At 43.2% G+C, this 72,089-nt stretch overlaps 2 protein-coding genes across 3 annotated transcripts; both read right to left on the minus strand.

The window, feature by feature from the left end:
• Positions 1-9,972: 9,972 nt before the first annotated feature.
• On the minus strand, positions 9,973-30,471 carry LOC123164549 (kinesin light chain 3). 2 transcript variants are annotated; one of them, XM_044582069.1, is made up of 18 exons: positions 30,186-30,470; positions 29,799-29,864; positions 29,513-29,703; positions 28,704-28,808; positions 27,653-27,753; positions 27,209-27,287; positions 16,113-16,124; positions 15,347-15,412; positions 14,355-14,423; positions 14,226-14,282; positions 13,228-13,305; positions 12,743-12,840; positions 12,618-12,663; positions 12,104-12,231; positions 11,537-11,636; positions 10,959-11,021; positions 10,458-10,514; positions 9,973-10,330 (listed from the first exon to the last, which is right to left on the minus strand). In XM_044582069.1, exons 1-18 carry the CDS (start codon positions 30,316-30,318, stop codon positions 10,151-10,153), a joined length of 1,629 nt encoding a protein of 542 aa, XP_044438004.1. In that variant the 5' UTR covers positions 30,319-30,470; the 3' UTR covers positions 9,973-10,150. The 2 variants fall into 2 exon arrangements, with proteins under 2 accessions (XP_044438004.1, XP_044438005.1); XM_044582070.1 differs by lacking the exons at positions 9,973-10,330; positions 10,458-10,514; positions 10,959-11,021 and adding an exon at positions 11,947-12,004 and having other exon boundaries at positions 11,599-11,636; positions 30,186-30,471.
• A 2,137-nt stretch (positions 30,472-32,608) lies between these two features.
• On the minus strand, positions 32,609-36,941 carry LOC123165324 (BUD13 homolog). The gene is made up of 8 exons (XM_044582951.1): positions 36,580-36,941; positions 35,553-36,456; positions 35,403-35,467; positions 35,248-35,303; positions 34,343-34,446; positions 34,063-34,135; positions 33,789-33,969; positions 32,609-33,030 (listed from the first exon to the last, which is right to left on the minus strand). The coding sequence occupies exons 1-8, from the start codon at positions 36,803-36,805 to the stop codon at positions 32,945-32,947; spliced, it is 1,695 nt and encodes a 564-aa protein (XP_044438886.1). The 5' UTR covers positions 36,806-36,941; the 3' UTR covers positions 32,609-32,944.
• Positions 36,942-72,089: the final 35,148 nt, after the last annotated feature.

Below are 72,089 nucleotides of genomic sequence, written 5' to 3' on the forward strand. Positions count from 1 at the left end.
AATCTACACATACTCGGGTGGGATTAGGACCTATCATTACCTATTAGAGTGTAGGTTGCATGGACGTAATAAAATTGACAAAGTAGATCAACTGATGAATATATACATGGTGAATTATATATATATATATATTTGTTGTGTGTCCAGTAGCTCTGAAAGTCAAGATGAGTGATCGTGTGTGGATGTATACCGGTCACACTAGTCAGAACAAATGGAGCGCTGAATGGTTCAGAAAAACCAAGGGGTTTGTGCAAGCCGCATTTGCAAATGGCCAGAGGAAAACCTGGTGCCCCTGTTTCCGACGCGGCAATTGGGAAAAGAGGACAGAGGATGAAATGGGCAAACACCTGCAGAAGAGTGGTTTTACGCCCGATTATACGGTGTGGACATATCATGGTGAGTCTGCCCAACGTGACAGAGCTGAGGTGGATCGTCGTCGCACCGACGAGCATGGTACCGGGATGGAAAACATGGTGCAAGACTATGATGATGCTCGGGATTCGGATGAGGATATGGAGGAATCTGCAAAGGCCTTCAATGAAATGTTGGAGTCTTCAAAACGTCCGCTCCATGAGCACACTGAGCTTTGTCAGTTGGATGCCATCTCACAAGTAATGGCTCTGAAGGCTCAGTTCAACTTGGGCAGAGAATGCTACGACGCAATAATGACAGTATTTGGACGCTTTCTACCCAAAGGCCATGTAATGCCTGCAAACCTGTACCAGTCGGACAAAATCCTCCGTGCACTGAAGATGCCCTATGAGAAGATACATTCCTGTGAGAAAGGATGTGCCTTATTTAGGCTTGACTATGCGGACTTGAACTATTGTCCCATTTGCAAGTCTTCCAGGTATGTTGTGGTAGACAACGGTATGGGTGAGAAGACACAGACCAAAATCCCCGTTAGTGTTCTTCGGTATATGCCAATCGTACCAAGACTTCAACGTCTTTTCATGGTCGAAGAGACGGCCAGACAGATGACATGGCACAAAACAGGCAAAAGAACCGAACTAGATGCAGATGGGAATCTGATGATGGTACACACATCAGATGGTGTTGTGTGGAAAAAGTTTGATGAATTACATGCTGACAAAGCGGCAGATCCGAGGCATCCTCGAGTCGGCATCAGCACGGATGGGTTCAGTGTGTTTGGTATGACGGCAGCCCAATACAGTTGTTGGCCCGTATTTGTCTTTCCACTCAATCTCCCCCCCGGACAGATTATGCAAAGAAAGAACATTTTCCTGACGTTGATAATTCCAGGGCCCAACTATCTGGGGAAAATATGAATGTGTACATGCAGCCGCTTAAGGACGAATTGCAAGAAGCCTGGGATAATGGGTTCAAGACATACGACGCCTATAGCAAACGGAACTTCATAATGCGTGTCTGGTACATGTACTCGACGCATGACTTGCCGGCGTATGCGCTATTCGTTGGCTGGTGTGTGCATGGAAGGTTCCCGTGCCCCACATGCAAGGGAGCTCTTGAGTTTCGTTGGCTTCAGGCCGGTCGCAAGTTTTCTTGCTTCGACATGCATAGACAGTTCCTGGATCCTCGCCATAAGTTCAGGAAAGACAAGAAGAACTTCATCAGAGGTAGAGTTGTCAAAAACTCTGCACCACCTGCGTTGACAGGCCAACAGACCCTGGATCAGTTAAACGCTCTCGAGCCAGATCCAGAGCGTCCAGGGTACTTCAAGGGGTATAATTCTAAGCACGCCTGGACTCACAAGACATGCTTATGGGATCTGCCTTACTTCAAAGACCTCCTTTGCCCACACAACATCGACGTGATGCACACTGAGAAGAATATCGCCGAGGCACTTTTTGGTACATTGTTCGGCATAGATGGGAAGTCAAAGGATAATACTAAGGCTAGAGTCGATCTGGAGGCGCTATGTGATAGGCCGTTACAAAACATGAAAGAACCGAAAGGAAAGCAGAACTGGACGAAGCCAAAGGCATGGTTCAATCTTGGAAGGCCAGCTATGAGGGAAATTATCTTGTGGGTGAAAATGCAGTTGATGTTCCCCGATGGGTATGCAGCGAATCTAAAGAGGGGAGCGAGTCTTGATAAATTGAAGATATTTGGTCTCAAGAGTCATGATTGGCACATATGGATTGAGCGGGTAATGCCGGTGATGTTGCGTGGCTTCATCCCTGAGGATGAATGGCTAGTACTGGCAGAACTCAGCTATTTCTTCCGTGTTCTTTGTGCGAAAGAACTATCGCCTGGCGTGCTAGAAGAAATGGAAGAGTTGGCGCCGGAGTTGATCTGCAAGTTAGAGAAGATCTTCCCGGGCTTCTTTAATCCAATGCAGCATTTGATTTTGCATCTCCCGACCGAGGCAAGATTGGGGGGCCCGTGCAAAATCGTTGGTGCTACCCAACTGAGAGGATGCAGAAGACGCTTCGACAAAAATGTAAAAATAAACGTAGAATTGAAGCATCGATGGCTGAGGCATTCATCACTGAGGAGGCGGCAAACTTCGTGACAGCACACTACGAAGCCAAAAATCGTCATTTGCATAATCCGAAGCCTCGGTACAATGCTGACGAACCTCAAAAGGGTGGATCCAACCTCAGCCTACTCAAAGGGAATCTCGCACCAGCCAGTGGTTCGAAACCAGTATCTTTGGATAACGAAGAATGGCGGACCATTACGTTGTATATCTTCAACAACCTGACAGAAGTGCGGCCGTACATCGAGTAAGTTCTCGGTACATTGTTTCGCAACTTCTATTTCCTTTGAACTGCTCTTATTCCTGGATATTTCATACAGTCGATACGTCGCCATATTCTCGTATGGAGCGGTAATCCAAAAGGATTCCGTCGAAGAGTATGAGCTTCTCGCAAAGCAAGGAGGCGGCTATCCCGGTTTCATCTCTTGGTTCAAACAAACGGTAATTTCTATTAGACCATTTCATTACATTCGCTAATTTCTGCCTAATGCAACAATCCTTTCGTATTAAACTTGTAGGCTAATTCAGAGTCTATGGACGCCGAATTGAGACAAGTCGCTAATGGTTTTGACTATAAGGTCCGTTCATTTGACAAATACGACATCAACGGGTATCGCTTTCGTACCTATGGCAAAGAGCTATCTATGGCCGACCGAAAGTCTACAAATTGTTGTGTATCTGCTATCGGCGAAGGAGGTACCGAGTATTATGGGAGAGTTGAAGCAATTTATGAACTTATATTCTATGGTGACAACCCACCGAATGTCGTACTCTTCAAATGTTATTGGTTTCAGCCGAAGGAGACTAGAAGGACTCATGAACATATAGGGCTAGTTGAAATCAAACAAAGCACCCATTTAGATGTTCCTGATGTCTATATTACGGCTCAACAGGCGACCCAAGTATTCTATCTACCGTGGGCCTGCCAAACTAATCCAAATCTGAAAGGTTGGGATGTCGTTTATGAAGTGCCGCCACGTGCTAGACTATCTCCCCCAAAGGAAGAGGATTATGAACCTCACATTAACCCAGACACATATGAAGGAGAATTCTTCCAAGAGACACGTCTTTCCAAAAAGCGTTTCAAGAACCGCTATACTTCACCCCAAAATATTGAAGTAGACAGCGACAGTGAATCCGACATCAACCCAGAGGAGGAACAAGAAGAGCCGGAACAAGAAGAGGTTACTGCTGCGGATGACCTGTCAATGCTTGACCGATTACGTCAAGGTGGCCTTCCACATGTTGATGCCACTGAACCCTATGAGCCCGTCATTGATTATAGTGATGATGATGATTATGCATTTATTGATGATAGTGATCGAGATTATTAGTAGTGTCAGGTATATAATTTTTTTATGTTGTACTTGATGATGATACACTTAAGTGATATACATATTATTATTCATGTCGGTATTTTTTTATGTTGTACTAATTTCGTTTACTCTTTGTCATGGCAGGTGTTGAAAGATGGTGGGCGCTGGTAAGTTTCTTCTAGTGTTTTGCTTAACAAATGCATAAAGACCTAGACTTAGCCTTATTTCCTCCAATATGCTTACCACAATGACCTAGAGTTAGCTTCTTTTCCTCCAAAATGACTTAATAAGCTTACTGACCTCCAAAACTATCCATTTTACCTAAGTTAGCTCTAAAACGATCTATACTTAGCTTTGTTTCCTCCAAAATGACCTAAGTTAGCTCTAGTATGCTTAGTTAACTAGGTTTGCTCAATAATGACATGTACTTAGCTTACTTATGTCAAAATGGCATAATTAGCTTAGTTAGCTCATAAACAATCCATTTTACCTAAGTTAGCTCTAAAATGACCCATTATACCTTAGTTAGCTCATAAATGATCCATTTTACCCAAGTTAGCTCTAAAATGACCCATTTTACCTAGACTAACTCCAAAATGATCCATTTTACCTAGGTTAGCTCCAAAATGACCCATCTTACCTAGGTTAGCTCCAAAATGATGCATTTTACCCAAGTTACCTCTAAAATGACCCATTTTACCTAGATTAGCTCATAAACGATCCATTTCACCTAGGTTAGCTCACAAACGATCCATTTTACCTAGTTTAGCTCCAAAAATGATCCATCACACCTAGGTTAGCTCTAAAATGATGCATTTTACCAAAGTTAGCTCATAAACGATCTATTTTACCTAGGTTAGCTCATAAACGATCCATTTCACCTAACTTAGCTAAAAAATGATCCATTTCACCTAGGTTAGCTCCAAAATGACCCATCTTACCTAGGTTAGCTCTAAAATGATGCATTATACCTAAGTTAGCTCATAAACGATCCATTTCACCTAGGTTAGCTCATAAACGATCCATTTCAACTAAGTTAGCTCATAAATGATCCATTTCACCTAAGTTAGCTCATAAATGGCATATACTTCTTCTTCTAGTCACCTTTTTCTAACTTTCTTATTTGCCTTTTTGCAGATTTCATTCACTTCACGGAAGCTAGCTTGCTATGATGGAGTGCTTGTTTTTTCTTTCATTCTCCTCTAGTATTCTTCTAGCTTGCTATGATGGAACTTGCTATCTTGATGAAACTTTGCATTGTAATATGTATGGATGGAACAATGTGTATGTGCAACTTGCTATGTATGAATGGATGGAACTATATATGTATGCATGATGAAACTTATGTGCTGGATATGTCATATGTTTGCTGTTAAATAGCCCTGTGAAATATATATATGTGTGTGTGTGTGTGTGTGTGTGTGTGTGTCATGTGTGTGTGTGTGTCATATATTTGCTGTGAAAATTGCTGGATTAAAAACAACAGAAAAAAAGAGGCACCTTTGCCGTCAGCCGCTGATGGCAAAGGCGCCTTTGCCGTCCGCCGCGGACGGCAAAGAAGCCACGCGGCGGCCACATGTGCTCCCTGGGAGCTGACCCATTTGGTAAGTTTGCCTACAGCGGCGAACAGCAAAGGCTTTGCCTATAGTAGCACACGGCAAAGACTTGTCCCGCAGTGACGTCCAGATGACGTCATTCGGCGGACGGCAAAGGCCGGATGCTCTTTGCCGTCAGCGGCGGACGGCAAAGGCTGCCGTTAGCCGCCTAATGGACTAACAGCACATTTATTGCCGTCGGCTTTCTTTGTTGTCCGCCGCTGATGGCAAAGGCCCCTTTGCCGTCCGCTTCAGAAAGCAGACGACAAAGAAGCTCTTTGCCGTAGCCTACTTTGCCAGAGCCTTTTGCCGTCCGCCATCCTTGCCTTTGCCGTCTTCCGTGGCAGACGGCAAAGTAGCTGATTCCTGTAGTGTCAGTTTCCTCACAATATGCAGATTGAACTGACGAAATCCTAACTCCTCAGTCTGACCAAATTCGTCAGTGATCAGATGAACTGCGTCGCTATCGCTAGCAAATTCGTCAGCTGTTCGAGGGATTTCCAAAGGCTTCACTCGAAGCGGCTTGTATATGTATAGGTTTGAGCATCACTTTTGGAAATGTGAACTATGATTCAGGTCACCCCCCTTTAACAGTACGTTTTTCCTATCACTCAAAATAAGAAGAGAGAAAATACGAAAACAAAAGTCTTCAAGCTTCAAAGTCTTCACATCAATTTCTTCAGGAGTCGTACCAATTTCATCACCAAATTCTTTACTTGAATAAATATATTTTTAGGGGTCGTCTTCCATGGGTTAAACCAAATCTTCATGGACTGTAACTCCTGTGTACACTCACGACCACATTAGTCCCTCAACCTATTTGTCTTCAATACTCCAAAACCACTAAGGGGCACTTGATGCACTTACATGGCCCATTAAACAATTTTTTCTCTTTTGTGTTAAATAAACTTAAAAAATCACGGGTTGTTTTGACTACCGCATAAATTGTGGATTCCACTACCCAACAGGCAAACAAGAGGAGTGACAGATATTTCAAAAAACTGATCAACATGGGGAGGAATTTTTAGCTGTGATTTCAATTATTTTATTTTATTTCAATCTCTTTAAGTACATAATTATTTTATATCGTCGATGCTCCCCTCATGTCCCGTCTCCTGCCAGTTGCTCCGTGGTGGCGATGAGGCAGGAAAAGGGGGAGGGGGTGGAGGAGGGAATTAAAGCGGCGACGGAGGAGTGTGTCCCCGCTAGCAAGTGGGTCTCCGATCTTGAGTGGGTTCGAGAAGGCCATGGGTTGCCTTTCGTTAGTTAACAGGGTACCAACAAGCTGCTCGGCCCATGCAATCGAAACCCACAACTTGGCCCACGCATGACTGGGCTGGTTCTGGACAAGAGAAAAGTTTTTTCTAGGGACTCCACATTGGGCATTGGAAGCCATTTCCTATAAACGCCATAGGCTAATTCCCCAACCGGCGCACACCCCCTTTCGAGTTGGGTCGGCCCATTTACCTTTTTTTCTCTCTCTTTTGTGTTAAATACAAACTTCAAAAAGAAACACGGGTGCCGTGAGTCGAACTCATGAATTCAGTTAGAATCGGTCCAACCACTGTGACGCTTCAATGGGTCTGCCACTTACCTCTTTATAGCTTTTTATCCTTTCTGGTGTTCGTGGTTCATTTGTTGGTTTTCTGAAAAATTCTTACATGGTTTTTCCTTTTCTTTTTGCTTTTTAAAAATGCGTTATGTTTTTAAATTCAATATATATTTTTCAAAATCAATGAATCCTTTTTCATACCGATGAACTTTTTTCGATTTTGATGACATTTTTTTCAAATTCAATGAACTTTTTCCAAATTTGATGAACTAATTTAAAATTTGTGAGATTATTTAAAATATGATGATCTTTTATTAAAATTTGTGAACTTATTTAAGTTTGTGTAAATTTTTCTGAAACCCATCAACATATATCAAAATTTGATGAACAATTTTCGTAAAATTGAATTTTTCTGAAAACGTGAATAATGTTGGAAATTTGGATAATTTTTTTGAGTAAATGGACAATTTTTCAAGTTTCTGAACTTTTTGCAAAATACGAGCAAATTTTAGAAACACTGACGTTTTTTGAATTTGAGAATAAACTTTGTAAGCACGAACATTTTGTTAACAATTTTTCTAGTACCAAACAAAATTTAAAAAATACTTGGTGGAAAATATGATTTTTAAAAATTATAATTGTTTGAAAAAAACAGAGAGATAGAAAAAAGAAACAGAAAACCAAAAACAGGGAAAAGGAAACCCCTCGAGAAGGTTTTTCATAACCAATAAAACAGGAAACCTGCTTAGCGCTTTAAATGGGCTGGCCCACTCGCTCCTCCTGTGCGAAATGTTGCCAATTGGATGCAATATGTGTCCGATAGGATTATTCCGTTCGAATCCCACGTCTCCTGGGGCCCCCTTATCTCTCGCTTTAAGCGAGACAGGGGCATCCGCTCGCGTCGGGACGAGCCCGCTGGGCCAACATTTGTTTTTTCTGTTTTTTGTTCTCATTTTTGTAATTTTTGTACTTTTCTTTATACTTTTAAATACTCTTAATATATATATTTAAAAATATTGAACAAGAATTTGAAAAGTGTTGAACAAGTATTTAAAAATGTTTTAATAATTATTAAAAATGTTGAACAAGTATTTGAATAATGTTGAATAGGTATAAAAAAATGTTGAGCAAGTATATGAAAAGTGTTGAACAAGAATTTCGAAAATGATGAACATGTATACGAAAATGTTGAATGAGTATTTAAAAATTTTAAACACCTATTTGAAAAATAATATTTATTCAAAAATGTTGAACAAGTATTTAAATAATGTGGAATATTTATTTGAATTTTTTTGAATAAATATTGAATAAGTATTTGAAAAATGTTGAACAAATATGTGAGAAATGTTGAATAAGCGTTCGGGCAATGTTGAACGTGTATACAAAAAATGTTGTTCACTTATTTAAAAAATGTTTTGACATATACAAAAATTTAGAGTAAAAATAAAAACAAAATAAGAAAAACCAAAGAGAAACAAAAAATGGAGAAGAAAAAAGAAAATCAAATAAAAAGGGAGAAGAAAAAAGAAACCAAACAGAATCCGAAGGAAAAACGAAGAGAACTTGTCAAACAAAAAAAAGAAAAAAACCGTGAAAAAAAACAATGAAAAAACCGTCTTCGTTCGCCTCAAGTATATTACACGCCTAGTCGTGACCACGTGCGAGACATGGGCGCAGTTAAAAAATTAAAACAAAATAAACCAAAAAGAGATAAATGAAAAATAAAACCAAAGAAACAAATGTAGAAAGTAGAGAAAAAGAATGAAAGCACAACAAAAAAACGGAGAAGAAAAAAAGTAGAATAAACAAAAGAAAACAAAAAACATTGAAAACCAAAGAAGCAAATGAAAAAAGAAAAAATTAGAGAAGAAACAAGAAAAGAAAAAAGAAAAAAAGGTGAAGAAAACAGAATAAAAAAGAAGAAAATGGAGAAAATAAAATAAAAAATACAAAAAAAACCAGTGAAAAACCAGTTCATTTTCTTCTAATAGGTTGCGCCCAGGCGAAACAACGTGTTTGGATGGTTAAAGGGACAGTGTTATCTCCAGCCCACAAAGTTTCAAATCCTGATGCTCGCATTATTTCTAGATTTATTTCAGGATTTCCGGCGATGCGTTTTCAGTGGGAGGAGACGTTCCCATCGACGACGAGGTGCCTAAAATGACTTTGTAAATCTAAGTTGATATGCCGGCTCAATCTCTCAAAGGTGCTAATAGGGATAGATTGTGCGTGTGTGCGTTCATAGGGATGAGTGTATGCGCGTATGTATTAGCGCTTGCGTCTGTACTGCATTCCAAAAATAAAAAAAGGTTGCGCCCAGATAGTTTTAACACAAACTTGATATTGTCCTAGTGGCTAGTAGGGCAACGACCTGGACGTTCGAGTTTCAAATCCCACGCACTCCTCTTTACTTTTTGAAAACAAAGTCGCTAATGGGCTGGCCCGATCGCAGCGAAGAGCGCTAAGCGGCACAAAAGGCGCAGAATAGGAGCTCCCCATTGCATCCACATGATATGTTTTGCTTTTCTGTCATCATTTGATGCACTCGGCTAAAAAGCATGATGAGCTTCCAAGAAGAATCATCTGGCATGCCATCGGGTACAACACCGCTGCTTGAAGCTCGTTCAAGCATTCAAAATACAAGCAACATTGGCTGATCAGAAGAACCACCAAAAACAATCCAGCAGAAAACGGAAACACGAGAAGAATTGAAATCTTACGGCTCAACACAAGGACAAAGGCAATTTCAAGAATTCTGTCAAGCTTGTGGGCGACGTGGATGTAATAACCATTCTACCAGGAACCATCCTACTCCCAACTTAGCAAGCATCAGACCGGTACCACCTGGATTGTGCTGTCTGTAAATCAAACCCATACCTTATGTTGTGTACAGGATAAAAAAATTCAAAACTTGAGGAACCAAATCATCACCTTAGTCACCGCTAAGGAGACACTTGTATAAAAAATAGATATGGGAAAACAAATTCGTCTAAAAATGATGGGAGGAGAAAAGGCCTTGATTGAAAAATTTATAAACGCCAAGTGGAAACGGGCAAGAGCTACCAACAAAACCAACGAAATCAATAATTTATTTTAACATTCTGCCCACCTGGGCAAAATCTTCACCTTTGGTTTCTCTCATAACCTGTAAATACAAGACTTTGTATGACATGTTTTATTCCTCTGAGTCACCAACTACTTCATATCGCCCATAAAAAACGGACTACTTCGTATTGTTCTCCTCGCCCAATAACTTCACTATTCGCTGTGATTCACCTAGCAGACCCTGCATCTGCGGTGCATCCGAGATGTCTGGATCGTGCTGAACAATAAGCGTGAGGCTGTGCAAGCATTTTAGGTAGTGCTGCCTGAGGGCTTTCGACACCACGTTTCTTGTATGAGGCTGCAACAATTAGATATCGTGTCACAATGGCTGTTTAGTTCTTGTGCACTACAGATCCAACTGAACAGAAAGGCTGATGCTTCGTTGCGTGATTTTTGACAAATGTGGAGAAGGGTCTGACACAAACCTCGTTGTAAAGTGAAATACACCTGCGCAGAGCTTGTTCAACGTGTTGATAATCAAACTGAAATGAAGCAATCCAAGTCAGCAAAAATAGAACTGATAAAATTAAGTGATACTATAGGTAAATTAAGCATGAATTAACACAATGCAGAGGAAAGTTGATCAAGTACAGAAAAAATAAAACTATGTCTCGGTACCATTTCCGTATTGAAAAAAGCATCAGTGTTATATAGGACCTTTTCAAAATTATCTTTAAAATGGATGCACAATTTAGTATATCGAGCATCTATGAGAGGTTTATCTGGCCATATGAATAGCCGACATGTGTCTGATATGCGTACATCATCAATGTAGAAGTATCCATGCATCATATGTTCCAGAGGAAGCCTTATCAAGGAGTACCAACTTCTAGAGCAGGCATTGTTATATTACAGGCAAACAAATAAACAGTACAACATATAATTAGGTCATTGCCATATTAATAAATGAAGTATTGGAAAAATACCGCTGGTGCCTGTATTCTCTTTCTTGCAGCTTCAAGAAGTCCAACAACTTCAAGTGCTTGCAACTATAATAGCAAAGTATCAATAAGAAAACTGGGATTCATGCATCTACCTAGTCAAGAAGATAACAATAATAATAGTGTTAATAAATCAATTTCCAATGTTTCACAATCCTAGGTACAGCACTGCGACATCAGGTTACAACTAAATTCACGTATGGTGGGAGATCATTCTTATGCAGAAATTTTCAGATACGATGCTAGTTATCTCTTCATGGAACATGGGGTTGACATAACATTCTTATCGTACAAAATCCCACAACAAAGGTAAAGGCAACCTGATGTTACATGGGAGCTTTATGATAACTTTGATCAGCTTGAAAATTTAAAGCACCAATGGCTTAAAAATGCAATCCTGAGAGTTACCAACAGAACTAATTCTTAACTGATGGAAAGAAAAATAAATAAACATGAAAGCAGGTGAAAATTGTAAAAATGGCAGTAGAAGGGGTTGAGCATCATGAACAGGGTAGCATATAATAAGATAAATCCCTCAGGGTGAGTAGGAAGTAGAAACATACAAGTACAACTATTGCCCCAATCTTCTCTCTTTCCATGGCAAATGTGCTATTTAATTTTTTCCGATTCTCCCTTGAAGGATTCAATATTCCTTCCGTTATCCTACCATGATGAAATATTGAAGACTTCAGTAACATTAAACAATTCATTGGGCTACTTACCAGTATTCTAGGCAATAAATGTAATAAACATGTACAATGCAACACCATAGAAGGGATAACTCAAGTATAGAATAGCAATGAAAGCAGGCTTCAGTCAAACAGACCTGTGAATTAGATACCACCATTTTTTTATTTGAAATTTTGAGTTGAAATTTCACCAATGAAACGGTTCAGCTAATCTTTATGGGTAACACAAAATATGCCACCAGCAAGTTTAATGGTGAAATCATAGAGGCCAATAAGAAGAATACCTTTCAAAGGGATTAATCCTCAAATTTGAGAAAATCCTCGAGATTTCACTACAGTAATCTATGACATATGAAAACAAAACCACCTTTTGATGTGCTTCATGGGTTTATGGAGATAGAAACTCGGAACACACAAAAAAATGGAGCTAAATGGCAATACCTTATTGAATCATTGACAAGTTGTTTTGCCTTGACAAGGTGAGGCGTAGACAGATCATTGTTTACCTTGATATCACTAGTAATTTTAAGCAAAGTTAGCCTTGCCAAGTGTACCAATATACCTGCTACCTATAACAATGAGACCAGCATACAATAGGTAATCAATCACTGATAGAATGCAATTGTTCAACATAAATATATCTTTAGATTTCAAAAGCCAATTCAGATTGGCCGCAGCTATGTGGTGGCTATCAGGCTCCAGGGTTATAGGCCACGTGAGCCACGCCATCCTAGGCAGGCCATATGGGTCAATCCCATCTACATATATCAGACTTAACAACAAAATCTTAAGATGCATGCAACTTTAAGAGTTTCCGTGTAACAAAGCTTGTGATATATACTACCAAGTGTGACCATTAAGATAAACTGGTCACGATGCTTTCATTTGGTAACACGATGACATTCTGTTATAATCGAGAATCGGCTCAAAAGCCAAATACAAGGAAATGGCAAACCTCAAAATGATCTTCAGAGAGAATTTTCCTTCTGACAGTGAGGCATCTGAATATCATAAACAATTAAACCTGTAAGTAAGAAAACTTTAAAAATAGCCAAGGAGCTTAACGAACAACCTTTTTACCTTTCCAATAGTTCTTCTGATTCCTTCAAATTCCCTATGTTTTGAAGAGTAACACTTAAGGTTTCGGCTGCGGCTGTAGTATCCAATGAATTCCATCCCTACCAAACAGTTCCACAGATATATTTCAGTAGTTTACGTGTCATGGACTGATCACTGATGTCTATGGCAATATGGTTTCATGCTCTACACTGGGCCACTTAATCATTTATACACGCAGATCGTACTGAGTACTGAGGCAGCATTCCACATGACAACTTTGAGATGTTCGGATATAGAAATGAAAGTAAAATAGTGTCCCCTCATTTTCTGGATTCATGTCAACTTCAGTCAGTTTGGTATTTACTAAAACCAAACAGTATTTCGGTTTCATACCGTATTTACCGAACTAAACTAACTGGATGCACAAGCCTATGATTTAAGGCTCATATCAACTTCACATGACAGACCACTGAAGGAAGTATATGTTTAAAGCTATATAAGCATACCTTTGAAAGCTCCAGATTATGTAATATCTTCCTTTGCAAATTTTCAGCTTCAGCCAGTTGCTTTGACTTCACCAACTCCTAAAAAACAGTATATTAAACAAGAGCAAAAAATGCGCTCAAGGATGAAGTAAAATCACAAACAAGAATCACAGAGCAGAACTGGTCAGAGCATGCCATAAGAGAACTTAAGAAGAGTATGTACTCATTGCAGGGAACTTAAGAAGAGTGATCAGCAAACACATTTTTTAAGTTTAGTATGTCAATATCTGCATTTAGATAGAAGAAATGCTTTCAGCAAGGCAGATTTAAATAAGAGAAAGTACATCAGAGGCTGTTGTTTTTTATTGAATACTGCAGAAACTAAGAATTAGGAATCTGAAGAATAATTTAGCATATCAATTGGGGACACTTTAGGTGTCATCTAAAATTTCCACTCTCTGCCCACCTCTAAAATGTTCTTCCAACTGATTGTACATAATCACACTAAATATTTTACTAAAGGATCCTTGAACCTTGAAAGGAAGCCGCGATAAAAGAGACCTCTAAATTGGACGCTAGCCTCATGCTTTGACGTATAAACCCGTCCAAGCTAACCCTCTCCCTCTCTCCCCAGGTGAAGATCAAGGTGTGCCTGAAAGTGTTGTTTTGCTCACCGTCAAATATCAGTGTCGCATTGTATTTATATTTTAAATATGCAACTTCTGGCATTCATGGCATGTGTTTGTTTTGTTTCCAGTTTCCTACCCTGACGATGCTTTTGCCCTTGTTTGTTTTGTATTCAGTTTCAAATCTGTCCACATGGGTGTGTAACTCTGTTCCTGCCTTTTCAATACAACAGAACACAAAGCTTCTGCGTTTTCTCGAGAGAAAAGAAACATCAAAGAGCATGGCTACAGCATTTCTTTTATAAACATCAACATAGTAGAAACCCCTATGCATAAGTTTGGAAAGCATAGTGGTTTATTGAGAGCTATAACATATTTGATAAAGGTGCTTACCAAAGAGAGAAACTTCATTCTTTGTATGCACGCAGGTGATTCGCCAAGTCCAGCTTCCTAATTAGCCCTCGTTAAACCCTTTCATGCACAAAAAAGAGATTAAGATCTACTCCTAAATGATAAACATACCTCAAGTATCCTAATAGACTCTCGAATAAGAGCTTCTGCATCTTTTCCTTTTCCTTGTTGACTTAAAACCTACGAACAGGAAAAGATATGTTTAGCCTTTTTCTGGCACAACACAGTTAGAAAGCTTGAAAATGCATTTCTCTGGTAAATAGTTGCAAATGGTTCCATCTATTTAGGAGACTGTAAAAATTAGGGAAATGCTCAAGAAAACACAGTTTAGAGTGAGCTCAAAAAGGGCATAAGCGCTTCAATAAGGGTGAAAGTGTGAGCCTTGAAGATAGAACATTTAATATTTACTCGATGACATGTGGGGTCATTAGAATAAGGCACCCGCATATCAGTAATATCGTCCAAACCACCCTCATCCATTTATTCACCCATCACTTGTGTCCTCGGTCATGATTAACAAAGCTCGCAAAAAGGAAAATTTTAAAACTACGTGACTCTCTCGCACCAAAACTGTTGGACTCTCGCCTAGCTGCCCCGTTCGTCCGCGAAAAAAAAGAGGTCACATGTTTTATTTCCTGTGAAATTGATGGCAATAGGGTATGGTTCACTGTTCATCTTTTCTCCATTCCAAACAGCAACTTGAAAAGAGTTTTTCCATAGGAATCAGTTCCTTCGGAGTTTTCTTTGAAATTCATTGAAACAAAATGGGGCCTAACTAATATCCATGTAGTTTACATAGTTTCCGCTTCCAAAAAACAGTCACCATGTCAGATATGCTTGGTTATGTTTAGCTAGGTGAGCGTGTCGTATCTGGCTAAGGGGCTAGGAAAGAAAATACATAGTTTCCACCAAACAGTGTCATAGCTTTGGAGTGTGGCCTGTGGGGCTCAGAAGCTAGTTTAGCTTAGGTGTATGCCTGCTGTATCTGGTTTCCGTTAATTAACTCAAATGAAATACAAAGCTCGTGCCCTTCCAGAAAGATGTCTCTGAAAAGAATAAGAGAATATAGAACACTAACTTATACAGTAACAGAGCAGTTGTACCTTGGCAAGAAGGTACATTGTATTTGCATAGTCTGGGTTACCAAGCCCCATAACACGTCCTTCTATCTACAAAAAGTTCAAAATTATGAGCTAGAGCTACAAAACATAAATTACCTTACCGTGAAAAATTTATCCAGATATATTATTTCTGAACAAAGGATAGCACATACAATTTTTACTCATCAGTAACTGGTATGTACCACTAACAAATACTCCCTCCGCCCATAATATAAGATCGTTTTGCAAGCTGTTTTAGCTTGTAAAACGATCTTATATTATGGGACGGAGGGAGTATTTGATTATTCAGAGAAAACAAATAAAGATAAAGTCAGCAGAATACATACTACACAAGAGGGAAAAGGACAGTACAGTAGCTCTTCTTGGATGAAACATTAACACAGTATTCACATGGAAGAATAGCTAAAGTTTGTATTCATACAAAAGACCAACTGATGCTTGGTCATACTGGCCTTCATAGGTAAATTGGAAGAGCTTTTGATGTACATATCATCAATTTACATGCACATATTTTCTAGTGCTTTGCCGAGTGTGCCATGACACAATGTCGGATATATTTCTCTCACAGTTTATCATTTTGTCTGCTTGTGTGCCATGTGTCAAACAATAGACAATATTGAAGTAGTGTACTGCCTTACCCAAATGTTGTACTATTCAATAATCTTACTGGCATAGACACACATGATATTAAAATAACGAATGTGAAACATGCAAAGGAAAGGGAGGGTAGAGAATTAATGTTCAGTACCTTCAAAGCACGCTGCAAAAAGAAACAACAGAAACAGAAAATAATATAAGAAGCAAGTTTAAACTGAAGAAAACATGCATCAAATAATACAAAATGATGCAATAAATATATTGAAAATTAAAATGGCTAAACATGTTTTCCTTTTCAAGATTGTATTGTAATATTGTTCCACAAGCAGTTCCTTAATTTTTTATGTTGCACATGGTTAGAACAAGCACAACTCAAATAAGTAGAGAAGCTTACATTAGTGAACTGTAACAGCAAGACAGAAAATGGGCACCATGTGCAACCGAAAATGAGTATCCAGATGATAACTTTTGCAGTGTTGTGGGTGCTATGTTTTTTTTAAGAAATTCTATGATGTATAAACTGGTATGTTTCTCTGAGAAATCCTTTGATTCCTATCTGTAGACCGAGGAGCGGCGTACCAGCGATGTGTTCCTGTGTTGTGGCGGCGCTCAGAAGCAGACAGCTTCAAGCCTCTCCTCTAGGTCAGCGAGCCACTTGATTGGTACGGGCCTGGGCCACATGGGTCATTAGTGATGGGCCGTACATACAACACTCCCCCTCACGAGTGATAGATATCTATCATTCCCATCTTGTCACACGCTAAGCTGCATTCTCTGGTTCTAAGTCTTTCAGTCAAACAATCTGCAATTTGAACCACATGCTCTATCTTGATAATCCCAAATCCAGCTTTTCTTTGATAAAGAATCTGTCTATCTCCACATGTTTGTTCTATCATGTTGAACTTGTTAAGCTTCATGCACTAGCCAACGCAACCAAAAGTCTGAACTGATGGAAAGGGCTAGGAATCCACATATACACTTCAACACCCCCTCTCAGTGTGATGCGGGAAGTCGACACATGGATAGACTCACGTATGGCTCAAGAGGCCTATACATGGACACAAAGGGGGGAAGAACAATTTTTTGATAAACTACGAAAGCCAGGACTTGAACTTAAGACCTTAGGCTCTGATACCATGTCCAGCTTCATGCACTAGCCAACGCAACCAAAAATCCGAACTGATGGAAAGGGCTAGGCAATCCACATATACACTTCAACAGAACTAGGTTGTTTGCTATATTAATTGCCGACTTGTTGTCACACCATACATTCTAATAGATTCCTTGTCTATAGCAACTCACTCAGTCCCTAAGACATATCTCTGTATTTAGCCTCTGCAGTTGATTTCGAAACAGCGGGTTGTTTCTTGCTTCTCCAAGACACTAGATTTCCTCCTGCGAAACCACAATGGCCTGAAGTTGATCTGTTGTCATCAAGCAGCTAGCCCAATCAACATCATAATAACCATCTACAACAAGGTGTCCATAACTCTTGAACAACAACCCTTCCCCAAGAGTACCTTTCAAGTATCTCGAGATTCTATGTACTGCCACGAGATGTTCACTTCTAGGCTCATGGATGTAACTAGTCACAGCACTTACCGCAAATGCAATGTGTGGTCGTGTACGACACAAGTACAACAAATCTTCCCACCAATAGCTAATATATTTTTTTAGCCACAAGATCACCAACTTGGGCAGTCACTTTATAGTTTTGATCAATTGGGGATGAAGCTGCTCAAAAGCCCAACATGCCAACATCACAGAGAAGGTCCAAGGCATACTTTCTTTGAGAAAGAGCTATTCCTTTTCCAGACATGACCATTTGTATACCAAGGAAGTACTTGAGTCGACCAAGATCTTTAACTTCAAAGGCCTTACCCAGACACTTCTTTAATCTTGCTATCTGTACGTCATCCTTCTCCGGTGATAAAGATATCTACATAAACTACACGAATGATTAATTTCCCTTTAGAGTGTCTATTAAACAATGTATGATCACCATTGCATTGTCCATGCCCCATGTGACACACTGCCTGTCTATACTTGTCAAACAAAGCTCTTGGAGATTACTTCAGCCCGTAAAGGGCTTTCTTGAGCCTACATGCCTTGCAAGCAGTCTTAGAAGTAAAGAACCCAAGTGGGATCTCCATGTAAACCTTCTACAAGTCCCCATGCAAGACCACCCAAAATTTAGTGCACAGGAGATCAGAATCCTCATAGCATTCATCTTCGCCATTGGAGCAACGGTCTCATCATAGTCAATGTAATGCACCAACGACGGTACATCAGTGGGCCAAACCAAAGAAAGACCATCTCTCTGATGACGTGGTCATGCGGATATGATCCAACAAAAGAGATGTTGAAGAATATGCCCTACTCAAGGAGTCAAGCACTTGATCAAAACTAAATCATCCCACGACATGAGCACATAGGAAAGATGAAGAGAAGGATAATCAACACTAACAAAAATATTTCCTACCAGTAAGCACCCCACTAACTCACACGTCATTCTTGCATCTCACTGCCACTATGCCCGAGAAATGGTAGAAAGCAAAAGGTGTGAACCTTGTAATCTTTTCTATACAGGAAAACAAACCCTCTTCAAAGCTAAACATTGTGGGGTACTGCTGTCAGCAGAACATTCCCTAGTGTGTAAGCGAATTTGAAGGTGATAAAAGGCAGTGAAGTATTCCAACGGTCCGCCACGACACTCGCCCCATGGCAGAGAAACCCTTCACCAAGCAGCGGAGCTCAGCATTTCCACCACACCGATGCCTCCGATCTCCCCCACGGTCCCCTTTCCCGAGAAGCAGCTTATCTTGGCCGTTGGACCGCGTATAAATAGCCACAGGCATGCAAGGCAAGACCCCTATTTCTTCATCTTCCTCCCCTCCCACATAGGCATGCGACCTTCTCCATAGTGTTCGGCAGCAAGGTCTCCCCGCCCATGCTCAGCATCATAGCTCCCATCCTTCGTGTCACCGTCGAGATCGCGCCCGAGCACCCCCGATTTGCTTATCTCTGTGTGTGCATTCGTTTTCATGGGGATACATATGATGCACTTCACATGGTGTTTTGATGCGTTTGGTTTGGTTTTTGTGGCAGAGATAGCGCCCATGGTGAACCTTTTTTGGCGCCGGAACAATGTCGCATAGGCTGTGTGTACTTGGAAAAGTTTTGTGCTCCCACGTAGAGAAATGTTTGTGCTGCGAATTGTTGTGTGGCGCATGCACGCCTCGCTTCACGGTTTTCTATGATGTTTTCCTTTTGATTCATAATCATAAGTCTATGTAGAAAAACAATTAATGTTATCTCTTCTAGAACTTTTTCGGCTTACCATTTTTACTTGCTTTGAAGAGCTAATTTTGGAATATGTTCGTAAGCATCCAACAACAACAACAACAACAAAGCCTTTAGGCCCAAAAGCCATAAAAGCTCCAAAAGCAGAAGCAAAAGCCCAAACAAACAGGGTCTTAGTCCCAAACAAGTTGGGGTAGGCTAGAGGTGAAACACATAAGATCTCGCGACCAACTCATGGTTCGCGCACATGGATAGCAAGCTTCCACGCACCCCTGTCTATAGCTAGTTGTTTGGTGATACTCCAATCCTTCAGATCTCTCTTTACGGACTCCTCCCATGTCAAATTTGGTCTACCCCGACCTCTCTTGACATTCTCCGCACGCTTTAGCCGTCCGCTATGCACTGGAGCTTTTGGAGGCCTGCGCTGAATATGCCCAAACCATCTCAGACGATGTTGAACAAGCTTCTCTTCAATTGGTGCTACCCCAACTCGATCTGTATATCATCATTCCGGACTCGATCCTTCCTCGTGTGGCCACACGTCCATCTCAACATACGCATCTCCGCCACACATAACTGTTGAACATGTCGCCTTTTAGTCGGCCAACACTCAGCGCCATACAACATTGCGGGTCGAACCGCCGTCCTGTAGAACTTGCCTTTTAGCTTTTGTGGCACTCTCTTGTCATAGAGATGCCAGAAGCTTGGCGCCACTTCATCCATCCGGCTTTGATTCGATGGTTCACATCTTCATCAATACCCCCATCCTTCTGCAGCATTGACCCCAAATATCGAAAGGTGTCCTTCTGAGGCACCACATGCCCATCAAGGCTAACCTCCTCCTCGCGCCTAGTAGTACTGAAACCGCACATCATGTACACGGTTTTAGTTCTACTAAGCCTAAACCCTTTCGATTCCAAGGTTTGTCTCCATAACTCTTAACTACCCCGTCCGACTATCGTCAATTAGCACCACATCATCCGCAAAGAGCATACACCATGGGATATTTCCTTGTATATCCCTTGTGACCTCATCCATCACCAAGGCAAAAAATAAGGGCTCAATGTTGACCCCTGGTGCAGTCCTATCTTAATCGGGAAGTCATCAGTGTCGACATCACTTGTTTGAACACTTGTCACAACATTATCGTACATGTCCTTGATGAGGGTAATCTACTTCGCTGGGACTTTGTGTTTCTCCAAGGCCCACCATATGACATTTCGCGGTATCTTATCATAGGCCTTCTCCAAGTCAATGAACACCATATGCAAGTCCTTTTGCTCCCTGTATCTCTCCATAAGTTGTCGTACCAAGAAAATGGCTTCCATGGTCGACCTCCCAGGCATGGAAGCAAACTGATTTTTGCTCACGCTTGTCATTCTTCTTAAGCGGTGCTCAATGACTCTCTCTCCCATAGCTTCATTGTATGGCTCATCAGCTTAATTCCACGGTAATTAGTACAACTCTGAACATCCCCTTGTTCTTGAAGATTGGTACTAATATACTCCGTCTCCATTCTTTTGGCATCTTGTTTGTCCGAAAAATGAGGTTGAAAAACTTGGTTAGCCATACTATCGCCATGTCCCCGAGGCCTTTCCACACCTCAATGGGGATACAACCAGGGCCCATCGCCTTTCATCCTTTCTAAAGCCTCCTTGACCTTAGACTCCTGGATCCGCCGCACAAAACGCACGCTGGTCTCATCAAAGGAATCATCCAGTTCAATGGTAGAACTCTCATTCTCCCCATTGAACAGCTTGTCAAAGTACTCCCGCCATCTATGCTTCATCTCCTCGTCCTTCACCAGGAGTTGGTCTGCTCCGTCCTTGATGCATTTGACTTGGGCCAACATCCCTCGTCTTCCTCTCGCAGATCTTGGTCATCTTGTGAATGTCCCTTTCGCCTTCCTTCGTGCCTAGCAGTTGGTAGAGGCCCTCATACGCCCGACCCCTTGCTTCACTGATAGCTCGCTTTGCGGCCTTCTTCGCCATCTTGTACTTCTCTATGTTGTCTGCACTCCTATCCAAGTATAGGCGTCTGAAACAATCTTTCTTCTCCTTAATCGCCTTCTGGACATCATCATTCCACCGCCAGGTATCCTTAGCTTCGCTTCTCCTTCCCTTGGATACTCCAAACTCCTCTAAGGCCACCTTACGAATGCAAGTCGCCATCTTCATCCACACATTGTACGCATCCCCTCCTTCCTCCCAAGGGCCCTCCTTAATGACCCTCTCCTTGAACGCCTGAGCTACCTCCCCCTTGATCTTCCACCACTTCGTTCTAGCGACTTTGGCACGCTTATCCCGCTGGACACGGATCCGAAAGCGGAAGTCAGCAACCACCAGCTTATGCTGAGGGACAACACTCACCAGGTATCACCTTACAATCTAGGCACGCACACCTATCTTCTCTCAAGAGGATGAAATCAATCTGGCTAGAGTGTGGGCCACTACTAAAAGTCACCAGATGTGATTATCTCTTTTTAAAGAGGGTGTTAGCTAAGATCATGTCGTAGGCTAGAGCAAAGCTCAAGACATCTTCTCCTTTTTGATTCCTGATGCCATAGCCAAAGCCCCCATGCACCCCTTCAAAACCAGTGTTAGATGTACCCATGTGGCCATTGAGGTCTCCTCCTATGAAGAGCTTCTCGTCAATCGTACACTCCTAACCATGTCCTCCAGGCCTTCCCAAAACTCCCTCTTGGTGTTCTCATTGTGGCCTACTTGCGGGGCATACACGCTGATAACATTGAGAACTAAGCCCCCAGCTACCAGCTTGACCAGGATAATCCGATCGCCACGTCTCTTAACGTCTACCACTCCATCCTTGAGGCTCTTGTTGATCAAGATGCCTACGCCATTTCTATTTGCAGCCGTCCCCGTGTACCACAGCTTGAACCCTGTATCCTCCACCTCCTTCGCCTTCTGACCCCTCCATTTGGTTTCTTGGACGCAAAGGATATCAACCTCCTCACCGCTGCATCAACTAGCTCCCGAAGCTTCCCTGTCAGAGACCTACGTTCCAGCTACCTAAGTGAATCCTCCTAGGCTCGGCTAGCTTCCTCCTATGTTCGTAAGCGTCCGCATTAGATTTTACATTTGGCAATCATCCACACGTATTACTTCATTTCAGAGCACCTTTGCGTTTAACATTTGAGGGGGCAGAATAGGTGTACTAAATAGTGGTATTTCTGATACTTTCCTCGTTTTGTTGAAATTATGCTGCAATCAGATAGTTATGGTCAATGAATTGGCTAGAATAATTTCATGTATCTTAAATGGGGACTCGGATAATTGGTTTCTAGTTTTTACTGCATCCTGCAAAGGAATTAAAGTTTCTACCGTTTTAGTCACTTAATTTTTAAATTTTTTTGCAGCGAACATATGTTGGTTTTACGCATTCGAGAAGGCACACCGGCTGGATCAGAATTCTATCGGTCGCAGAGTCAAGTGGTTCAAGACGGCTCTGCTCCAATGACTTGATATGGTGAGACACAATCTCTATGGCTCCATGTATTTTGCATGCTCTTGCGTATATGGTGAACCGAAATGAAGGAAACACTACATACGCTAGAGTATGCAAAATGCATAGAGCCATGGAGATTGCATCTCACCTTCTCAAGTCATTGGAGCAGAGCAATCTTAAACTGCTGACTCCGTGACCAACAGAATTGTGATCCAGCCGGTGTGCCTTCTTCAATGCGTAATACCTACCTATGTTCATAGCAAAAAAGTAATCTAAAAATAAAACGAGCAAAATGCAAAAACTTCCATTTACTTTGTAGGATGTAGTAGAAACTAGAAACCAATTATTTGAGTCCCCATTTGAGATATCTAAAACTACTCTAGCGAAACCAATTGACCATAACTATATGATTGCAATATGATTTCAACAAAACAAGTAAAGTATCGGAAATACCAATATCTAGTACATCTAACTGCTCCTTCAAGTGTTAAACACAACCGAAATGAACAAGTAATATGTATGGCTAATCGCGAAGCAAAATCTAATGCGTAAACTACGAACATACTCCAAAATTAGCTCTTCAAAGCAAAAAAAAAGACAAACCAGAAACTTCCTCTAGGAAATCACAAACTATTTTTCTGCATTGACCCATATGATTGTGAATCAAAAGCAAAAACATCCTAGAAAAACACGAATTGAGGCATGCATGCCCCCCCCCCCCAAAAAAAATCTCGGGACAAATAATTTTAAATGTGTGAAGACAAAAAAAATCCATGTACACACAGCCTACGCGGCATTGATCCGACACCAAAAAATTCACTGGGAGCACTCGATCTAGCACAAAATCCAAACCCAAACGCATCAAAACAACATGCAAAATGCACCATATGTATGCCCGCGAAAACGAATGCACGTACAGAGGTAAGAGAATTTGGGGGCATTCGGGCTCAATTCAGTGGTTATGCGCAGGATGGGCGCGATGCTGCTGAGCGTGGACGGAGCGACCTCTTCGTGGAACACCTACATGGAGAAGGTCGTCATGCCCAGGTGGGAAGAAAGGCAGCTGAAGAAATAGAGGTTCAGCCTTGCGCGCCCATGGCTATATGTACGTCGATCCAACAACCAAGATAAGTTGCTTCTCGGGAAAGGGAACCGCAGGGGAGATCGGAGGCGTCGATGTGGTGGAAATGGTGAGCTCCAGTGCTTGCTGAGAGGTTTCTCTGCCTCGACGATGGGGCAAGCATCATGGCTAGCTGCTGGAACACTTTTGCTGCCTTTATACCACCTTCACTTGCACACTAGGAAATGTTTTGCTGACAGCAGTGCCCCACAAGTTCACCTTCAAAGACGGTCAGTTTCTCTGTATGGAAAAATTACAATGTCCACACCTTTTGCTTTTTGCTGTTTCTCGGGCCCTGAGATGCAAGAATGACGTGTGAGTTAGTGGGGTGTTGGCTGCTAGGAAATATTCAGGCCCTTCTCACCCGCAACGCGATACCGGAGGTATACATTTTCCAGGTAGAGTTTTGTCCTCTTTTGCTAGAAACACTACAACAATAGAAGCACCCTTCTAGAGATAAGAATAGCAAATGTTTTGAAGCACTGATGGAAGCATGCCATGCTAAAGTTGACGATCTTGTTTGTTTATCCTTCTTTTCATCTTGCCCTATGTGCTCATGCTACGAGTGCATCAAGATGATTTAGTTACGATCGAGTGCTTGACCCCTTGAGTAGGGCATATTCTTCATCATCTTTGTTGTCGTATTGTATCCCAATGACCACGTCATCAAAGAAACAGTCTTTCTTTGGTTTAGTCACCAATTTACCGTCGTTGGCCTGGTTATACTTGCCACAAGCCTTGCTTTGTACCTTCCAATCTTTCCTTCTACATTCTGTTTCACAGTGTATACCCACTTGCAGTTGATTGCGTTCTTTCCTGTTTGGAGGTGTTACTACCCATGTCTTGCTCTTACACAGAGCCTCCAGCTCCTCCACCAAGGCCATATGCCATTTTGAGTCACCCGTTTGCCTTCATATAAGTCGGAATTGACACAGACTGAAGAGAAGCAACAAATGCTCTATAGGTTAGACTAAAGAGAAGCAACAAATGCTTTGTAGGTTGGAGATAATGCCTCATACAAAACTTAATTTCCAATATCATTGGCATCGAACCCATACCGATTATCGGGTACCCTTGTTCTTGCTCGAGTAGTTCTCCCCAAAGAAATTGGCCCAACAATTGACCCTTCGGTAGCCACTGACCCTTCAGCCTGGTCCCCATCATAGGAGATGGAAATCACATTAGTACTACCCTATTGTTCCATCAGTGGCTGATCTAGTTGCTCCCCCTGATGTGTAACACATTACCACTCTTCCATGAATACACCTTGAGCTGCTTCGCTTGCTCTGCTGTCCACCTCGGCACACTACCAGGCATGCTACCAACTTGAGCCAGTGCACCAACCTGCGCATCACTAGTGTAGGTCGATGCTTGTGTCACAGGAGCCACATGAGTTAATGTGCCACTACTATCCCCCTCTTAGACCAATTTCACCAACCCGAGATTGGTCAAGGCCTTCAGACATGATGCTTAGATCATTTTTCTCACCATAAGAAGGTTTTGACACACGGAATGTAACATCAATGCTCACAAATGTCATCCTCTCCTACAGATTCTAGCATTTGTACCCTCTTTGTCCTGAAGAATACCCAATAAAGATACACTTGACTGCCCGAGGATCCAATTTGTTGATGGCCTATGATCACGAACAAAACAAGTGCAATCAAACACCTTGGGAGGAACTAGAAATTTATTTTCTGTGAAACTTAACTCACAACAATTTCATACCTTTCAACCGGGATGATGTGCGATGATCAAGAAGGTGGCCATCATGACAGCTTCACTATACGAAAACTTGGGCACATTCATGGTGAACATCAATGCCTGAGCCACGGTTCAGCTTGCTCTTGTCCACACCATTCAATACATTAGGAAATATTTGATACATTTTGTCAAAAGACACATGTCCCATCCTGGATTAGGGCTCTAATTTCCTTATCCTCGACAATTGCAGCTAGCATGTGCATTCCCTCCTGGTCCGTCCTGTTGCGGTCCATGTACCACAGCCCCCTACGCCTCGCCTTGGGAGCATGTCCCATCCTGGATTAGGGCTGTAATCTTCTTATCCTCGACAACTGCAGGTAGCATGTGCATTCCCTCCTGGTCCGTCCTGTTGCGGTCCATGTACCACAATCCCCTATGCCTCACCTTGGGAGCATTCCAATGAGGAGCATTCGAAGAACCACCACCCCGATTCCGACAACATCTCCCATTCCGACCACCTCCATTGCTACTACCAACACCTACCTCCGCCTTGGGAGCATTACAATCAAGGAGTTCAACATGCATGCTAGTATCAGTGAGTCAATAACACTCCACTTCTTCCATTCTGAGCTTTCCTTGTTATCATGTTCTTCAACCGTCCCAAGAACATATCCCATCAGATCCTTTGGCTTCAAGATCAACAGGGCCCACCTCGACCAGCTTAGGTAGCTGCTCCCGCCATTCAGATTCACGTCATTTGGCATGAGCTCAAGCTTCAAAACCCGATCTGCTTGGAACACGACAAGTGCACCACCTTCTGCATCGTGTGTTGGAGATGACCCCTCAACAGTTTTCACAGTCATGGGCTATGCCAATTTCTCCAGAGCAGAGGCCAGTTCAGACCCCACCCCATGACAGACTCCATCTCTTCTTCTCCTAGTTGTACCACCTCCAGTGTTGCCTCCTTCCTCTGCAATCAGCAGCCACACCACCACCAGGATCACTCACTTCAGCTACTCACTTTAGCTATGAGAACGTCTTCTACATGCGTCAGCGCCAAGCTTAGCCATCAGTTCCAACAACACCAACCTCAACAGCAGCAACAACTCCGGCAGTGCCTCCCGCTCACACTCCGCCACCTGTGCGCCGCCCAACCACCAGTCAATCCGCGCCATCCCATGACACACCAGCGTGCTGCCCTTTGCTGCAGCCACCGCGCAGCTCCAGGCTACCACGCTGCTCTGTCGCGAGAGGGAGAAAGATGAGCCCTGCTGACGACGCTGCCATCTCCAGGGCCCTGGCCTCTGATACCATGTAGACCGAAGAGAGGCAGACAACTTTGAGCCTCTCCTTGTCTAGATCATGGGCCAAAAGTGATGGGCCACACATACAACACTATTTGATTTTCCTGGCTATTCCAATGTGATGTTGCGCACTATTCAGGTTTCCAAAGATTATTGAAAAATGGCCATCATTGTGTCCAGCAAGATTAAAGAACTACATATTAAGGTAGCAACAGAAAATGTATATTCATTCCTTAGAATTATTGCCTAGATGACATTTCAATTAAAAGCTTGTCAAACATTACAAGATAATACAATTACAAAAAACATAAGACATTAACTCAAAAAAAATCATGAGGTAAAAACAGGTACCTCAAAACATGTCTGAGCTTGATCAAACCTGCGTTGAATATAATAGTATTGCCCAAGATTACGAAAAGCTGCTCCAACCCTACAAGAGGCATGTAAAGTATCTTTATACAATTCCAACATTAAGGTAGTTCTCCAACACAGGGAATTTAGATGAAACACTGTATGCATTGACAAGTGCAGTCAACCACGCAACACACACAGGCAACACACACAGCCGGAAGTGCATACCATCCTTCCACTCACCAACAATGGTATACAATGAGCAGGCAGGAATGTGTAACACATACTAGAATGTAATGAACAAAAATATCTGTCACATATACTCTTATTTATCCCAAAAGAGTGGTATTTTGCTCCTGACTAGAACTTTCTTTTACAAAATGAGCCGAACCAAAGTCACTGAACAAGGATATAGAACACAGTATAATCTAAAAATCAAAGTACCGTATATCATCAGGTCCAAATGATTGCTCCAAGATTTCAATCGCTTCCAGATATAACGGCTCAGCTTTCTCATACTCTTTCCTTAGCCTATAAAACTCTGCCTGCAAAACTTAGGATAATAGTTAAATAGGGGAACAAAAAGGAATGCTGCTTCATGCAAGACTTGTATTAACTTTTAAGGTAGGTTTACGAAAGCCTGCCACAAAAGAGAGCATGGCCTGCCTATTCAAATTTGTAGACAAAACCTATTTGAGTGCCAGTGTGTCAAATGCAACCCGTACAACTTAACATAGGGGGGATAATACAGTGGTATTTGTACAAGAAACCAACAATTCCGGTCTTTTGAAGTTGTTTGGTTGAGAGAGCTTAAATGGTTACGGGTTTAATGGAATCACATGATATTGGACTTCACATGCAGATTCATAAACATATGGAATCTAAAATACAGTGCGCAGAATCTATTCCTGAATCCTGATACACACAAGTATTTTAAATTCTATAAAGCATAAAAACTAGCAAACAAGAGTTCTCTAGGTGACTTATCAGACACTTTGATTTAACTGGTAGCCTTACGTTGTCAGTACCCCCACGCGGTTTAAATATTACAAAATAGACATAATTAAGCATATAATGGTATGGTATTAAATGCAGCTGAGTTTACCAGTTTAGTTCAATGTCTAACCTGTTCAAACTTTTCCACATATTTCTTGCTGAACTTGCATAGGTTAGGACAACAAAATCTGTGTGCACTTTAGCATCCCTAAGAGAATCTGGCACACCTTTTGAGTCTATGGTTGTATGGCCCACTGTCAAAAAAAAAGAGGAATCTGGCCAAATATGTTACTACTTACTACGAACAAAACCTATTCCTAACTCGGTTAAACTTGCCTAGCTTACAGCAAAGTGTGGTAATGTTTGACTATGAACCCAAACAGATCTTAAACCTCATAATCTAGCTTATGGACTTATATGGGTACTGCAGTTCCATACATTAGAAAGGCAAATAGAATGCTACTTCAATCTTCAGTTCATAATCAACAGTAACACATACCAAGTTGTTCAGAGCTGATGCAGCATGTGGATCTCTGAGTCCAAATCCTTCTTTAGCTTCTTGTAAGGCTGCCTTGAATAACTTCTCGGCTTCATCTAGTTTTCCCTAGAAAATTAATATAAATGGATATGATAGACTAACAACAACTGTAATTTAACGGTCGAATGAAGAGTAGGAGTAACTAAAGAGACACGCCTCCTTTCCTCCTCTCATACAGTTATACTCCAACCAAACATTATGATGTTAAAAAATTGTAATGCACAGGGTATATGGTCCAAACAGTCATACTTAATTTAAATGTTCAATAGTTGCATGATTTTGTAACTGAAGCAAGGTCTTGGAATATGTACTTACAATACGAGAAGTTGCTAAACCCAAGCTTTCAAGAAATACCAATAAAAAATATCATGGCAAATTACCACCCAGTTCCCATACATCAACATGAAACAGCACATAGTTTAATACTTTAATTACAGGCTAAACCTTCCAAATCCACATGGTTTAATGAAGAAACTGAAGAGCTATCCCCATAGTAAGAGTTGCAGCAAGTGACCAAAAAGTGTGGACCAAACAGGTTATATGAAAATCAGTCAGCATCAGGGGACTAAGCACTGGAGTTGTTCTTTCTAGGCTATGATGTATCAACATGATTGTGGTTAAATTTCGCATCATTTTCGGGAAACACATATAATAAAGAGAATTATGTTTGAACAGAGGAGGAAACTATAATGTAGTACTAAGATTATTTTTCTCAGAAGGATAATGCCAAAAGGTGGTTCAGATGAAGGTAAGGATAATGAGAAACTTACTTCCATGAAAAACTCTCGTGCTTTATCAGTGCACATTCTCCATTTGATCGTGTGTTCATTTGAGATCACTGAACCATCTTCAATACGACGCAGGCCAGTAACATTTACATCAGCGTGCTCACTTGTAGCTGCTGGAGCAACCAAATCATCCTGAGCCAATACAGAGTTGCTGCTCAGGCCAAGAACAACAGCTGTAACAAGACTGGAATTAGGATTGCCATGGTATCAAATATGATATTTATTTCATTAAATCAAATGGAGGAGGCTGCATATGCAGAGAGCGGACCTGCTTGCCCAATCAGTATGGCGGCATATGTTGAACCCTTACAACTGAAGTGACCATCACTAGAACCTGTGAGAGAAAATCATTAATTTCACTCATCTTGTTAAAATGGTTATGATGGCAAGAGAAATACCACCCTTACTGCAATAGGAACAATACCCGCGGGACAGATTAAAATCAGATCACTAATCTAGTCTTAGGCCCTCACGACCCTCGCCTATCTCTCAGTACATCCGCCCAAGCAATCAGAGGCAGCATCATCGCAATCTCACGATCTAAGACACTACCAGTCCGCCTCGCTACAGCTATTCCACCGCCAAACTGAACGCTACCGACCCGGCGCGGGGATCCTGTGAGGGGTGGAGAGTAGAGGCACGGGGAAGCGCTCACCTGAGGTGGAGGCCGCGCCGACGGCCGCGCGGGGCAGGCTGAAGCTCCTCGAAGGCGGCGCGGCGGCGAGACGACCCGCCGGGGCGAGGCGAGCGTGCCGCAGGAGCGAGAGAAGCCTCCGCCGCGAGTACATGCTCCGATATTTTGTCGCCTCTCGACCGGCGGCAGGGGCCGGCGGCAGCGGAGGCGCCGGGGACGGTGCTTGCTTTCTTCGTCGGCGGCAGCGGCAGGGAGGCGGCCAGCGCAACTCGAGAGAGGAGGGAGGGGTTTGGTTGGGCCAGGGCCAGGACCAGGCGGTCAGTTTTTTAGTTCGGCCACGAGGCCGCTGCAACTGGGGGCCCAATAATACCCAACAAACGGCTCAATAACCACAGTGAAGCAACAAAACCCAATAGTTCGCTGGACTAGTGGACTCGGTTTTTTTTTTTTGAGTTGAACTAGTGGACTCGGTTTTTTTTTTTGAGTTGAACTAGTGGACTAGAGGCAGTCTCGCTGAAGGATTCGCTCAAAGAAAAAAAGGTCTCGCTGCAGGACCACGAGAATGGCCGGCCCAGTGCGCGGGATGCCACTCACTCATTTTAAACATTTTTTCACGATTTTTGTTCTCATTTTTTATTCCTTTTTTTACTTTCATTTACACTTCCAAATATTCTAAACATATATATTAAAAAATATAATTTACATAATGTTTTGAAAAATGTTAATCATGCATTTAAAAAATAATAAATGTGTATAGAAAAAATTTACTATGTATATGAAAAATATACAATGTATGTGAACAAAGTTGATCATGTATTTAAAAAATATTCATCAAGCATTTGAAACAAATAACTAAAGAAGTATTTAAAATGTTAATCCAACATTTGAAAAATGTTAAATGTGTATAAATTTTTTTTACCATGTTTTGAAAAAAAATGTTAATCTTGTATTGTATTAAAAAATGTATAAAAAATATTTGAAAATTGTTAATAAAGCATTTAAAAAATTAAATATATAAAGAAAAATTGTTGACCATGTATGTTAAAAATGATAATCTTGTATTGTACTAAAAAATGTTAAACTTGTATTTGAAAAATGTTAATCAAGCATTGAAAAAATGTTAAATGTCTAAGTAAAAAAGTGACCATGTATTAAAAATGTTAATCTTGTATTTAAAAAATCTTAATCAAACATTTGAAAAATGTCAAATGTGTATAGAAAACATGTTGACCAGGTATTAAAAATGTTGATCTTGTATTCTAAAAATGTTAAACACGTATTAGAATAATTTATTAGATATATACAAAAAATGTGTATAGAGAAACAGTGAAAATTGATGAAAAATGAGAAAGAAACAAACAAAAATGAAGAAAAAAGAAATGAAATAAAAAAAAGGCAATGAAAACCGTGAAAGAAACATAGAAAACAAACTAAAACAAAGAAAAAAAGTAAAAATAAAGAAAGAAACGAAGAAAACCGGTGTAAAAACAGAAAACAAAAAAATCGAGAGAGAAAAACCCAATAACAGAGAAATAGACAAAGAAAACTGGTGAAAAAATAAATAAAAGACAAAAACAAAAAGAACTGAAAGAACCCGTGGAAAAAACCGACTCTCTTTCCTCAATTATGTCGTGCTTTATATTCTTCCAATACACAATAGTACCTCAGTGGCTAGCAGCTATGCGCAGCGTCGAGGAGACCTGGGAGTGATCCCTGGTGAGCTTGTTCCATCTCACGTGAAGCGAGATATAGCTCTCACATAGTTCGATGGGTATCGTTCGACCAGTTCACTCGACCCCGACCAAAACTCTAGCCTATGGGAGCGGAGACCAACGTGCACACCACCGGTGACACCTCCGTTCTCCCCGCACCATAGATGTGTCGGGGTGCGGGGGAGGCGTCATTGGGCGGCGGCCACTCGAGTAAGGGAACTGAACTACTATCGGGGTTCGTTTAGTCCCATACTACTCGGCGACGGTGGATTCGATTGCATTAAAAGACGTGGGCCTTAGCAGGGTTGTCACCAAGTAGCAGTACATGGGGAGTAGAGCACTTAGTGTAGGGTTTAGGATTAGGGGCTGTATAGGGTTGGGAGAACCTCCCAATAAAGAAAATAAAAAATTAGAACTAAAATTGTGTTCCTCCCTTGCCTTCATTTTTTAAGTAAAACTAAAACTCATTATTATTTTTAAATGCAGCAACCATCTGGTCTGTTAGTCTTTATTATTATTTGTTACTATGTGATTTGCAGAAATTTGCTCTCTTTACAGAAAAATATCAATTGGATTTGACTAGTGTGTGTTTTCTGCAGAGAAGTACTCTTACATCTTATATTTGTTGACACCATTGGTTGGCTGGGCTCTGGTTTACTCGTGTAACTCTCCCTAAGCTGACAGATGCTTGCAACAATCATTTACACAAAACTGACCCAGGCAAATCCAGACTTGCTCACTAAAAGTTTCTATGTTTCAGCCAAATCCCATATACAACAGAAGGATGGCACCAATACTCTTCTGTGCAAAAACATACATGTTACAAAATATTTATATGTGTCAAGGAGAATCTAGTGGCAGAATCCCAGCAAATACACAACAAAACTGTCGCTCCACTGAGCTTCCAAGCACTGCGTGGCTACTCGAGCAAATCACTTACGGTCATCATGTGTTCGAAGAAATGATGTTCAAGGGCATCGCTTCCTTTCCTTTCAGGCACATTGGGCAACCTCAGCAACTGATCCAGCCAGCATGCCATCGGACATGTTCTTGGGACAGCTGCGGCGCTCACATATCTGCGACGGACCAAAGGTAGGCCTCCTGCTCCGTGGCCTGCTTGTCATTCTTTAGCTTGTACATGTCCTTCTCGTATCCTGGAAACACATGTACATGGATTTAGTGATGGCTGCCACACACCCATGGTGGCAAAAGCGCATTACAACTGAACCAGAACATATATCTGAACCAACAGATGATGGACGGAAAGTTCTATAAGTTAAAATGCACCCAAGACAAGCTATGTGAATTCATATAGAGTAGCAGACAAATTAGTATAGGATTAAAATGAGCAACGGACAATGTCTGTGAACATGTTCTCTTCTTTGCCGACACGATATATATTAGTAATCCCTCTGTAAACTAATATAAGATTGTTTAGATCACTATAAAGTTTACAGAGGAAGTACCGTTTTTCTCATCTCATTTTGTAACCATAACCAGGTTTCGAACAATTCGCCCAGAGAAACATATCTTGGCTATGAAAAACATGATATGAAAACAAATGAATGGACCAACTGCAACAACTGTATCAGAAACATGACTAACAGTTTATACAGTTGTTGAGCAGGTTAAAATAATGTATTTTTCACCTATCATCCACCAACACAACAAAGAGATGGCACTCTTAAAAGAAACACAAATCTTCAAAACAATGAAGGTATGAAGTAAAACTCAAACAATCCTAGTGGTTTATTTAAATAGCAGCATCCACACATACTAGGTAGCTCACACAGGAAGGTGCTATATTTTCATACCAAAAATTTAAGCCAACCTGGTTCTTTTGCCATGGCCAAGAGGCACGCAGTTAAAAAAAGAAAGAAAGGGAGACTGAATAAATTTGAAAGGCACATACCATTGCTGCGGTCCACTCCATCCCAATGACGGCCTGGTTTTATGCCATAACGGTTTGGAGGAGGATCTACCCCACGCTTCAGCCAGCTGTGAGCAGGTACATTTTGAGGAACTATAAATCCAGATTCCTTCATCTTTTCATCATCTCCCAAGTCATTGAGAAGAAAGTCTGTATCTTTGCGCTGCAATGTATTAGCACACATATCAACCATTAACCAGAAGAAATAGCATCAACAGATTCAATTAAGCAACTCCAAATCAAAAGCTGCAGTTACCTTGACAAGATGAGCCATAGGATCACCCCATCGGAGTCTGTTTTTGAGCATGCCGTCAAGCTCAGGATCATCCCTGCACGTAAACAAACTCAACTTTAAATACTTCTAAGTCAGTTATAAAACTCCATGTTCATTTCAACATAAAAAGCAGACAACACAGACACCAAAAATAAAGAGTACACTGTTCAAAGCAGGTACTGTATTGTCGATTACACAAATTCTCAAATGAACTCAACAAGGATCATGCCCCTTTATAAGCAAGTTCAATAAGAAAAAGTACCTTGTTCTCGCAAATGGCTGATCCTTCACATCTTCAAGCTCCTTCACTCGAGCCTCGGCTGCCCGTTTCTGCACCAAACCTTTACCCCATTCTATATGTTTTTCCTGCAAATAAGAACACCAGCTATCATGTATCAGCTATAGGCAGCGGCACCCAAGATAGAGATCATGTATTGAAATGACTTCAGATAAGCGAGGAAGAGGAAAAGGTATGATGAGTGATTATTCAATCATTTGCTGCATTTTGTTCCATTCTACGACAAACTTACAAATAAGTGAGATGGTTTCAACTAATTGATCTCCCTCATATCCATGTGTCTTATCTGAATTTGTATGGATCAGTAGTTCACAACCTGAATAGAGAACTTACAGGGAACAGGGGAACTTGACATAAAAGGAAACCAGATTTTGGTTATGCAAAAATAACAATTTGTATGAGAGTGAATAAAGTTGGTATTAACAAGCCCTGTTCCTTTTAATGTTGTATAATCTTTATAGTACTAGTGGGAGCTTTCATAGCTTTTCTGTTTGCTGATCAGTAGTTATCCTTTTATATGTAGTGCCTATTTTGTTTCTACACATAGAAGAGGTGTTCGTCTAGGCACCCTGCACATTGCACACCCTCTATTCTAACAATCCCAAGGTAACAATTTATCCAAAGAAGTTCACAAATGTTGGTGCTTGTGGGCAAAGAAAAGTGTGTGGCATAGTGCATTTTGCCATTTTCTACAGTTTTGCCACAAGAACACGACACAATATCAGGATAAGATAATTAGCACAAAACAATTGCTCAAATCTATATTCTATACTACTAGAAACATATGAATTTTCATGTCAATTAACCAGATGTCCAGATAAAACACAAAGATGGCTAATTAAAAATCCAGAGCAAGAGCATATATTTACCTTTGGCTTCTCGTCTTTCTTTGCCTTCTGTATGTCTTCTTGATTTATCCTTTTTCCTGGGAAACGTTACAAAGCAATGTTACCACTGAAACTAGAATGTCTACATAGGTAACTACCACCAAAATGACCAAAACATGATAATGCACAGTTCATACCTTCCTTATCTCGGAACACTACCTTTGCCCCTTTACCAGTGAACGAAGGGTCCTGTGCTGCAAACCTAAAAGACAGATATCATACAACATATTACAAATCTTAGCAAAAGGAGTAAGCATATGTATTCGAAGACATGAAGTATCACTCACTTGAGCTTCTCATCCTCCTTAATCTTTCTGATGTCCTCTTTAACTTCCTCTGCTGACATCAACCCAGCTCTCATTGTCTCTTTCTGAGCTCCTTCCTTTCTAACCTTCCTTGGAGGAGAAGTGTCTCTCTCCTTACGAGGTGGAGATAAATCATCTGATGCAGACTTCCGACCCTTCCTTGGTGGAGAAATATCCCCATCCCCCAGGCTCTGTCCCAAATTTTGTCTTCTTGCGAGTGACGGGTTGTCCAGCTGTGCAGAGTCCTGGCGTTTCCGTCTTCGTGGCGGAGAGATGTCTCCGGGCTCCTCCGAGTCATGCCGTGTCCGGCGCCGAGAGGGGGAGCGGTTCTGAGGCTCCTCCGAGTCATGCCGTGTCCGGCGCCGAGGGGGGGAGCGGTTCTGAGGCTCCTCGGAGTCGTGCCTCGTGCGCCTCCGTGGTGGTGAGATGTCCTGGGGCTCCTCGGAATCATGGCGAGCTCGTCTCCTTGGAGGAGAGGAATCGTCTTGCCGCCTGGACTTCCGTGGCGGTGACAGATCGCCTCCCTCTCCTGTACCCTTGCCCTCCGGCGAGGGCGTGTCACGCCGCCTTTGCCTCTGCCTCGGCGGCGAAATATCGCTCCCCGCAGCACCTCCACGCTTAGGAGACGGCGTGTCCCGCCGCTGCCTTCGCCGCGGGGGAGAGAGGTCCTCCTTCCTCCCGGCGGCACCGCCGCCCCTCTCAGGCGACGGAGTGTCGTTACGACGGCGGCGGGGCGAGCCACTGCCCTCAGGCTCCGGAACGGGCAGAGTGACCCACCCGCTGCCGTCGTTAGCGATGGAGTTGTAGGGCCGGGCCGCGCGGATCGCCTCCATGCGCCGCATCCGCTTCACCTCGATGTCCTCGTCCACCTGAGGCTTCTCGTCCCCTGCGGACAACCCACCACACGCCCGATTCCAGTCAAAACTCACCGCGGATCTGGCGAAATCCTCGCCAATCAGGCTCGAACCACGACGAAGGGAAGGGGTGGGTTGGGGGCGGAGATGCATACCTGACGACGGCTCGTCCTCCGGGATCTGCACCGGCTTCTGCCACACGGGGTCCTCGTCGACGATTAGCACCCCTCCGGCCGAGGGCTTGGGGTTCTTCTTCTTCTTCTTGGCCTTCTTCTGGTCGCCGGCGGCGGCGGGGCCCGACTGGTACCGCTTGAGGTAGTCCTTCATGGACACCGCGGCCCCCGATGTGGAAGAGGACGGCGGCGGCTGCTTCGTCGCCATGGGTGGCGGCGGCGGCGAGCCCCAAGGGCACGGCGCGCCGGCGGCTAGGGTTCGGCTGCGGCGAGGACGGCCGGGGTGGACCTGACGGGGACTGTCTGAGCTTCAGGGAAGATACGAGGGAGAGAGGTGAGGAACAGAGTTGTGGGGATCGGGCTAGGTTTCGTTTCCAGGGAGGCTGGCTGGGCCTGGTGGGCCGGTTCGGAGACTAGGGAGAGAGAATATTTGGTGCTGAACAGTTTTTCTATTAATAAACCGGGAATCCCTAAAAAACAATTAATAAACCAGAAAACTTCATGGGACCAATTTTCCTAGACTCCCAAGATTTATACTTGGTTCCATAAAAAATTGTCCCACAAATGTTTGGAAGGTTTGAATTCAAAAGTATCTGAATTTGATTCAAATTGGCAACATGAAAAGTAATACAAAATCCAATCTTTATACCTAATCTTTATCTTTATCTTTACCTAATAATAAAGCGCTGATTGCTTCTTGCTTCTGTAATTTCGTCCGTTTTCATTCGTCGTCGCTCGTCCGTTCGTTCGTCCGGTTCTCCATTTGCAGTATCGTAAGTCAAACGGCTAGAATTTTAGTCATGGGCCGCTAAAAAAGTTCAAACTTACCACCTGACCTCCCCTCCCTTACGCCTCTACTAATTTTTTTTCAGATTCTAATTAATCCCACCCCGCCCCTTTATAGCAAATCCTAGCAACTTATATACGTTTAGACTTGCGAGGATCAACGAGCCAACAAAAAGCAATCAAAAATGTTGAAGCGAGCCCGAGAGGAAGATTGTGCCTGCATCCAAAAAAAGCAGTGGGTGCCAGCCTAATGAGAGAGATGATAAGGTGAACAATTGGGCAAAAATTTGTCCTGTCTAGCCTAATAGAAAGGTTTGTAGCAAAAAAGCAACATTGGGTGCCCAGCCTACTGAGAGAGAGACGAGCAAAAATCTGCCCAGAGAGAGTCGAAGATGAAGATTCAGAAAAATTGAGCAAAAAGGTTGTAGCAAAAAGATAGCCTGAAGGCCTCGCTGACACCAGTGTGGTCGGCGGGCAGCCGCACTGCACTGCACTGCGGGCAACCGGCCTGCGAACATGAAGCAAAAAATCGGTCGCGGGCGAGATGGCCTGCGAAATCCCCAGGACCCTTGAATAAAGCTGCTGCAGATGGTGGTCGGCACAGAAGGATGATTGGGGGAGGGGGCAATGAGAAGAGAGAGAGATGGGGTCAATGGAACGAACACGCCAAAGGAAGGGGGATAGAACACCAGGTGAAGGCGAACATGAGCAAATTGGACTACTTTATACTTGGTAGACACGTGACGGGTGTACGTGGGCTCCATCTGAAATTTACTTTTGTTACACAATCCACTCCAAAATTACACCTGAAATTTATCCTTTTTTTATGGGCCCCTGAAATTTACATGTGATGGAGAACAAAGAAAAGCTTGCATTTTCTTATGTGGCCAAGTTCAAATAGTGCAAAAAGGAACGGCATATAATTTTGTAAATCAAATACCAACATTTTCTAACAAATAATTACCATAGTAAAAACCGGTTTGTTTTTGAATATTAACAAAAAATGGAAATAAACAATCCCACTTCAATGCACCACTACTCTTTCATCCAAAAAAATGTTTGCAAAATTTTTTAAAATTCGAAGAAAAACTTTTGGATTAAGTATTAAACTCTCGAATAGTATACGACAATTCCACCATTTGTATATCCCGCTAAAAATAATTACACCATTTTTCTTTCACCCGACGATAGTGCTAATCTGAAGGAGGCGCCAAAGGACATCCTACGACTTTCTCAACTTTATACTGCATGGTATGGACACCAATAATCCTTTTTTAATTGCAAACACCGAGCTTGTGTGTGTTTTTTTAAGGCAAGGAGAGCTTCAAATTCTTCTTGCTTTAAAAAATTCATGCTTTTAAATACATGCATGAATTTTAAAAAATGCTCAAAATTCCCAAAAAATGCATCAACTTAAAAAAACATGTTTCAATTATAATAAAATGATTAAAAATTCAAATTTGTTTAATTATTTTAAAATAAAAAATTATGTTTTTTTGAAAAATAAAATATACGACCGATTACTAGACTATTCTATGCACCACTACTCTTCCAGCAGATGAAGGATGTTAGGGTGACTTCTTTACGTGCACACTTCATCCTTCAAAAAGTGGTAATAGTATAACCTTATCAGAAATGGCGCGTACTATCGCACGGAGCAAGTTTTACGATATTTTTCGCCCGTGGCAACGCACGGGCATTTGGACTAGTTTACGAGAATGTATGTAATTTTAGGTTACATACGACTCAAACAAACAAGTATCGAGGTGGCTAAGTGACGTGTGCGGACTTCATGTGTGTGCCCAGAATATGTGTGTGTTCATGTTTGAACTAAAGGCCTCTGCATAATTTTGAAAGACAATTTTAGATCAAAGCAAACGTCCTCTTTTGACTCCGACAAATTATCTTGCTCTGTTTTTCACTTTTCTTCACAGGATGATCTTCTCAGAACGTCACTCTTTTTGTTCTTGTGAACAATTATGAGACCTACCCCTGTGAGTCAACTGCATAGAGAGAGTGAATCAGAAGAGAATGGAAAAAATGAGTGAGAATGCATGTTGCCGGGAAAAGGGGTGAGAGAGGCTAAGAGAAAACTTAGGACAGTTAGGGTTAGTAGGGGGTTTTATACACTAGGGGGATGAAGTAGACTCTCTAGAATATACAGTCGCCGATGACAGGTCTAATAATTGTTCAAATATATCGGCCGATATACCGATATCTCGGCTGATTTATCACTTATCAGTATCAGACCGATAAGATAAGTGAATATCGTCGGCATTTACCGGTATGGTCGATATTGGACGGTATTCACCGATAAATATGCGGGACCCAACCGATTTAGCTCTTAGTCTGATACATGGCTAATGCCTTCTATTTGTCTAGATGGCTACTTCTGGTACATCTTAGGTCACTTATGAGGAATACTGATGACGTGGCTTACGGGTTTGCCATGTTGATTGATCCTGATGATAGGAAAACCTGAGATTAAAAAAAAACTTGCCGATAAATAGTCAACCAATAAAATTGTTAAATCGGCCGATAAGCCGCCTAATATGACACAAGTTGGTGTCGTGTATTTAGACAATAAAGACATGTCATAGAGCATGTTAGTACAAATGGATTGTCAGTGTTTACAATGTCCACAATTCCAGCTTGATAGTGGTGTCCTTTTTGGTAAAATGGTCCTTTGGATGATGACACTGCTGATGGTACAGTTTTCGGGTTTTCCTCTACCCATTCCTAGCAATCAATTAGAAAAGCGTGTTTTTTTTAACAGTATGGACAACAAAGTTGCATATATTGGACAAATAAAGCAAGTCATGCAACCCACAAGCCGTAATTGTCATACCGTTTGTTAATATGTATACACTCACCTAACTTGTGTTGGTCATATACTCGCCATCAAGAAGGGACAAGTTTCTCCCCCCGGCCCTACTCCCCAACCAACCCACCGAACTAACTCCATACGTTCATCATCATACATTGCGTACCGTGCATTTTTCCTCTTCCTTCCATACTGTGCACGAGGCCTTTGGCTACTCAATTTATTTTCTTTTGCTGCTTCTCTATTCTACATAGACCCGGCAATCTCCCTCCGACAAAAGCATACTTTTTGAGTACTCTAAAGAAATATAGCCCATTGGGCCGGCTTTAGGATTATGCTTACTCCTACTGTGGAGAAAACCAGAGGAGTCCGACTACCATTTCTTCGTATGAAGTACGTACTTGTTCTTCACCGTGCAAGCTCTACAGGTTTCGGAATCCGAGGCCTTCAAGTTCAACCGTAGACGTAGAAGCAAACCGGTACTTAAGCATCGAGCGAATGAGAGACGAGTGAGACGCCTTTAGCTCCTAGAATGCCGATACAAGCGAGGACCATCCATATCTCGCATCCTATAGTACTTACTGTTTATATAGTTATTCCACCAACAATTTGTGGTTGCAGTGATTAGTCGAACAAACAGACTAGCGACTTGATATTTTCTTATATATATCAAGATTTAGATCTTTTGGAGCAAAAAACCGGAGAAATACTTAACCACCTTCATCGCTTGGTGTTGATTCATGCTCCACAAATTTTACCATTCTACTGCTAGCTTCCATTGCATTATATGTAAAAGAGCTTCCGTGATGAAATATCTGAATGAATTAATCTGAGATAAATGTTCTGGCAGCCACATGCCTGGCATACAATTTATATACCACCGACCATACATCGAGTTCATTCTTGTTAGAATAAATGCGAGGCGTACAGTCGATTTACCGAGAATCAAGCAATCACACAAACACGACACCGAGATTTGTTAACGAGGTTCACCGATATGGTTACATCTCTAGGGCCTGACTACGGGCGCTCCTCCCCATGACACCGGTACAATACCGAATCCGGCCGCTGGCACACGTCGCCGGTTCCCCCGCGTGCCTGTGCTATTGTACAATAATATTCGACACAACTCTAACAGTTCTCTCCATGACAAATTATTTTGATCAACACCTACCTTTTGTCGGCATCAATTGTTAGCAACTAGAATGCAAGAAAAGAAAGATAATGATTAGCTTGAGAATAGGAGACATCCAAAAAAGCGTCGTCCGTTGGACCTCGGCGAGGTGTTAGGCTACCTCTAGATTTCTTGTTATATCTTCCATTCTGCCTCGTAAGAGAGCTTTCTCACCACATTGTATTGCTCAGCCATGTACTGTATTGTGTTGTATTGCTTTATATATAAAACGGGGCAAAGCCTGTTTCGAGGAGACATCGAAAAAGAAAGGCTTTGAAGGAAGCAGACGCATTGCAACACACTGTATGTTGCTGCGATGCCGCTTCGTTTTCTAATGGCACAGGCCACCGTTCCAGCTTCTACGGTCTAGAGAGTTGTGAGATCTTTGAAAATATAATATATGTTTAGTCTCTTTAGGTAGTGAATCTACGTACTAAGGGCATCTCCAATACCGACCCGCAAATTCCTCTAGTATATGTCTGTTTTTGTGTCCGGACGTGGTTCACGGACATGATACAGGAGAGAGCCATCCAACGCTAATAACAAATTATCCGGCTGGAAGAAGAAAAAGTAGGTGGGGACCATGCATGTCGTGGGCTATTTATGATGCGGTGTCCGGTTGGGAGGAGAGAGAGAAGAGGGGGACCATGCATGTGAAGAAAGAGAAAAGAGAGGAGGACCGCACAGAGGCTTTTGGTTGGTCAAGTGGATGTCCGGACTCTGGTATAGCTCCCCCATGTTTTTCTTCGATTTGCCGGAAAACGAACGTTGGGACCACTTCACGGACCGATGCAGGACCGTGTTGGATTGCAAAAGTGAACAAAAGTGTCCGGAGTATTGCTGGTCTCCCTTAGAGATGCCCTAAGGAAAGACAACCCCCATCTGTTTCATCTCTTTGCAATTTCCTTCTAGAGTTTAACTATACAAAATTCACATGTTGTTGTATTATGTGCGGTATCGACCGCCTAGTCAACGTAGTTGCACCCACCCACCAATGATTGAGCAAGAAATTTGTTCGACACTGAGTGCCCCACGTAATTTTGGAAGTCAAGTTTGGACCAAAGCATGCACCCTCACATATTTTCCTTATTTTTTTTACTTTTCTTCTACTTTTTATTGGGTGTCCTTCTTGCGATGTGAATTTTCTTCCTTGCGAACAATTATGAAATCTACACTTGCGAATCGGTTGCACAGAGAGAGTGGATCAGAAGAAAATGGGAGAAGGGAGTGAGAGGGTGTGTTGTCGGGAAAAATGGTATAGGAGGGGACTAAGGGAAATCTAAAGGAAAATTAGGATAAGTAGGGGTTTTATATGCTAGGAAGGTGAGGTGGAATCTTTGATTGCAAATAATTCAACACTAGCGAGCCTAATTTGCGTCTCATCTCTATCATGTATTTAACTAGTGAAAGCCTAGTATACAGTCCAATGGTAATAATGTACACAATTCCAACTCACAGTGGTGTCTTTTTTGCTAACAACGTTCCATTTCATGATGACACCACTGATGGAGAACGAGGTGACTGTTGGTGCTAAATAGTACCGGTTTTCCTCCCCCATCTTTGATGATCAATCAGACAGTACTGTTTTTCTAGTAGTGTGCCTTGAGCTTGCATGAACGTAGTAGAGTTGTATAGGTTTGACAAATAAAGCAAGTCATGCAGCCCACAAACATTAATCTTCATATTATTTGTCAATATCACTCACCCAATTTGTGTTGATTAGGTTACAGGTGAGGATCACTGATGCGGCTTGAAGCTACATCGGTATTTCCCCAAAGAGGAAGGGATGATGCAGCACAGCGACGGTAGGTATTTTCCTCAGTGATGAGACCAAGATTATCGAACCAGTTGGAGAACCAAGCAACAACACGTAAACGGCACCTGCACACAAATAACAACTACTCGCAACCCGACGTATTAAAGGGGTTGTCAATCCCTTTCGGGTAACGGCGCCTCAAGATAGGCAAAAGGACGTGAGTAAAATTGTAGTAGATTGATAGATCGAACGTCAAATAAAATAAATAAGAATAAAACGCAGCAAGGTATTTTTGTATTTTTGGTTTAATAGATCTGAAAATAAAAGTAAAGGAAAATAGATCGCAAAGGCAAATAATATGAGAAAGAGACCCGGGGGTTGTAGGTTTCACTAGTGGCTTCTCTTGAGAAAAATAGCAAACGGTGGGTAAACAAATTACTGTTGGACAATTGATAGAACTTCAAATACTTATGACGATATCAAGGCAATGATCATTATATAGGCATCACGTCTAAGATTAGTAGACTGACTCCTGCCTGGATCTACTACTATTACTCCACACATCGACCGCTATCCAGCATGCATCTAGTGTATTAAGTTCATGGAGAAACAGAGTAATGCAATAAGAACGATGACATGATATAGACAAGATCTATCTATGTAGAGATAGACCCCATCGTTTTATCCATAGTAGCAATGATACATACGTGTCGGTTCCTCTTTTGTCACTGGGATCAAGCACCGTAAAATCGAACCCACTACAAAGCACCTCTTCCCATTGCAAGATAAATATATCAAGTTGACCAAACAAAACCTAAATATCAGAAAAGAAATAAGAGGCTATAAGCAATCATGCATAAAAGAGATCAAAGAAACTCAAATACTTTCATGGATATAAAAAGATAGATCTGATCATAAACTCAAAGTTCATCCGATCCCAACAAACACACCGCAAAAAGAGTTACATTATATAGATCTCCAAGAGACCATTGTATTGAGAATCAAACGAGAGAGACACTACTAGGGAAAAGCCTAGCAGTAGCGCGGGTATTTTGCCTAGCAGTAGCGCGGAGTGCCGTGCTACTGATAAGGCGCTACAGCTAACATGTAGCAGTAGCGCGTGTTGTCCCACGCTACTGTTATACATGGCTAGCAGCAGCGGGCTTTGGTGCCACGCGCTGCTGCTAATAGCTGCAGCGCTTTTAACTAGGACACGCTACTGGTAAGAGAGCGCTACTGCTAACTTTATTCCCCTCGCTACTGCTAATTTTATTAGTTTCTTTTTTTCCTGCATATTTATTTTGTATTTGAACATGCTTTATACAATAATCTTTAGCATATCAAACACATACAAATGTAATCATAGCATATACATACAGATAGTCTCATCAAATCATGTCATCATCATAATCATCTTCCAACACAAAGTGGTCTCTCATCATCATCTCAAAAATAGCGATACAAGTCTCGATTACTTGCAACTACATTGTCATCCATATATACAATGATATACGCGAGAAGAGCTATCACTATGAGTGAGAGCGGAACTATGTAGTAAATGAGTTCGTATCCCTCTCTCGCATTATCGTGAACCTAAACTAACTACTGGTTGTCGCTTGGAAACCGGAAACCGGTACACCTGGACCTGACACTCCGGCCACTTGTCGTATACTCCTGGCATTGCACTTCTTCGTCATCGATGATCTATGCACCTGCATCGTCACATGATTTGATGATATGCAACATACATAGTTGAGCAATAGAAAGAGACAGACTTGGCAAAAATAGAAGCAACATATCATAAGCATAAATAACAAAGTTCATCGTACCCAAAATGCCCTAATCAGAGTGATCTTCGCTAGTTGAGGAGGACGGTTTAATTACATCACAAATAAATTTTCGTCGTGCATAACTCAAAGTTTTGTCATTCAGAAAGTATGGACTAAACGGACAAAGTGTCATATATCGACAATCACTCCAACATGTCGTTCCATCCATCCAAGTCAGGGAGATAGTCCCCGAGCTTAGTGAAAGGCTTCAGGTCGAGACGCCGAGCGGCTAAGTGTGTTCGGACGTCTTCCCGCGACATTTGCCCTTCATCGTAGAACATACCTGTTTTGTCGAGGACCTCCTTCACGATGACTTGGGAAAGTTCATGCTGGATGTGATAGAACTCAGCTCGAAGTCAATGATCCGAGATATCTCCTACGTTCTTTGCTCATTGCAGAATATGGGCATCGCCGAAATTAGGTGACATGCGAAGGTCCTGATGATCCCGTCTGTACTCCATCATGTGGTGTAGGACATAGAATCCATCACTAAGAGAATCACTCGATTGCTGGATGCAGCAGAAGTCGGTCTTATGGCCGACGGCGGGCCTGCCGTCCTTTTTCTTCTTGTCCTTGATCTCTCCACCCCGTGCGTCGTAGTAAAAGATAGCACTGTCGAGAACAGACTTGATGTGGGTGTAATCCTTTTTGTTCAAGTTCTTCGACGAGTCCAAGTAAAGAGCGTGGGGGTATCGGGGGTAAAGGATGATGAGGACGGCGCGCCCGCCGCTGCGCAAAATAAGTACACCTCAAATTAATTAGCCTCCACCATGCAAATGAATGATTGAAATCGAAGGAAGAATATCCGCACGGATGGCTTACATGGGATGATAAGGCACGAGAATCGCCTCCTTGTCCTTATTAGCGACCATGAAATCGACGATGTAGTCCCTCGCATATTCATGGTGCTCTGCGCAGACTGCCAAGAATCCCTCGTGCACGGAGTACGGGTCAGCGACACAGATATAAGGTATCTGCTCAATCCCGATGATGTTGTTCATGTTCAAGGCAAAAAGGCGGACAAACGTAAAATCCAGCTTCTTCAAGTGAAACATGTCGAAGATGTAATCGAATCGAAGGAAGAACTTGTCCGTGGGGCATGAGTGGACGTACGACTTTTGCCGCGGCACGTTAACCACATAGAGTGGGTATCCTGGATTTTCCGAGGCGATGAGGCTTTTCTCTCTCCGCAGCACATCATCATGAAGTCTCCTTAGATTGCCGTGTGTGGCCTCTAACGCTGCCTTAGGTAGGATTCATTCACCGGCGATATGCCATTTTACCGCGGTCTTGAACCCGAGGCTCCTGAGGTGGCTGGATCATAGAAGCAGCTTTGTTGCCTTTCCTCCGTCTCTTCCTATGCTTCTTTCCTACTGTAAGTTCGTCTATAATATGTTCAACCTCCGGAAGCAGCAATTCAGGCACCGACTCATGACGCTCAAACCCTGAGTACTCATCGTCATAGGCGCCAGTATTGAGATACTGTTCAGTGTCATCGTCATCCTCATCCTCATCTATGGCGATCTCATCAGCGACTAATGGAGCCTCTTCCTCACCCCGTCCGCTATCACCCAACACGACAGCTGATGTCTACTACACAACCTTCTTCTTGTAGATGTTGTTGGGCCTCCAAGTGCAGAGGTTTGTAGGACAGTAGCAATTTTCCCTTAAGTGGATGACCTAAGGTTTATCAATCCGTGGGAGGCGTAGGATGAAGATGGTCTCTCTCAAACAACCCTGCAACCAAATAACAAAGAGTCTCTTGTGTCCCCAACACACCCAATACAATGGTAAATTGTATAGGTGCACTAGTTCGGCGAAGAGATGGTGATACAAGTGCAATATGGATGGTAGATATAGGTTTTTGTAATCTGAAAATAAAAACAGCAAGGTAGCAAGTGGTAAAAGTGAGCGTAAACGGTATTGCAATGCTAGGAAACAAGGCCTAGGGTTCATACTTTCACTAGTGCAAGTTCTCTCAACAATGATAACATAATTAGATCATATAACAATCCCTCAACATGCAACAAAGAGTCACTCCAAAGTCACTAATAGCGGAGAACAAACGAAGAGATTATTGTAGGGTACGAAACCACCTCAAAGTTATTCTTTCCGATCAATCCATTGGGCTATTCCTATAAGTCTCACAAACAACCCTAGAGTTCGTAGTAAAATAACAACTTAAGACACAAATCAACCAAAACCCTAATGTCACCTAGATACTCCAATGTCACCTCAAGTATCCGTGGGTATGATTATACGATGTGCATCACACAATCTCAGTTTCATCTATTCAACCAACACAAAAACTTCAAAGAGTGCCCCAAAGTTTCTACCGGAGAGTCAAGACGAAAACGTGTGCCAACCCTATGCATAGATTCCCAAGGTCACGGAACCCGCAAGTTGATCACCAAAACATACATCAAGTGAATCAATAGAATACCCCATTGTCACCACGGGTATCCCACGCAAGACATACATCAAGTGTTCTCAAATCCTTAAAGACTCAATCCGATAAGATAAGTTCAAAGGGAAAAACTCAATCCATTACAAGAGATAGAGGGGGAGAAACATCATAAGATCCAACTATAATAGCAAAGCTCGCGATACATCAAGATCGTGCCGAATCAAGAACACGAGAGAGAGAGAGAGAGATCAAACGCATAGCTACTGGTACATACCCTCAACCCCGAGGGTGAACTACTCCCTCCTCGTCATGGAGAGCGCCGGGATGATGAAGATGGCCACCGGTGATGGATCCGCCCCTCCGGCAGGGTGCCGGAACAGGGTCCCGATTGATTTTTGGTGGCTACAGAGGCTTGCGGCGGCGGAACTCCCGATCTAGGTTTCTTTCTGGGGGTTCCTGTATTTATAGGAATTTTTTGGCGTTGGTCTCATGTCAGGGGATCTCCGAGTCATCCACGAGGTTGGCCCAACTCTTTTACTTCGGGGGCTTCTTTTGGTCCATAAAAAATCCACAAAAATTGGCAAGTCAATTGGACTCCGTTTGGTATTCCTTTTCTGTAGAACTCAAAAACAAGGAAAAAACAGAAACTGGCACTGGGCTCTAGGTTAATAGGTTAGTCCCAAAAATCATATAAAATAGCATATAAATGCATATAAAACATCCAAGATGGATAATATAATAGCATGGAACAATTAAAAATTATAGATACGTTGGAGACGTATCAACAGCCGACGCTAATTGGGTAGGTGGGGTGTTGATGTTCATACCTTGCTGAGGCTGTGTGCTCATGGGTGTGCTCCCAGCCGCCTCTAGACGAAGCAGACTCTTTGGCCACAACAGGACCCACCCATTGCAACCACCAAGCCGCCGCGGGGTCTCGTCGTCATCCCCGTAGTACCGGAGGAGCAAAATTCTCGTGGCCCGGTTTGACACTGACCACGGAAACCTTGAAGACGTCAGGGGGGATCGACCGGCTGTGGAACAATGGTTCCTTCGGCTTCATTATCGTCGCCTTCCCCACGTCCACCTTCTAGTCGCCGATGGTGTACAATATGGTGCACGGGGTTACGTCGGCCTGCAAAGATATGTCTACGACGTGAGACATCCGAAAGGCAACGGAAATGGGAGATTATACATTTATTGAAGAGGGCCGGTGTGACAGATACCGTGAGGGCGTCGAGCTCAGCCAAAGACGAAGCACCGTTGAGCACGTCCGAGACGGAGGACGGGCTGCTATGAGCTGGTGCGGGAGCCGGTGCAGGAGTAGGTGCGGGAGCCGGTGCAGGAGCAGGTGCAGGTGCTGGTGCAACGCTAGTTGAGCTGCTCCCGAAGAACTCAGCAATGGGAAAGTCCGATGCATTTTTTTTCTGGATTTTGCCTGCTCCAACTGACAACGGCCGGAACCAAGCCATCAGACAAATCTGCAATCGCCTGTTTTGAGGCAGCTACCGCTGTTGCGACTGTCTCAGCTGACTTCTTCTCAACCACAATCTCAACCTTCTTGTCGATGTTTTCTTCAGTTAACCTCCGTCTTTCCTTTTCTCTCCTGCGTGGTCTCATGGTAGTACTTCTTCCATGTGGCGCCGTCTCCGACACCGTGCACGCGTCCATACGACGGCCGAGTGTCCACCGGGAGTCCTTTCAATATGTTTAATGCTCGGTTGAATCGAGTGTCCCACTTGGGCCTCGCCAACACCTCAGACGGCGAGTCGCTTTCGGCCGCAATCCTGTGCTGCTCTCTCTGTAAAAGGAACAATGATCGTTTACAAATATGACTAGATGTGTAGTCGAATTGATCAGAAACTAAAATTACCAGAAGTCTCATGAACTCGTCGTGACTGGGTCCGTCTCGAAAACCTTCTTGACTGAGTCCCAATGGTGCCGTGCCCTGAGGACATCACACTCCTACGGGACGGTGAAGTCTGCCAAGGGGCCTGGGATGCCAAGACTTTCGCGTTCCGCGTCCTCCTTGGCCCATGTGGACCTCTTCCAGCCGTAACCACGGCTTCTGAGGTGGTGGCACCCCATGTTCCTCTGTTGAAGCCCCTTCATGTACTTCGACTTTTTTGGCAGCTTCGGCCTCGCAAGCCGCCTTGAATATTTCAAACTGCTCTTCCGTGATTGTCGGATTATCCTTTACAATCTCGGAGTAAGGCTCCTTTTTGTTGATGATCCGATGTTTCACCCTTGCTTTCCAGGCGGCCAACCCGTCGCTAAACTTGGTCATGGAGTGTTTGTTTATCTTTTCATTGCTGGGTCCTTATCTGGATTTTTATATTCCTTTTCATCCCGGCCCAGGAACAAGAATATCTGGTGCAGCTTCTTTAGGAGGGAGGGCCTCATATTATCTATCTTCTTTAGTTTCTCATCGTTGATGGTGGCGGTTGTCTGTATGATGCAGCCTATTTGATTGCCATAGCACGATCGCGCTTCCTCGGGCGTTGTTGGCTCAAAAATGCCGTCGTCCATCCCCGTGACCACCAGTCTAGTAGTCATGAGCTGGTTTGGGCGCCGTTGCCTCTTTGCTTTCGGTTCTATACCGGCTCCGCTAGTCTCGGCGCCGGTCTTAGTCTAAGCGCCGGTCTGGATGTCGGTCTCAGTCTTCGAGGCGACAGGTGGGCCCAGCAAGAACACCCCTTGATCGTCGGCAAGGTTCAAAAATTCGTCTGCCGCCCGGTAGACATTGACGCAATCACCAGAACCCTGTCCTTCATCGTTGCTAGCCATGTTTCCTACGATTAAATCTAGTCAATTAATTCTAGACCTAATAAAATGAATAATGATAAAAAAGGACTATGTTTTGCAGGAACGTTGATTCCTTCCCGGTGCGGCAAATCCCGGGCACTCGATATGTCCTAGTTTGTAGCACAAGTCATGCCGAAATTCATGGAAAATTTCGGCATGACCTTTGCTAAAAAGTGGACAAATCGAGCACCTGAAATTTGCTGGAACAGAAATGAATCAACATTCCGGCAAAACATAGGCCACTCGGCTTCATTCCCTGGAAACAACAAAAGGCCACTTGGGCACAATCGAACCACTTCTATGTTGCATATAACAAGACCACTTAAGAATATGTACATGAGAAACTACAACAGCAGATAAACATGAGCAAACACAATTGAGGAATTTGCATATATCATGACCACTTCAAATTTGCATCTCCTAGTGCTTGACACTTCAAGAAAATCTACACAAATCTCATGCTCTCTCAAACTCAATTCAAAAACCAAATATAGATTATATTTAGTTAACTACTGAACTAAATTTTACTCTAAACTAAACCCTACCGCCCTAATTAACATCTAGTTAAACAAACTCAATTCAAAAACTAAACCCTATTGAACTAATTAACATCTACATTATCTACTACTTAACATCTATTATTACCCTAACTAAAAAACATCTACTATTAACCCTACTGCCCTAGTTAACTAGTACCACCACTACTACTAATTAACATCTACTACTACTACTACTAAAAAACATTATCTATGAACCCTACTACTAATTAACATCTACTACTACTGCTAATTAACATGACAGGAAGAAAATGCAGAGAGAGAGGAGGGGTGGGGGGCTTATAGAGGAGGGGAGAGACGGTGGCTGGGAGGTGCTCAGCGACGGAGGCAGGGGCGGGGAGGGCGGGCTCGGGCAGAGGCGGTCCTGGGCGGGCTCGGGCGGCGACAGTGAGGTTGAGGGCGGCCTCGGGCGGCGGCGGCCTCGGGCGGCGACGGTGAGGTGAGGGCGTCCTCGGGGGCAGACGGTGAGGTTGCGGCCGTCGACGTCGGCAGGAGATGGCGGCGAAGTGGGGCGACGGCGAATTGGGGAGACGGCGGCGAAGTGGGGCGACGGCGAATTGGGGAGACGACGACGAAGTGGGGCGACGGCGAATTGGGAAGACGGCGGCGAAGTGGGGCGAGGGATTTGGGGGAGAAGTGCTGGCTGGGGGGAGGGAAACCGCTGGTTAAGTCAAATATAGCGGTAGCGCGTTACTGAAAACGCGCTATAGCTAAGTTAGCTATAGCGCGTTTCACTAAAAGCGCTACTGATATGCCTTTCTCCTTTTTTTTCCTTTTTCATTTATGTTTCTTTACATTTTATTTTTTTTCCTTTCTCCTTTTTCTATTTCTTTCATTTTCATTTACTTTTCTATTTGCTTTTCATTTTATTTTATTTTCATTAGCAGTAGCGCCTTTCTACGTAAACGCGCTGCTACAACAGTTTTAGCGGTAGCGCTGTTTTTATGAGACCGCTACTACTATGTGTAGCCTATCGGCTTAGTAGTGGGAATTTTACTAGTAGCGCTTTTAGCAGAGATGCGCTACTGCTACATGTGTATCTGTAGCGCAGTTATGCTGCACGCGCTACTGCTATGTAGCACTAGCGCGTCTTTTTAACAAGCGCTACTGCTAAAGTTCTGTGTATAAGGTTTTCCCTAGTAGTGAGAGGAAGCCATCTAGCTACTAACTACGGACCCATAGGTCTACAAAGAACTACTCACGCATCATCGGAGAGGCACCAGTGGAGGTGGCGAACCCCACCCGTGATGGTGCCTAGATTGGATCTGGTGGTTCTGGACTCTGCGGCGTCTGGAATTGATTTTCGCCGACTCCCCTAGGGTTTCTGGAATATTGGGGTATTTATAGAGCAAAGAGGCGGTCCGGGGGGCACCCGAGGTGGGCACAACCCACCAGGTGCAGCCTTGGCCCATTAGGTGTCTTCTGGTCCAAAAAAATCTCCGTAAAGTTTCGTTGCATTTGGACTCCGTTTAGTATTGATTTCCTGCGATGTAAAAAACATGCAGAAAACAGCAACTGGCACTTCGCACTATGTTAATAGGTTAGTACCAAAAAATGATATGAAATGACTATAAAATGATTATAAAACATCCAAGATCGATAATATAACAGCATGGAACAATAAAAAATTATAGATACGTTGGAGACGTATCAATCACCCATATCTTGCACCGTTGTACTCACTATTTTTCAATATTTCCATTAGTTGCAACGATTGGTTGGACAAGCTGACTAGCGACTTGATATCTTCTTATAAATAGAGGATTTATATCTTTTGGAGCAAAGAATCGGAGAAATCCTTAAGCATATCCATGCTAGAGTTCCCAACACTTTCCATGCTAGATATACCATAGGCGGTTCCCAAACAGAATTTAAAGTTTATTCCTTTTTCAACCATACTTTCACTTTCCATGGCTAACCGTATCCATGGGTGCCCTCCATACCAACACTTTCCAAGGAATTTATTATTTGAGAACATAAAGTAAATTCATTTTTCATTTCGGGAGTGGGCATCCCTAATACCTTTGCCTTACTCTCGTGCAATGACAAGTGAATAAACACTCATCGTGAGAATAACACATCTAACATGGAAAATATTAGCCACCCCTCACCGCTCCGCGAGCGGTACAAACACACAAAAGAGAAGTTTATTTTGAAAGTTAGAGATGGCACATGCAAATTTGCTTAGAACAGTAAAATAATACCGCATATAGGTAGGTATAGTGGACTCATGTGGCAAAACTGGTTTAAGGGTTTTTGGATGCACAAGTAGTGATCATACTTAGTGCAAAATGAAGGCTAGCAAAAGATTGGGAAGCGGCCAACCAAGAAAAGAATAATCTCATAAGCGAGCATTAAGCATAATTAACACCGAATAATGCACCACAAGTAGGATATAATTTCATTGCATAATTATTGACTTTCGTGCTTGCATAGGGAATCCCAAACCTTAACACCAATATTCTTACAAAAGCATAATTTCTCATCAACATGACTCACATATCACATCATCATATCTCAAAACTATTACTAAGAATCAAGTTTATTTTGTCCAATGATCTTCATGAAAGTTTTTATTATATCCTTCTTGGATATCTATCACTTTGGGACTAATTTTTATATGTTGCTTTTGATAAGCTCAAACAAATATAAGTGAAGATCATGAGCATAATTTTTATTTCTCTCAAATTAATTTAAGTGAAGCAAGAGAGAATTTCTTGAAAAATACTAAAGCACACCGTGCTCAAAAAGATATAAGTGAAGCACTAGAGCAAGTCCATAGCTCATAAAAATTTAAGTGAAGCATAGAGAGCAATTCTAACAAGTCATGACATAATTTTGGCTCTCTCAAATAGGTGTGTCCAGCAAGGAATCAAGACTTAAAACACAAAATAAAACAAGCAAAGACTCATATCATACAAGACGCTCCAAGCAAAACACATAGTATGTGACGAATAAAAATATAGCTTCGAGTAAAATACCGATGGTCGTTAGAAGAAAGAGGGGATGCCACTCGGGGGCATCCCCAAGCTTAGTTGCTTGCTCTCTTTTGGATAATAGCTTGGGATGCCGGGGCATCCCCAAGCTTAGGCTCTTCTTACTCCTTATTCCTTCATCCATCGTAAGATAACCCAAAACTTGAAAACTTCAATCACACAAAACTCAACCAAACCTTCGTGAGATCCATTAGTATAAGAAAACAAATCACTACTATAAGTATTGTAGCAAACCAATTCATATTTTGTTCTTGCATTGTATCTACTGTATTCCAACTTTTCTATGGCAAAACCTCATCAAAGAAAACCATAGAGCCATCAAAACAAGCACACAACGCAAAGAAAGCAGAATCTGTCAAAAACTGAACAATTTGTAGCAATCTGAATATTTCGAATACTTCTGAAACTCCAAAAATTCTGAAAAATTAGGACAACCTGAGCAATTTGTATATTAATCTACCGCAAAAAGAATTGGCATTTTTCCACTCTGGTAAAAATTAAGAATTGTTTTCGTGAGCGCAAAAGTTTCTGTTTTTCAGCAAGATCAAACAACCATCACCCAAGAAGATCCTAAAGGCTTTACTTGGCAAAAGCACTAACTAAAACATAAAAAACACAATCATAACAGTAGGATAATTGTGCAAACACTCAAGAACAGCAAGCAAAAAGCAAAAATAAATTTTATTCATTGGGTTGCCTCCCAACAAGCGCTATCGTTTTATGCCCCTAGCTAGGCATAATAATTTTAATGATGCTCGCATGAAAGACAAGAATTGAAACACAAAGAGAGCATCGTAAAACATGTGACAAACACATTTAAGTATAATATACTTCCGATGCATAGGGATTTTATAAGCAAACAAATTATCAAGACAAGAAACATCTAACATATGCAAAGAAGAGGAATAAAACAATGACGATCTCAACATAACGAGAGATAATTTAGTAACATGAAAATTTCTGCAACCATATTTTCCTCTCTCATAATAATTACATGTAGGATCATAATCAAATTTAACAATATAACTATCAAACAAAATATTCTCTTCATGATCCACATGCATGCAAAGTTGACACTCTTCCAAAATAGTGGGATTAACATCAACTAAAGTCATGACCTCTCCAAACCCACTTTCATCATGAAATTCACAAGATTGATAATTCTCCAAACATGTGGGACTATTTTTACCTAAAGTTGACGCTCTTCCAAATAAGATAAGAAGAATCACCCCAATCATGATCATTACAATAAGTAGTGGACATAGAAAAACTAGCATCCCCAAGCTTGGGGTTTTGCATATTATTAGAATAATTGACATTAATAGAATTTATAGTAAAATCATTACAATCATGCTTTTCATTCAAGGAGCTATCATGAATCACTTTAGAAATTTCGTCATCACAATTTTCAGATTCACGAATCTCAAGCAAAACTTCATAAAGATAATCTAGTGCACTCAAATCACTAGCAATTGGTTCATGATAATTGGATCTCTTAAAAAGATTAGCAAGTGGATGAGGATCCATATCAATAAATGTTTATCAAGCGAAGATGCAAGCAAATAAAAGGCACATGGTAACACAAGTAAACATGAGACCTGACGAGAAAAAGGCGAACGAAAAAGAGGGCGAATAAAACGGCAAATTTTTGTGAAGTGGGGGAGAGGCAAATGGAAAATAATGTAAATTGCGAGGAGATGAGATTTGTGATTAGGAACCTGGTATATGTTGAAGATCCTCCCCGGCAACGGCGCCAGAAATTCCTTTTGATGCGGCTTGAAGCTACGTCGGTATTTCCCCAAAGAGGAAGGGATGATGCAGCACAGCGACGGTAGGTATTTCCCTCAGTGATATGACCAAGGTTATTGAACCAGTAGGAGAACCAAGCAACAACACGTAAACGGCACCTGCACACAAATAACAACTACTCGCAACCCGACATATTAAAGGGGTTGTCAATCCCTTTCGAGTAACGACGCCTCAAGATAGGCAAACAGACGTGGGTAAAATTGTAGTATATTGATAGATCGAACGCCAAATAAAATAAATAAGAATAAAACGCAGCAAGGTATTTTTTTATTTTTGGTTTAATAGATCTGAAAATAAAAGCAAAGGAAAATAGATCGCAAAGGCAAATAATATGAGAAAGAGCAAGGGGGCCATAGGTTTCACTAGTGGCTTCTCTCGAGAAAAATAGCAAGCGGTGGGTAAAAAATTACTGTTGGGTGATGTCTACTACACAACCTTCTTCTTGTAGATGTAGTTGGGCCTCCAAGTGCACAGGTTTGTAGGACAGTAGCAATTTTCCCTCAAGTGGATGACCTAAGGTTTATCAATCCGTGGGAGGTGTAGGATGAAGATGGTCTCTCTCAAACAACCCTGCAACCAAATAACAAAGAGTCTCTTGTGTCCCCAACACACCCAATACAATGGAAATTGTATAGGTGCACTAGTTCGGCGAAGAGATGGTGATACAAGTGCAATATGGATGGTAGATATAGGTTTTTGTAATCTGAAAATATAAAAACAGCAAGGTAGCAAGTGGTAAAAGTGAGCGTAAACGGTATTGCAATGCTAGGAAACAAGGCCTAGGGTTCATACTTTCACTAGTGCAAGTTCTCTCAACAATAATAACATAATTGGATCATATAACTATCCCTCAACATGCAACAAAGAGTCACTCCAAAGTCACCAATAGCAGAGAACAAACGAAGGGATTATTGTAGGGTACGAAACCACCTCAAAGTTATTCTTTCCGATCAATCCATTGGGCTATTCCTATGTGTCACAAACAGCCCTAGAGTTCGTAGTAAAATAACACCTTAAGACACACATCAACCAAAACCCTAATGTCACCTAGATACTCCAGTGTCACCACAAGTAACCGTGGGTATGATTATACGATATGCATCACACAATCTCAGATTCATCTATTCAAACCAACACAAAGTACTTCAAAGAGTGCCCCAAAGTTTCTACCAGAGAGTCAAGACGAAAACATGTGCCAACTGCTACCTCTTGAGCACTGCGTTGGTTTTTCCCTTGAAGAGGAAAGGGTGATGCAGTAAAGTAGCGTAAGTATTTCCCTCAGTTTTTGAGAACCAAGGTATCAATCCAGTAGGAGGCTACGCTCGAGTCCCTCGCACCTACACAAACAAATAAGAACCTCGCAACCAACGCGATAAACGGGTTGTCAATCCCTTCACGTTCACTTACGAGAGTGAGATCTGATAGATATGATAAGATAATATTTTTGGTATTTTTATGATAAAGATGCAAAGTAAAATAAAAGGCAATGGAAATAGCTAAGTGTTGGAAGATTAATATGATGGAAAATAGACCCGGGGGCCATAGGTTTCACTAGTGGCTTCTCTCAAGAGCATAAGTATTACAGTGGGTGAACAAATTACTGTCGAGCAATTGATAGAATTGAGCATAGTTATGAGAATATCTAGGTATGATCATGTATATAGGCATCACGTCCGTGACAAGTAGACGGACTCCTGCCTGCATCTACTACTATTATTCCACACATCGACCGCTATCCAGCATGCATCTAGAGTATTAAGTTCATAAGAACAGAGTAACGCTTTAAGCAAGATGACATGATGTAGAGGGATAAACTCATGCAATATGATATAAACCCCATCTTTTTATCCTCGATGGCAACAATACAATACATGCCTTGCTGCCCCTGCTGTCACTGGGAAAGGACACCGCAAGATTGAACCCAAAGCTAAGCACTTCTCCCAATGCAAGAAAGATCAATCTAGTAGGCCAAACCAAACTGATAATTCGAAGAGACTTGCAAAGATAACCATGAAGGAAATATGCCCTAGAGGCAATAATAAAGTTATTATTTATTTCCTTATATCATGATAAATGTTTATTATTCATGCTAGAATTGTATTAACCGGAAACATAATACTTGTGTGAATACATAGACAAACAGAATGTCACTAGTATGCCTCTACTTGACTAGCTCATTGATCAAAGATGGTTATGTTTCCTAGCCATTGACATGAGTTGTCATTTGATTAACGAGATCACATCATTAGGAGAATGATGTGATTGACTTGACCCATTCCGTTAGCTTAGCACTCGATCGTTTAGTATTCTGCTATTGCTTTCTTCATGACTTATACATGTTCCTATGACTATGAGATTATGCAACCCCCGTTTACCGGAGGAACACTTTGTGTGCTACCAAATGTCACAACGTAACTGGGTTATTATAAAGGTGCTCTGCAGGTGTCACCAAAGGTACTTGTTGGGTTGGCATATTTCGAGATTAGGATTTGTCACTCCGATTGTCGGAGAGGTATCTCTGGGCCCACTCGGTAATGCACATCATTATAAGCCTTGCAAGCATTGCAACTAATGAGTTAGTTGCGGGATGATGTATTAAGGAACGAGTAAAGAGACTTGCCGGTAATGAGATTGAACTAGGCATTGAGATACCGACGATCGAATCTCGGGCAAGTAACATACCGATGACAAAGGGAACAACGTATGTTGTTATGCGGTTTGACCGATAAAGATCTTCGTAGAATATGTGGGAGCCAATATGAGCATCCAGGTTCCGCTATTGGTTATTGACCGGAGACGTGTCTCGGTCATGTCTACATTGTTCTCGAACCCGTAGGGTCCGCACGATTAAAGTTCGATGATAGTTATATTATGAGTTTATGAGTTTTGATGTACCGAAGGTTGTTCGGAGTCCCGGATGTGATCACGGACATGACGAGGAGTCTCAAAATGGTCGAGACATGAAGATTGATATATTGGATGACTATATTCGGACACCGGAATGGTTCCGGGGGTTATCGGATATTTATTGGAGTACCGGGGGTTACCGGAACCCCCCCGGGAAGCTATTGGGCCTTATGGGCCTTAGTGGAAAGGAGAGAGGGAGGCCAAGAGGTGGCGCATGGCCCCCCTTGCCCCAATCCGAATTGGGAAAGGGAAGGGGGCGGCGGCCCCCCTTCTCCTTCCTTCTCTCCACCTCCTCCTTCCCCCTTCTCCTAGTTGGAATAGGAAAGGGGGGGGGCAAACCTACTTGGAGTAGGATTGCCCCCCCTTGGGCGCGCCTCTCCCCTTGGCCGGCCCTCTCCTCCTCCCCCCTTTATATACGGAGGAGGGGGGACACCCCATAGACACAACAATTGATCTCTTGATCTCTTAGCCGTGTGCGGTGCCCCCCTCCACCATAATCCACCTCGATAATATCGTAGCGGTGCTTAGGCGAAGCCCTGCGTCGGTAGAACATCATCATCGTCACCACGCCATCGTGCTGACGGAACTCTCCCTCAAAGCTCGGCTGGATCGGAGTTCGAGGGACGTCATCGAGCTGAACGTGTGCTGAACTCGGAGGTGCCGTGCGTTCGGTACTTGATCGGTCGGATCATGAAGACGTACGACTACATCAACCGCGTTGTGATAACGCTTCCGCTTTCGGTCTACGAGGGTACGTGGACAACACTCTCCCCTCTTGTTGCTATGCATCACCATGATCCTGTGTGTGCGTAGGATTTTTTTTGAAATTACTACGTTTCCCAACAGTGGCATCCGAGCCTGGTTTTATGCGTAGATGTTATATGCACGAGTAGAACACAAGTGAGTTGTGGGCGATATAAGTCATACTGCTTACCAGCATGTCATACTTTGGTTCAGCGGTGTTGTTGGATGAAGCGGCCGGGACCGACATTACGCGTACGCTTACGCGAGACTGGTTCTACCGACGTGCTTTGCACACAGGTGGCTGGCGGGTGTTAGTTTCTCCAACTTTAGTTGAACCGAGTGTGGCTACGCCCGGTCCTTGAGAAGGTTAAAACAGCACTAACTTGACAAACTATCGTTGTGGTTTTGATGCGTAGGTAAGAACGGTTCTTGCTCAGCCCGTAGCAGCCACGTAAAACTTGCAACAACAAAGTAGAGGACGTCTAACTTGTTTTTGCAGGGTAGGTTGTGATGTGATATGGTCAAGGCATGATGCTATATTTTATCATATGAGATGATCATGTTTTGTAACCGAGTTATCGGCAACTGGCAGGAGCCATATGGTTGTCGCTTTATTGTATGCAATGCAAACGCCCTGTAATGCTTTACTTTATCACTAAGCGGTAGCGATAGTCGTAGAAGCATAGGTTGGCGAGACGACAACGATGCTACGATGGAGATCAAGGTGTCGCGCCGGTGACGATGGTGATCATGACGGTGCTTCGGAGATGGAGATCACAAGCACAAGATGATGATGGCCATATCATATCACTTATATTGATTGCATGTGATATTTATCTTTTATGCATCTTATCTTGCTTTGATTGACGGTAGCATTATAAGATGATCTCTCACTAAATTATCAAGGTATAAGTGTTCTCCCTGAGTATGCACCGTTGCGAAAGTTCTTCGTGCTGAGACACCACGTGATGATCGGGTGTGATAGGCTCTACGTTCAAATACAACGGGTGCAAAACAGTTGCACACGCGGAATACTCAGGTTAAACTTGAGGAGCCTAGCATATGCAGATATGGCCTCGGAACACTGAGACCGAAAGGTCGAGCGTGAATCATATAGTAGATATGATCAACATAGTGATGTTCACCATTGAAACTACTCCATCTCACGTGATGATCGGACATGGTTTAGTTGATTTAGATCACGTGATCACTTAGAGGATTAGAGGGATGTCTATCTAAGTGGGAGTTCTTAAGTAATATGATTAATTGAACTTAAATTTACCATGAACTTAGTACCTGATAGTATTTTGCTTGTCTATGTTGATTGTAGATAGATGGCCCATGCTGTTGTTCCGTTGAATTTTAATGCGTTCCTTGAGAAAGCAAAGTTGAAAGATGATGGTAGCAATTACACGAACTCGGTCTGTAACTTGAGGATTATCCTCATTGCTGCACAGAAGAATTACGTCTTGGAAGCACCGCTAGGTGCCAGACCTGCTGCAGGAGCAACACTAGATGTTATGAACGTCTGGCAGAGCAAAGCTGATGACTACTCGATAGTTCAGTGTGCCATGCTTTACTGCTTAGAACCGGGACTTCAACGACGTTTTGAATGTCATGGAGCATATGAGATGTTCCAGGAGTTGAAGTTAATATTTCAAGAAAATGCCCAGATTGAGAGATATGAAGTCTCCAATAAGTTCTACAGCTGTAAGATGGAGGAGAATAGTTATGTCAGTGAGCATATACTCAGAATGTCTGGGTAACAATCACTTGATTCAACTGGGAGTTAATCTTCCGGATGATAGCATCATTGACAGAATTCTTCAATCACTGCCACGAAGCTACAAGAGTTTCGTGATGAACTATAACATGCAAGGGATGGATAAGACGATTCCCGAGCTCTTCGCAATGCTAAAGGCTACGGAGGTAGAAATCAAGAAGGAGCATCAAGTGTTGATGGTCAACAAGACCACCAGTTTCAAGAAAAAGGGCAAAGGGAAGAAGAAGGGGAACTTCAAGAAGAAAAGCAAACAAGTTGCTGCTCAGGAGAAGAAACCCAAGTCTGGACCTAAGCCTGAGACTGAGTGCTTCTACTGCAAACAGACTGGTCACTGGAAGCGGAACTGCCCCAAGTATTTGGCGGATAAGAAGGATGGCAAGGTGAACAAAGGTATATGTGATATACATGTTATTGATGTGTCCCTTACTAATGCTCGCAGTAGCACCTGGGTATTTGATACTGGTTCTGTTGCTAATATTTGCAACTCGAAACAGGGACTACGGATTAAGCGAAGATTGGCTAAGGACGAGGTGACGATGCACGTGGGAAATGGTTCCAAAGTCGATGTGATCGCGGTCGGCACGCTACCTCTACATCTACCTTCGGGATTAGTTTTAGACCTGAATAATTGTTATTTAGTGCCACCGTTGAGCATGAACATTATATCTGGATCTTGTTTGATGCGAGACGGTTATTCATTTAAATCAGAGAATAATGGTTGTTCTATTTATATGAGTAATATCTTTTATGGTCATGCACCCTTAAAGAATGGTCTATTTTTGTTGAATCTCGATAGTAGTGATACACATATTCATAATATTGAAGCCAAAAGATGCAGAGTTGATAATGATAGTGCAACTTATTTGTGGCACTGCCGTTTAGGGAATATTGGTGTAAAGCGCATGAAGAAACTCCATACTGATGGACTTTTGGAACCACTTGATGATGAATCACTTGGTACTTGCGAACCGTGCCTCATGGGCAAGATGACTAAAACGCCGTTCTCCGGAACTATGGAGCGAGCAACAGATTTGCTGGAAATCATACATACAGATGTATGTGGTCCGATGAATGTTGAGGCTCGCGGCGGGTATCGTTATTTTCTCACCTTCACAGATGATTTAAGCAGATATGGGTATATCTACTTAATGAAACATAAGTCTGAAACATTTGAAAAGTTCAAAGAATTTCAGAGTGAAGTTGAAAATCATCGTAACAAGAAAATAAAGTTTCTATGATCTGATCGTGGAGGAGAATATTTGAGTTACGAGTTTGCTCTTCATTTGAAACAATGCGGAATAGTTTCGCAACTCACGCCACCCGGAACACCACAGCGTAATGGTGTGTCCGAACGTCATAATCGTACTTTACTAGATATGGTGCGATCTATGATGTCTCTTACTGATTTACCGCTATCGTTTTGGGGTTATGCTTTAGAGACGGCTGCATTCACGTTAAATAGGGCACCATCGAAATCCGTTGAGACGACGCCTTATGAACTGTGGTTTGGAAAGAAACCAAAGTTGTCGTTTCTTAAAGTTTGGGGCTGCGATGCTTATGTGAAAAAGCTTCAACCTGATAAGCTCGAACCCAAATCGGAGAAAGGTGTCTTCATAGGATACCCAAAGGAAATTGTTGGGTACACCTTCTATCACAGATCTGAAGGCAAGACTTTTGTTGCTAACTTTGGATCCTTTCTAGAGAAGGAGTTTCTCTCGAAAGAAGTGAGTGGGAGGAAAGTAGAACTTGATGAGGTAACTATACCTGCTCCCTTATTGGAAAGTAGTTCACAGAAATCGGTTCCTATGACACCTACACCAATTAGTGAGGAAGTTAATGATGATGATCATGAAACTTCAGATCAAGTTGTTACTGAACCTCGTAGGTCAACCAGAGTAAGATCCGCACCAGAGTGGTACGGTATCCTGTTCTGGAGGTTATGCTACTAGACCATGATGAATGAAGAAGCGATGGTGAGCCCAGATTCCGCAAAATGGTTTGAGGCCATGAAATCTGAGATGGGATCCATGTATGAGAACAAAGTGTGGACTTTGGTTGACTTGCCCGATGATCGGCAAGCCATTGAGAATAAATGGATCTTCAAGAAGAAGACTGACGCTGACGGTAATGTTACTGTCTATGAAGCTCGACTTGTTGCAAAAGGTTTTCGACAAGTTCAAGGGATTGACTATGATGTGACTTTCTCACCCGTAGCGATGCTTAAGTCTGTCCGAATCATGTTAGCAATTGCCGCATTTTATGATTATGAAATTTGGCAAATGGATGTCAAAACTGCATTCTTGAATGGATTTCTGGAAGAAGAGTTGTATATGATGCAGCCGGAAGGTTTTGTCGATCCAAAGGGAGCTAACAAAGTGTGCAAGCTCCAGCGATCCATTTATGGACTGGTGCAAGCTTCTCGAAGTTGGAATAAACGCTTTGATAGTGTGATCATAGCATACAGTTTTATACAGGCTTTTGGAGAAGCCTGTATTTACAAGAAAGTGAGTGGGAGCTCTGTAGCATTTCTGATATTATATGTGGATGACATATTGTTGATTGGAAATGATATAGAATTTCTGGATAGCATAAAGGGATACTTGAATAAGAGTTTTTCAATGAAGGACCGCGGTGAAGCTGCTTATATATTGGGCATCAAGATCTATAGAGATAGATCAAGACGCTTAATTGGACTTTCACAAAGCACATACCTTGGCAAAGTTTTGAAGAAGTTCAAAATGGATCAAGCAAAGAAAGGTTTTTTGCCTGTGTTACAAGGTGTGAAGTTGAGTAAGACTCAATGCCCGACCACTGCAGAAGATAGAGAGAAGATGAAAGATGTTCCCTATGCTTCAGCCATAGGCTCTATCATGTATGCAATGCTGTGTACCAGACCTGATGTGTGCCTTGCTATAAGTTTAGCAGGGAGGTACCAAAGTAATCCAGGAGTGGATCACTGGACAGCGGTCAAGAACATCATGAAATACCTGAAAAGGACTAAGGATATGTTTCTCATTTATGGAGGTGACAAAGAGCTAGTCGTAAATGGTTACGTCGATGCAAGCTTTGACACTGATCCGGACGATTCTGCAAACCGGATACGTATTTACATTGAACGGTGGAGCTGTAAGTTGGTGCAGTTCTAAACAAAGCGTTGTGGCGGGATCTACGTGTGAAGCGGAGTACATAGCTGCTTCGGAAGCAGCAAATGAAGGAGTCTGGATGAAGGAGTTCATATCCGATCTAGGTGTCATACCTAGTGCATCGGGTCCAATGAAAATATTTTGTGACAATACTGGTGCAATTGCCTTGGCAAAGGAATCCAGATTTCACAAGAGAACCAAGCACATCAAGAGACGCTTCAACTCCATCCGAGATCAAGTCCAGGTGGGAGACATAGAATTTTGCAAGATACATACGGATCTGAATGTTGCAGACCCGTTGACTAAGCCTCTTCCACGAGCAAAACATGATCAGCACCAAGGCTCCATGGGTGTTAGAATCATTACTGTGTAATCTAGATTATTGACTCTAGTGCAAGTGGGAGACTGAAGGAAATATGCCCTAGAGGCAATAATAAAGTTATTATTTATTTCCTTATATCATGATAAATGTTTATTATTCATGCTAGAATTGTATTAACCGGAAACATAATACTTGTGTGAATACATAGACAAACAGAATGTCACTAGTATGCCTCTACTTGACTAGCTCGTTGATCAAAGATGGTTATGTTTCCTAGCCATTGACATGAGTTGTCATTTGATTAACGGGATCACATCATTAGGAGAATGATGTGATTGACTTGACCCATTCCGTTAGCTTAGCACTCGATCATTTAGTATTCCGCTATTGCTTTCTTCATGACTTATACATGTTCCTATGACTATGAGATTATGCAACCCCCGTTTACCGGAGGAACACTTTGTGTGCTACCAAACGTCACAACGGAACTGGGTGATTATAAAGGTGCTCTACAGGTGTCACCAAAGGTACTTGTTGGGTTGGCGTATTTCGAGATTAGGATTTGTCACTCCGATTGTCGGAGAGGTATCTCTGGGCCCACTCGGTAATGCACATCATTATAAGCCTTGCAAGCATTGCAACTAATGAGTTAGTTGCGGGATGATGTATTAAGGAACGAGTAAAGAGACTTGCCGGTAATGAGATTGAACTAGGCATTGAGATACCGACGATCGAATCTCGGGCAAGTAACATACCGATGACAAAGGGAACAACGTATGTTGTTATGCGGTTTGACCGATAAAGATCTTCGTAGAATATGTGGGAGCCAATATGAGCATCCAGGTTCCGCTATTGGTTATTGGCCGGAGACGTGTCTCGGTCATGTCTACATTGTTCTCGAACCCGTAGGGTCTGCACGCTTAAAGTTCGATGACGGTTATATTATGAGTTTATGAGTTTTGATGTACCGAAGGTTGTTCGGAGTCCCGGATGTGATCACGGACATGACGAGGAGTCTCGAAATGGTCGATACATGAAGATTGATATATTGGACGACTATATTCGGACACCGGAATGGTTCCGGGGGTTATCGGATATTTATCGGAGTACCGGGGGTTACCGGAACCCCCCCGGGAAGCTATTGGGCCTTATGGGCCTTAGTGGAAAGGAGAGACGGAGGCCAAGAGGTGGCGCGCGGCCCCCCTTGCCCCAATCCGAATTGGGAAAGGGAAGGGGGCGGCGGCCCCCCTTCTCCTTCCTTCTCTCCACCTCCTCCTTCCCCCTTCTCCTAGTTGGAATAGGAAATGGGGGGGGGGGCAAACCTACTTGGAGTAGGATTGCCCCCCCTTGGGCGCGCCTCTCCCCTTGGCCGGCCCTCTCCTCCCCCCTTTATATACGGAGGAGGGGGCACCCCATAGACACAACAATTGATCTCTTGATCTCTTAGCCGTGTGCGGTGCCCCCCTCCACCATAATCCACCTCGATAATATCGTAGTCACTACTGGAATCAGCTAATTTGCCATCTGCCAGCTCTTTGCCGTCTGCTAGCTGACGGCAAAGAAGCTCTTTGCCATCAGCTACCAAAAAGCGGACGGCAAAGAAATGGCAGACGGCAAAGAAGCTCTTTGCCATCTGCCAGCTCTTTGCCGTCTGCTAGCAGACGGCAAAGAATCTTTGCTGTCCGCTGGCGGACGGCAAAGAGGGAGGTGGCCCCCACCCCCCGCCCGTTTGAAAAAAACTTAACGCCCCACCTCTTTGCCGTCCGCCAGCGGACGGCAAAGAGCCAAAAAGGCGGACGACAAAGAGCCGATTACCTAACGGCCCGTACCCCCCCCCCCGCCCGTTACTCTCTGTTCTCTCCTCTCTCTCCTCCCCGACGCGCCCCGCCACCGTGCACATCCCGCCCGCCGCCGCCCCCGGCCCTCGCCGCCCGCCGCCGCCCCGTCGCCCCGCCACCCGCCGCCCGGCGCCGCCCCGTCGCCCCCTCCGCCCCGTCGCCCCCACCCCTCCGCCCCGTCGCCCCCTCCGCCCCGTCGCCCCCACCCCTCCGCCCGGCCAGCGCCACCCCGCCGCCCCTCCGTCGGCGAGCGCCCCACCCCTGCCGCAGGTGAGCCCCACCCCTCTTCTCCTTTTTTTTTTTTTTTTTTTTCTGTTTTTCTATTTTTTAGTTTAGTTTAGTTTTTTAGTTTTAGATTTTTAGTTTTAGATTACTTTTAGTTTAGTTTTAGATTTAGTTTAGTTTAGTTTTAGATTTTTTTTTCTGTTTTTTAGTTTAGATTACTTTTAGTTTAGTTTTAGTTTTGTTTTAGGTTACTTAGTGGTAGGTTTAAGAAGAGGAAAAAGGAGAAGAAGAAGAAGAAGAAGAAGAAGAAGAAGAGGAGGAGGAGAAGAAAGAAGAAGAAGAAGAAGAAGAAGAGGAGGAGGAGGAGGAGGAGAAGAAAGAAGAAGAAGAAGAAGAAGAAGAAGAAGAAGAAAGAGGAGAGGAGGAGGAGAAGGAGGAGGAGGAGAAGAAAGAAGAAGAAGAAGAAGAAGAAGAAGAAGAAAGAGGAGAGGAGGAGGAGGATGAGGAGGCGAAAGCTAGAGGAGAGGAGGAGAAGAAGAAGACCACCGACACACTGACCCCGACCACCGACACCCCGACCCCGACCACCGACACCCCGACACCTGACACCTCGACCACCGACACCCCGACCTCGACGACCGACACCCCCACCCCGACGCGACACCCCGACATGACACCCCCACCCCGACACGACACCCCGGCACGACACCCCGACACGACACGACACGACACCCCGACACGACACGACACCCCGACCCCGACACGACACCCCGACACCGACACCTTGACACCACACCCACCCTTACCCCGACACCGACACGGCACCCTGACCCCGACCCGGCACCCCGACCCGACACCCCGACCCCGAGACCCCGACCCCGAGCCTGACCCGACACCCCGACCCCGACACCGACACGGCACCCCGACCCCGACCCGGCACCCCGACCCCGAGACCCCGACCCCGACCCCGACCCTGAGACCCCGACCCCGAGCCTGACCCGACACCCCGACCCCGACACCGACACGGCACCCCGACCCCGACCCGGCACCCCGACCCGACACCCCTGACCCCGAGACCCCAACCCTGACCCCGAGACCCCGAGCCTGACCCGACACCCCGACCCCGACACCGACACGGCACCCCGACCCGACACCCCGACCCCGATACCCCGACCTCGACCCCGACCCTGACACCCCGACCCCGAGCCTGACCCGACACCCCGACCCCGACACCGACACGGCACCCCGACCCGACCCGGCACCCCGACCCGACACCCCGACCCCGAGACCCCGACCCCGAACCCGACACGGCACCCCGAGACCGAGACGACACCCCGACCCCCGACACCTCCCGAAAAGGTGTTCTTTGGCCTTCCAGAAGCCGACGGGGTCATATATTTGTGAATTATTAGTTAGGTCATATATCTTTCGATTTTGTTATGAAAAACATCATATATAATTGTGTTGATCGGGTAGTTTTAAATGTGCAGTTGTTTCATCGCTGCGAGGTTTGGTGTTCGACGACCTCGCCGTGCGTTTGACGAGCTCTGCCCCTTCGTTCGTGGGTGAGCACAAATGACATGTCCTCCTCCCCCATTAATTATTTGATCTATTCCGATGAAACTTGATAGCTAGCTACATATGTGTCTTGAATCATCAGTATGCGTAACCAATATGTGTCTCCCGTTCGAAAGCGTCATAGTTATAAATATGCATGCATTTGCATATTTATAACCTTGATTCTTTCGAATTGTCCAACGCTATCCATGGACAGCCCGAGTATGTTTAGATTGGGTTCGTTTTCCCATATGCTTTGCTCCGGATCCGACGCATAAATTTCGTCAGTGCCTCCCCTGTTGTTCTCCGGGTACACATCCTCTCTGTTTATTGCAGAGACGTGTATCAGGAGAACAGCGGGGAGGTGCTGCCGAAATTTTGCGTAGGATCCGGAGCATAGCATGGGAAAATGAACCCAATCTAAACATACTCGGGTGGGATTAGGACCTATCATTACCTATTAGAGTGTAGGTTGCATGGACGTAATAAAATTGACAAAGTAGATCAACTGATGAATATATACATGGTGAATTATATATATATATATATATTTGTTGTGTGTCTAGTAGCTCTGAAAGTCAAGATGAGTGATCGTGCGTGGATGTACACCGGTCACACTGGTCAGAACAAATGGAGCACTGAATGGTTCACAAAAACCAAGGGGTTTGTGCGAGCCGCATTTGCAAATGGCCAGAGGAAAACCTGGTGCCCCTGTTTACGGTGCGGCAATTGGGAAAAGAGGACAGAGGCTGAAATGGGCAAACACCTGCAGAAGAGTGGTTTTACGCCCGATTATACGGTGTGGACATTTCATGGTGAGTCTGCCCAACGTGACCGAGCTGAGGTGGATCGTCGTCGCACCGACGAGCATGGTACCGGGATGGAAAACATGGTGCAAGACTTTGATGATGCTCGGGATTCGGACGAGGAGATGGAGGAATCTGCAAAGGCCTTCAATGAAATGTTGGAGTCTTCAAAACGTCCGCTCCATGAGCACACTGAGCTTTGTCAGTTGGATGCCATCTCACAAGTAATGGCTCTGAAGGCTCAGTTCAACTTGGGCAGAGAATGCTACGATGCAATGATGACAGTATTTGGACGCTTTCTACCCAAAGGCCATGTAATGCCTGCAAACCTGTACCAGTCGGACAAAATCCTCCGTGCACTGAAGATGCCCTATGATAAGATACATGCCTGTGAGAAAGGATGTGTCTTGTTTAGGCTTGACTATGCGGACTTGAACTATTGTCCCATTTGCAAGTCTTCCAGGTATGTTGTGGTAGACAACGGTATGGGTGAGAAGACACAGACCAAAATCCCCGTTAGTGTTCTTCGGTATATGCCAATCGTACCAAGACTTCAACGTCTTTTCATGGTCGAAGAGACGGCCAGACAGATGACATGGCACAAAACGGGCAAAAGAACCGAACTAGATGCAGATGGGAATCTGATGATTGTACACACATCGGATGGTGTTGCGTGGAAAAAGTTTGATGAATTACATGGTGACAAAGCGGCAGATCCGAGGCATCCTCGAGTCGGCATCAGCACGGATGGGTTCAGTGTGTTTGGTATGACGGCAGCCCAATACAGTTGTTGGCCCGTATTTGTCTTTCCACTCAATCTCCCCCCCGGACAGATTATGCAAAGAAAGAACATTTTCCTGACGTTGATAATTCCAGGGCCCAACTATCCGGGGAAAAATATGAATGTGTACATGCAACCGCTTAAGGACGAATTGCAAGAAGCCTGGGATAATGGGTTCAAGACATACGATGCCTATAGCAAACGGAACTTCATAATGCGTGTCTGGTACATGTACTCGACGCATGACTTGCCGGCGTATGCGCTATTCGTTGGCTGGTGTGTGCATGGAAGGTTCCCGTGCCCCACATGCAAGGGAGCTCTTGAGTTTCGTTGGCTTCAGGCCGGTCGCAAGTTTTCTTGCTTCGACATGCATAGACAGTTCCTGAATCCTCGCCATAAGTTCAGGAAAGACAAGAAGAACTTCATCAGAGGTAGAGTTGTCAAAAACTCTGCACCACCTGCATTGACAGGCCAACAGACCCTGGATCAGTTAAACGCTCTCGAGCCAGATCCAGAGCGTCCAGGGTACTTCAAGGGGTATAATTCTAAGCACGCCTGGACTCACAAAACATGCTTATGGGATCTGCCTTACTTCAAAGACCTCCTTTGCCCACACAACATCGACGTGATGCACACTGAGAAGAATATCGCCGAGGCACTTTTTGGTACATTGTTCGGCATAGATGGGAAGTCAAAGGATAATACTAAGGCTAGAGTCGATCTGGAGGCGCTATGTGATAGGCCGTTACAAAACATGAAAGAACCGAAAGGAAAGCAGAACTGGACGAAGCCAAAGGCATGGTTCAATCTTGGAAGGCCAGCTATGAGGGAAATTATCTTGTGGGTGAAAATGCAGTTGATGTTCCCCGATGGGTATGCAGCGAATCTACAGAGGGGAGCCAGTCTTGATAAATTGAAGATATTTGGTCTCAAGAGTCATGATTGGCACATATGGATTGAGCGGGTAATGCCGGTGATGTTGCGTGGCTTCATCCCTGAGGATGAATGGCTAGTACTGGCAGAACTCAGCTATTTCTTCCGTGTTCTTTGTGCGAAAGAACTATCGCCTGGCGTGCTAGAAGAAATGGAAGAGTTGGCGCCGGAGTTGATCTGCAAGTTAGAGAAGATCTTTCCACCGGGCTTCTTTAATCCAATGCAACATTTGATTTTGCATCTCCCGACCGAGGCAAGATTGGGGGGGGCCCGTGCAAAATCGTTGGTGCTACCCAACTGAGAGGATGCAGAAGACGCTTCGACAAAAATGTAAAAATAAACGTAGAATTGAAGCATCGATGGCTGAGGCATTCATCACTGAGGAGGCGGCAAACTTCGTGACAGCACACTACGAAGCCAAAAATCGTCATTTGCATAATCCGAAGCCTCGGTACAATGCTGACGACCCTAAAAAGGGTGGATCCAACCTCAGCCTATTCAAAGGGAATCTCGCACCAGCCAGTGTTTCAAATCCAGTATCTTTGGATAACGAACAATGGCGGACCATTTCGTTGTATATCTTCAACAACCTGATAGAAGTGCGGCCGTACATCGAGTAAGTTCTCGGTACATAGTTTCGCAACTTCTATTTCCTTTGAACTGCTCTTATTCCTGGATATTTCATACAGTCGATACGTCGCCTTATTCTCGTATGGAGCGGTGATCCAAAAGGATTCTGTCGAAGAGTATGAGCTTCTCGCAAAGCAAGGAGGCGGCTATCCCGGTTTCATCTCTTGGTTCAAACAAACGGTAATTTCTATTAGACTTGTAGGCTAATTTGTAGGCGGCTATCCCGGTTTCATTCGCTAATTTGTGCGTAATGCAACAATCCTTTCATATTAAACTTGTAGGCTAATTCAGAGTCTATGGACGCCGAATTGAGACAAGTCGCTAATGGTTTTGACTATAAGGTCCGTTCATTTGACAAATACGACATCAACGGGTATCGCTTTCGTACCTATGGCAAAGAGCTATCTATGGCCGACCGAAAGTCTACAAATTGTTGTGTATCTGCTATCGGCGAAGGAGGTACCGAGTATTATGGGAGAGTTGAAGCAATTTATGAACTTCTATTCTATGGTGAAAACCCACCGAATGTCGTAGTCTTCAAATGTTATTGGTTTCAGCCGAAGGAGACTAGAAGGACTCATGAACATATAGGGCTAGTTGAAATCAACCAAAGCACCCATTTAGATGTTCCTGATGTCTATATTACGGCTCAACAGGCGACCCAAGTATTCTATCTACCGTGGGCCTGCCAAACTAATCCAAATCTGAAAGGTTGGGATGTCGTTTATGAAGTGCCGCCACGTGCTAGACTATCTCCCCCAAAGGAAGAGGATTATGAACCTCACATTAACCCAGACACATATGAAGGAGAATTCTTCCAAGAGACACGTCTTTCCAAAAAGCGTTTCAAGAACCGCTATACTTCACCCCAAAACATTGA

The sequence above is a fragment of the Triticum aestivum genome, chromosome 7D (genome assembly GCF_018294505.1).
Source record: "Triticum aestivum cultivar Chinese Spring chromosome 7D, IWGSC CS RefSeq v2.1, whole genome shotgun sequence".
In the NCBI taxonomy this organism is placed as follows: Eukaryota; Viridiplantae; Streptophyta; class Magnoliopsida; order Poales; family Poaceae; genus Triticum; species Triticum aestivum.

Bases quoted from the DNA above. Each gene is read 5' to 3' on its own strand.
- LOC123165324 (XM_044582951.1), bottom strand. From the start codon at position 36,805: ATGGCGACGAAGCAGCCGCCGCCGTCCTCTTCCACATCGGGGGCCGCG. The intron at 35,468-35,552 runs GTGAGTGATACT...TCTGTCTTTTAG, and splicing joins AAGGAGGATGAGAAGCTCAA to GTTTGCAGCACAGGACCCTT. The intron at 34,447-35,247 runs GTAAATATATGC...TCTTATTTGCAG, and splicing joins AGAAAGACGAGAAGCCAAAG to GAAAAACATATAGAATGGGG.
- LOC123164549 (XM_044582069.1), bottom strand. From the start codon at position 30,318: ATGTACTCGCGGCGGAGGCTTCTCTCGCTCCTGCGGCACGCTCGCCTC. The intron at 12,232-12,617 runs GTTTGCCATTTC...TCATTGTTATAG, and splicing joins TCTCTGAAGATCATTTTGAG to GTAGCAGGTATATTGGTACA. The intron at 10,515-10,958 runs GTATTTTTCCAA...GCTTCATTTCAG, and splicing joins AGAGAATACAGGCACCAGCG to TTTGATTATCAACACGTTGA.